The 64,030-nt window shown below is 53.9% G+C and overlaps 2 protein-coding genes across 28 annotated transcripts; both read left to right on the top strand.

Annotated features, from left to right (window-relative positions):
* The first annotated feature begins 3,933 nt into the window (after window positions 1-3,933).
* Osgin1 (oxidative stress induced growth inhibitor 1) lies at window positions 3,934-32,806 on the top strand. 21 transcript variants are annotated; one of them, NM_001433957.1, is given in 12 exon segments: window positions 4,018-4,137; window positions 5,329-5,458; window positions 6,846-6,949; window positions 13,269-13,409; window positions 16,918-16,987; window positions 20,869-20,971; window positions 24,516-24,614; window positions 28,216-28,320; window positions 29,169-29,305; window positions 29,670-29,861; window positions 29,963-30,054; window positions 31,493-32,806. In NM_001433957.1, coding segments are annotated over 5 exon segments (1,437 nt in total). In that variant the 5' UTR covers window positions 4,018-4,137; window positions 5,329-5,458; window positions 6,846-6,949; window positions 13,269-13,409; window positions 16,918-16,987; window positions 20,869-20,971; window positions 24,516-24,614; window positions 28,216-28,253; the 3' UTR covers window positions 32,442-32,806.
* A 430-nt stretch (window positions 32,807-33,236) lies between these two features.
* Window positions 33,237-60,045, top strand: Necab2 (N-terminal EF-hand calcium binding protein 2). 7 transcript variants are annotated; one of them, NM_133415.2, is given in 13 exon segments: window positions 33,638-33,798; window positions 36,533-36,557; window positions 38,565-38,673; window positions 40,680-40,705; window positions 40,836-40,933; window positions 50,645-50,781; window positions 53,236-53,354; window positions 53,483-53,562; window positions 55,804-55,857; window positions 56,316-56,428; window positions 58,253-58,330; window positions 59,111-59,202; window positions 59,560-60,042. In NM_133415.2, coding segments are annotated over 13 exon segments (1,059 nt in total). In that variant the 5' UTR covers window positions 33,638-33,699; the 3' UTR covers window positions 59,589-60,042.
* The last annotated feature ends 3,985 nt before the right edge of the window (window positions 60,046-64,030 follow it).

Consider the following 64,030-nt stretch of genomic DNA (forward strand, 5'->3'; position numbering starts at 1 on the left):
ACACGGGAGTCAATGGGTTGAGTCTTGATCTTCCTCGTGGAAGAACTAGTTATAGGTCGTAACGTTTACGTATCCAGGGAGAGAGCATACACAGGCTACTTAGTGCTGTGCTCCACGCCGGTCCTTAGATGCCAGGATTCAGATGAAGAGGAAAAAAGCCTGCCAGTTTTTCTAACCCACGGATAAGAAAATCAGTGTTTCCTGCAATTATAAAAACATGACAACTTTTTTTTAAAGATTTATTTATTTTATGTATGTGGGTACACCGTCGCTGTCTTCAGACACACTAGAAGAGGGCATCCGATCCCATTACAGATGGTTGTGAGCCACCGTGTGGTTGCTGGGATTTGAACTCATGACCTCTGGAAGAGCGGGCAGTGCTCTTAACCGCTGAGCCATCCCTCCAGCCCCTTTTAAGGTTTTAATGACAGTTTTAGTTACTGGGAGAGTGTGCGAGGCACAGATGTAGCAGTCAGAGGACTCCTTATGGCGTCAGTTCTCTGCTTCCACCATGAAGCTCACCAGGATTGCACTCAGGCCACAGGTGTGGAAGCGAGTGTCTTCACCGGCTGAGCCTTCCCATCAGCCTGCGCTCTATCTTCTCCCGGGACAGAGGACCACACAGAAGCCATCCGCAGCCAGCTCCACAAAGCGGTGAACTTAACCATCTCACTCTTGAGAGCACAGATGCAGGATTACAGGAGATGGGTGATTTTAGCATTTATGGCACCCGGAGGACCACCGTAGCCCGGCACCGCCTGGTCCCCATCCCTCTTCTTGGGCAGTGCTTGGTCCGGCGACTCTGCTTCTCTGAGTTCCGTCGGCTCTGGAGTGAGCTGAGTCCTCGCCTCTTTCACAGCTGCATCCCTGGAGAGCAGTTACACCTGTCCAGGCTGAAAAGATTGGGAGCCTAAACACCAGGGGTCAGCAGGCTTGGCATGTAGGTGCCGTGCTCCTACCTCCCACTGTGCTCCTCTTCCTAGCCAGCGAGGTCCTTTGCCCACTGCAAATCTGGTGTCCTTAGGGGAAGCCTCAGTGGCAGCACCTGGGAGACTCTCCTGCCATGCAGTAGGCCTGCCTGTGCCAGGTCAACCTAGAGGCAGTCACCACAGCAGCCTGGGGTCCCTGCCTGTGCCGCACTGTAGATAGTCATGGTGAGTCCCCCTCCCAAAGAAGATCCCATGAGTCCTGCAGGCCACAGGCTGTCCTTTGGCTCCAGTGCAACCCCCAGCCTGCCAGGGTGGGCGACTCTACAAATCCCCTTCCCTGGAGCCCTGTAGGTAGCTTGCAGGCTGTCACCACCTCTCCTCTCCCTGGCTCCTCCTCTCCCTGGCTCCTCCACCTGCTAGCTGGAGTCCAGGCACCTCAGAAAACACTGACAAATGGTCTTCCTCCCAAGCCACTGCTAGGCACAGCAGCTATACAGCAGCCTGTTCCCTGTGCTGCCTGGGGCACCCACAAGAACCTCTCAGTGACACCCAGGTGCTCAGCTGACACCTGTCCCCACCCCCCTCACCCTGAGACTTACCCAGAGCCTCAGCAGAGCAGGAAAGCAGAGCCTTGAGAGAGGCTCTCTCAGCCAAGGGGCAATAAGCTGCAAGCCCCAGCCTCTGAGAACACTTCCCAGCTGTTCCCCACTAACAGCCTCCTCAGAGCCCTCCCATGCCCCACTCTTCTCCCTCCACCTAGTCCTCCCTCCTCTCCCATCTGCTCCCACCCCACCCCACCCCCAGTCACTCTTTGGGCTCTTCCTCTTCCTCCTCCTCCTCCTCCTTCTCCTCCTCCTCCCACCTCCTCTCACTCGCCCTCCCTCCTCCCAGCTCCTCACACCCTCCCTCCTCCCAACTCCATACCCTCCCTCCTCCTTTCCTACCTTTTTCCTCTCCCACTTTCTATTCCACACTCTCCCTTTCCCTCTTCCTCTCCCAAATCTTCCCCTGCTACCTCTCCCTCATCCTCTCCCACAACCTACCCCCTCCTCTCTCACATACTGTTCCTCCCTCCTCCTCTGCCACACCCTCCCTCTTTCCCATACCCTCTCTCCTCCCTCCTCCACTCTCACAACCTCCCCCTTCCCTCCTCTACGACATCCTCTTCTCCCTCTTCCTCTTCCACACCCTCCTTCCTCCCCTCCCACACCCACCCTCATTTCTCCTCCTCTTCTCCCACCCCTTCCCTAATCCCTCCTCCTCTCCCACATCCTCCCTTTCCCTCCTCCCACAGCTTTCCTCCTCTTTCCTCCTCTCCCATCCCCTCCCTCCTCCTCCTTCCTCTTCTATCACTGCATCCCTCCTCCCTACCCTCCTCCCTCCTCCTCTCCCACCTCATCTTCCATACCCTCCTTCCTCTTCTACAACCCCTGTCTTCCACCTCCTCTGCCACACCCTCCCTCCTCCCTCACATCCTCTTCTCCCCCTCCCTATTCCCTCCTCCTCTCCCATACCCTGCCTTCTTCCTCTTCCTCCTCACACCCTCCCTCCTCCCTGCTCCTCTCCCACATCCTCCCTCCTCTCCTCTCCCACATCCTCCCTCCTCTCCTCTCCCACATCCTCCCTCCTCTCCCAGATCCTCTTCCACACCCTCCCCCCTCCCTCCTTTTCCCCATGCCCTCCCTCCTCTCTCCTCTCTCATGCCTCTATCCTGTCTCCTCCCTCTTCCCACCTCCCCTCCTTATTTCCCTTTCCTTTCCTCTCCCTTCTTCTCCTTCCCCATCTTCTCCCTCCTCCCCATCTCTGCTCCTCCCTTCTCTATCCCTTTCCAGTTTACCTCCCCCACCCTCCTGTCCCACCCCCCCACTCCTGTTCTCTCCACCCTCTCTCCCTTTTTCTTTCCCCTCCTTTTGGTTTAATTACCCCTTCCTCCTCTCCCTTCCTCCTCTCCCTTCCTCTTTCCTCCTTCCCTCTTCCCTCCTTCCACATCCCATCCTTCTCCACTCCCCAACTCCTTTTCCCTTTCCCACCTCCTCCTCTCCAGCCTTTTCTTCCTTTCTCCCCCACCCCTTCCTTCCACCCCCTCTCCCGTCTTCAGTCTCTGCCTCCTCTTCCTCCCGCCTCTTCCCATCATCCTTCCCTCACTCTTCCTCCCACTTCCCCAACTGTCCTCCTCTCATCTCCCCCTCCCTTTCTCCCTCCCTCCCCACCTTCACTCCTTGCTTCCCTCCCCTCCCTCTCCCCCTCCTTTTCCCTTCACTTACCCCACTCTTCCCTTCCCCCACCCCACCTCTATGTCTTCCTTTTCTATCCCCTCCTTCTTTCCCTGCCCCTAAACCTCCTTCCTTCCCTCCTCCTCTCTCCTTTCTCTTCTAGTACTTACCCTCCCTCCCCCACATTCCCTACTCATCCTCTTCTTCCTCCTTCCCTCCCCTTTTCCTCTTCCTCTCCCCTCCTTTCCCTCTCTTCCCCCTTGCCCCCTCCTCCTCTCCCATCTCTCTCTTTATCCCACTCCTACTCTCTCCTACCCATCTCTCCTCTCTTTCCCTTCCCACTTCTCCTCTCCCCACCCTTCCACTACCTTTTCTCTGCCCATTCTTCCTGTCCCTACCTCACGTCCTCTCCTCCCTCCTCCCCCTCCTCCTCCCAGCTCTTCCCTCCCAGCTCTTCTTTCTTGTCCTCCTTCCTGCCTCCCCACTTCTCCCCTTCTCCTCCTCCTTTTGCTCTTCTCCCCCACCCCCGCCCCCACCCCAGCTTCCCTCCCAGTCCCCCCTCTTGCTCTCACATCCTCTTCTGGTCCCCTCCCCACTTTTTCCCTGTCTCCCTCCAAACCTGCCTCTGTCCTATATGCTCCTGAACGTGCCTGTCACCTACAAGCCACTCAAGGAGGCCGGCAGGTCCTACATGGTGAGCTGGGGCCAGCAATGAGGGCTGGGGAACTGGGCTGATCACAGCCAAGCTCCCGCCAGCCTCAGCTCACCTAGCAGGATGCTTCCTTCTTAAGGTGCCCAGCTGATGGACCAGCTCACAGCATGCCTCCTGGCAGGACTTTGTGATGCAACAAACAAGTGCTTGGTCCTTGTCCTCCAGATCCCTGTTGCCTCATGGGGGGTGGGGTCCCCTGGGGGGATGGCCAGCTACATGGTGCCCTCTCCCCCCCACCCCCACCCCACCAGCAGTCCCTTCCACCAAAGCAATTCATCATCAGGTAAGCCGACCTGTGGCCAGAAGGGCCAGCACGGTCTACTTGGATTCTGGGGCAATAGAGCAGGAGGGTTCTGGGGAGGTGGTGGCCATGCCCCCCAGAGGATCCCAAAGCAGGGCTTCTTGGATAGTCCCAAGGAAGCACAGAGAGTGCCAAGCACCTGTCTCCTGGACTAGATGGGCATGCAGGGGGTCCTGCCTCAGGGGACTGCAGGTCAGAAGAATGAATGAACTTAAAACATGAGGTAAGGGCCTTGGCCCTGGAACTGACTCTCCCCATCCTCCTCAGGCCAGACTCTCCTCATGTCACAGGGCTTTATCTGCCACCCGCCCTCTTCTCTGGCTCTGTAGCTGTTTGCCCAGACCTCAGGGACAGCCCGGGCCCAAACAGTGCAGGAACTCAGCCTCAGGGTCTCTTGACTCAGCTAAGGCTGGCATTGTATGCCTTAGTGAGGCCCTCCTGCCCACCAGGATGAGCCATGGAGTCCGCCAGAGGCCTGCAGCCCTCACAGCCTCCCTGGCCCTGTCAGAGCAGAGCCCCCTCCCCCACCACACTGGGTAAGACCCAGTTCCTTCCTCCTTTCTCTGTGCAGAGACCCACAGGGTCCTGCTGACCCCACTCCCATCCACTGAACCCTGACAGTCCCTGGAAGTCAGCAGAGAGCTTCCACTGCAGGGCTGTCCCTGCTAGCCCGAGTCTTGGGAGGAGTCCTCCAGGCTTGTCCTCCCTCCTGGACTTACTTCCCAGCTGCAGCTGCAGCTGAGCTGGGCCTGCCCTTCCAGTGTGCAGTCCCCTCCATAAACACACACACACACACACACACACACACACACACACACACACACACACACACGTCCTCAGCCTCCTGCTTCCGAGCCTTTTCTGATCCTGCCTGTTGGTGGGCCCAGGGCGCCTTCAGCCCAGATCACAGCCCAGGCTTTCTGAATGGGACACAGTCACCCACTGTGCACATAGCTTGATAGGAGCTTAGAGCACAGAAGCCAGGCAGCCTGGGAGATAAAGGCCTTCAATGTCCAGGGTACCCAGGAGCTATCCAGCCAGACCTTTCCAGGCATCCTGCTACTTTCCGGCAGGGTGGCTTGTCTCAGTGCCTTTGAGCAGAGACCCCTGCCCCATGCACACACATCAGGAGCCAGGTTCTCACCACCACACAATCTCTCCCCCTTTTAAAAGACCTCCAGGGCAGACAGCACAACTCCCAAGCCTTCAAGCTGACAGCCACAGGCAAATGAAGACAGCTGGTTCTCACCTTCTATGCGGCCCTTGGTCCCCATTGCCCTGTGAGACTCTGCTTCTGACAAAGGTGCCACCAGGGATGGTCTCAGTGTGTGTGGGTGGATGGGGGGGGGTCCTAGGACCAGGGAGGACAGGTTGCTGTGCCCTCACCCTCCTCAGTCCTTCCTGCACTGTCCCTTTGTCTCCTGCCCTCTGCCTTCTCCCTATGCAAGTGTCCTGGGCTGCTATAGCCCATAGTCACAGACTGGGGCTTAGGACCACAGAGTAATCAGGTAGGGATGGCTAGAGCCATAAGCCTGCCCATCCAGGCCCAGGATTCCTCCCCCTTCTGTTGCTTGTTGCTATCTCCAGTACTTGTGGCTGCCTCAACCCTGGCCTCAGTCTCTGGGTCACATGACCCTTTCCCTGCTCTGTCCGATCTCCTGACCCCGTTTCTTATAGACATATATTGGGCATCAGGCTCAGAGCTAGTCAGCCCAGGTTGATCTCATCTCAAGGTCCTGGATACATCTGGAAGGACCCCTCTTTCCAGTCACACTCTCGGGTTCTCGGGGTTAGGATGTGACCATAGGACAGACACATCCTATGTGGCCAGCAACCAACACTTAGTGATACCCGCCCCCTCACCAGAGTCACCAGGTGGGACGGTGCCTAATGTGAGCGTGAGTCTGCTGTATGCCCTCCCATGAATGAGCAGTCTGGTCTAACACGGTGGACATGACCCCACACACACTCCCCTCCCCCTCGTGCTTTCCCCTCCCTTTCTCTTCCCCCTCATGCTTTTCCCTCCCCCCCCCCACCTCAGTCACATCTTTCCCCTTTAAAGTAACAGGGGAGAGACTGGATGCAAAGAGAATATTCTAGATAGCCACTTGGAGAGAAGTTGATCAGTTGGCGTATAGGCCTCGGGCCAGGCTGGCACCCCTAAGCCTTGCTTGCTCTCTCGGGTCCTCCTGTTTACCTGCACACCATCAAGCACTCCACCCCACCCCACCTCCCCACCCCCAGCTCCTAGGGCTTTCTGACCTTCCCCAGTCTGGTGCCCTGCGCCACCCAGAGGGGCTTGCACCTTTTCATCTCACCTGCCCCCAGAACCATGGGGTGGTATCCCTGTGAGCTCTGCACCCCTCAAAACTCACTGTATACCTGGCCAGCAACAGATCTCTGTCCTTCTAAGCCCACCCCCCTTGTGGCCCCCATGAAGACGCTTCCTCCCCAAATAACAATACCTGGCCTTTGCCCTAACTCCCCCAGCACCCAGGCAGGGTTGGAGGCTCTGTGTGCCCAGCATCCTTCAGCTCCCAGGAGCCTCGGTGCTGGCCAAAGCATCCTCTCTTCCACCATCTGACAGAGCCAAACGAGGGCTTTAGTACCCACCCTACTGGGCCCGTCAGGCCATCCAGAGCCCAACTTAATGCCCCGCCAGAGCTGGCCATCTGGTTTTGTTTCCCCAGGGTCAGAAAGATCCATCCCTGAGAGGAAAAGAAGGGAAGACACCCTACCCCACGCCCCTGGAACTCACACCCCAGTGTGGAGGATCACACGCAGACACACACAGGTACGTGTAAAGCACATGAAGAAATAGCAAGGGCTCTGTGAAAAAGAAAAAAAAAAAAAAACACGAATCCAGCCAGTGTGTGTGTAAACACGGGTGTAAGCAAGTGTGCATGGAAGCCAGGGGGAGACTTGGGTGTTTCCCTCTATTGCTCTCTGCATTTTCGACCAGGCCCCCGAGTGTGGAGTTTAAAGGCATTCACCACTCTGCTTGGCCTTTGCTACACCTGAAGCCCATAAAGGGTTGACCTGTCTCCGCCCACCAACAGTTGGATGACCAGCATGCCTGGCTTCTATGTACATTCAAATTCAGGTTCTCTGAATTGTCCAATAGTTAGTGGGTTTGCCCACTGAGCCACTTCCCCAGCCCCAGAAAGTAGACACAGGCTGCTCTGGTTTCCCTGTTTGAGTAGAAGCCTACAAACTGAGGAGCTGAGGAGAGTAGACTCTAAGAGCATGTCCCTATGTCCCCACTCACTCTAGGCCTAGGCGACTGCATCAAAGCCCTGAGGCAGGATTGTCAGGCATGGTAAGATTTGCTGTTGGCCAGGGTGAGCAGAGTCTGAGGAATCGGGGTGTATGGGTTGAGTCTTTGGAGTCTGAGTGTGCATGGAGTTGTTTGGGCCACTGAGCCAGGAGAAGCATTTGAGGAAGGAAACCCAGTGGAGCTGCTTTGGCTTGGAGGTGGCCCTGGCTTTCTTTCTCACCTCTGAGGCAATCTGAGCCCAGCAAGAGAGGGGAGTGCTGGGCCTCCTGGGGTTCATTTTGTGTTCCTAGTGGCTCTCCCTCTCCTCTGCCCATCACATTACCTACTCTGAGCACCAGCCACCACCAGCCAAAGGCAGCTCTGACAGTAGCCAGGGAATCAGCAAGGGAACACTGTGTCCCTGAGCTCCAGGGCCATGGTGCCCTCAGAGCCCAGCAAGCTCCGTCATCAGCAACCCACCCACCCTCGGCTCACTGCCGTCCACAGTAGGACACGGCCATCCTGCAGTACGGACATGGCAGGCCCAAGCCCGTGGGCCCAGACAGTGGACAACCAGCCCTAGATACCCAGCTCACCACAAAAGGTTCAGTTAGGACCCAGGAAGGCAAGGCCTCAGCCAGGAGTGCTTTCCAAAGCAGGGGTATGCAGGCAGGAGGGAAGGCATTGCACAGAAGACTGGGAACCCAGCCCAGTTGGTCTGGAACCCAACCTAGCTCTCTTCCCTGTGATAATAAAGGTGAGAATATGGCCGCTGACACCTTTGCCCCAGCTATGGTTCCCCGGCCTAGCCTCAGTCCAGTCCTCTCCTCAGCTGCTCCCTGGACACACAGACACTGAGGCTCAGAGGGGTTAAACTTCCAGGACAGACATGCCCAGGTCCCCACATGCTCATAGAACACTGTCTGTGGCCGCCATGGCCATGTATCCAGCCCACCCCAGGTGACTATGTGGCTACGCTGTGGTCCTCAGACTCACCCCTTCTAGCCCCAGGTCCTTTGCACACCCTGCTTTCCTTAGTGATCCACTTCCCTGAAGCTTCACTGTTCTTCAGGTCACAGGACAAACAGCCCTCCCACCCTCCCATCCTCCCCAGATCTAGAGCCAGTCTTGTTCTCTCTATTCCGAGGCCCATGTGAGGTGCTGCCCCTATGGACTGACCAAGGCACGGCAAGGAACAGTTCCGCAGGGCCAAGCCCAGCTAACCCATCCATCCCCACAGGGCAAGCCTCTAACCCTGCCTCTATTGCCCGCATCTACCCACATGACACCCCTTCTCACCTCGCAGCTTGTAAATATTCAGGAGTTCACTGAAGCCTGCCTTAAACTGGCAGTTCTCCCCATATAACCTTGGAGATGGTTCATTGCAGTTAAGTGAAGTAATGTTTGCCGTTCCCCCACCACACCCGCACCGCCCCATGAAACTTTAGCTCTTTGTATTCCTGGTCTGATATTCCACCCTCAGCAGGACGACAGGAACCCAGCTGGTTTCAAAGACAAGCCATGTGCAGGAGCTGAGGGCTGACAGGACAATGGTGAACCCAGTGCCGTCAGCAAAGTCTGCCGTCAGACACAAGAAATGGCACAGGGGCTGTCCAGCGGAGAAGCCACCAGGCCAGTCTGTTGCAGCAATCGAATGTTTATGTTTAAACTGGACGTCATTGTTTGGCTGGGTGATAAGTGAAAATAAAGTCAATCCCAGTATTTGAGGCAGGAAAACTTCCACAGGATCTAGGTTAGCTTAGGTTACATACATAGTGAGTGTTGGGCTAGCCTGGGACATGTGAAACAGACACGGAAAATGAAACTAGCCTTGGCCACACATCCCATCTGACCCCCATGCTGCAGCTGATGCCTTGGGATCCTCCCGCTACTCTCCCTCCCTCTCCCCTCCCCCCTCCTCTCCCCCCCCTCCCCCTCCCAGCCTAACCAAGCCTTTGCACAGTGGATATGCTCTACCCACCACTCTGCTCACAGGCAACCTTGGGCACCCTTCCCACCTGCCTTAGGGATTCTCCAGCAGAACGTGCCAGAACGTCTTTAATGAGTCTCCATGACTGACACTTGGCTTGGGGCCCACGTGGGGCCTCCACACCGTGCATAGCTTCTTACAACCGTCACCAAAAGTCTGTGTGTCAACTCCCTCACCATGAATGGTTGTCTCCGAGCTCCATGGCTAACAGGAGACCTCCTAGAGGGCCTCTGACTGTCACACCTACCAGCCATGCTAGGGGCTGATGTCACCTTGATCAGCAGTTTCCTGTCCTCAAATTCACCCTTCTTTGTGGTTTCCTGTTGTTTAGTCGCAGAGATATTTACTCTGAACTCTCACAGGGAAGGCTGAACTGTGGAGGAAGTGGCCACAGTTAGACAGGTCAGGTGGGCTGCCATCCGTCTACTCCCCACATGCTCCCTCAAAGGAGCCCAACAGGACAGAGTCACTGACAACCCAAAAGACAGCAGCCACAGGAAGCTGGAGCTGTCCTTGGGTTGAAGATCAAATGCCATGAGTCCAGGGACAGCCTGACAAGAGACAGAACCACAGGACTGAGCCTGGCTCCTCTGGGAGACTTGACAGGGACCCAAGTGAGGAAGTGCCACCCCATTCTGATGACACAGTGCCAGCTTCTTTGGGTCCAAAATCCAGGTCCTGTTGTTAAGTGTCTAGGAATCTTTCTAAGTCGGTTGTTAAGTATACCTGCAGTTAAAGGTTAAATGCACAAACCAGAAAGCAACAGTCAGTTCACTCATTTTGACCCTGCCTGAAGTCTCCTGGTCTCTCAGGGCTGTCTGTCTTTGAGTGCATGAAATCTCTGTTCCACTGTGCCCTTCAGAAGCCCCAAGAGCTACTCTGGTCATGTAGACTCTGCAATGGAGTGGCTGTTACCCAACAGGAAGCATTATACACTCCAGCTGTCTTCAACATTCTTGCTTTTCTAATCTTCTCATTGATTTTTACTCATTATTGTGGAATGGCCCGTGTGTGTAAGTCAGAGGACAACTTGCAGGAGTCCATTCTCTCCTTCCACCACTGGCTCCCAGGGATCGAACTCAGGCCCTCAGGTTTGGCCACAGGCACCTTTGTCACCTGAGCCACCTTGCTGGCCCCGAAAGCTGATTCTTCAGACTTTGCTAGCACCTGCCCTGGCCACTCTCGTCTTGTCCTTCAACCTCTGGCTGTGATTGCCTTAATCAAATGCAATCAGAAAGCAAGTTCGTGCAGTGCTTGGGCATGGGGTTCCCCAGGGTTCAGCCTCTCAGGGCTCAGGGAGAGCCACGGAGGAGGAAGTGTGTCAGAGAAGCTGGTAGAATGTGACTGGCAAGCGTCCTCCATCCTTGGGAGAGAAGATGCCATGCCTCAGGTGGCACCTCTTAGCCAGTCAGCAGCACATGAGTGCTGACCCGAAGACCAGAGTGGGCCTTCGTGGGCCTTCATGGAGGCTGTAGGGCTCTGCTTACACAACAGACACTATCAACCCATGTGCTGCCTGTCTTTAAAAATCACACGGCTGAGTAGGATGGCGGTGGCTCACGCCTTTGATCCCAGTGCTCAAGAGACAGAGGCAAGTGGATCTCTGAGTTCGAGACCAGCCTGGTCTTCAGAGTGAGAAATGAGGGCTGCACAGAGAAACCCAGTCTTGAAAAAATACCACCACAAACAGTAAAAACAAAAAAACAAAAACAAAAAAACAAAAAAAAAAAGAAAAGAAAAGAAAAAAAAGAAAAGAAAAGAAAAAAATTCAAGGTGACGTTCTTCTACTTGAAGAAAGGGACCATCCATTTTGGATTCTTCATCCCTTCCTGAACGGACGTTGGGTGACCTGGGACTGTGGGAAGCGTAAGCATCAGGACCCGGGAGGTATGGGAAGCCATGCGGCCTCCAGGTTAGGGCTCTGGGTTCAGGGAGTTTGAGGCTGGTTTGATCTCCCCTGTGCTGCTGTCGTTGAAGGGAACCCATGGCCAGGAGTGACCGACCTGCTCCAGCCCACTCTTGTGACAGACAAAAGCACTGCCCCATTGTACCACCCAGCACGGAGTGGTACAGGGTGTTCCCCCTGTGGAATGTGGTGATCCTGTAGACCACAGAGGGTAAGGACTGTGAAGCAAAGTGAGACAGTGCCTGGCCACAGGGTGATCTAATGTGAGCGGCCCTGACCAAGACCATGGCTCTGACTCAGTCAGTATCTCAAGGATGTTCTGAGGCCAGGAATGTCAAGGGCGCCTTGCTGAGAACAGGAAGCTGGAGCCTTGGGGCCTGTCTGCAGAAACCAGGAACTCACAGGCAAAGCCACGGAGAGGAAGGAAAACAAGTCAGAAATCAGGACCAAACAGCCAGGCCTGGGCTAAGAAAGAGTCCAGATGTCAGGCAGTGCTGGCAGGACCCAAAGGATCTGCTGCTCCAAGCAGGGTGTGAGCTGAGAAAAGAGCCATATACAAAGGGAATGTTCTGGTCCCTGTCACCCCATTTATGCCAGCACTGAAAAGAGGCATTGCTTAACAGGCGACAAACAGCAAGAAGAGGTTAAAAACAAAGTGAGGTCTGACTGAGGTCCTCTAGGGGGCAGTAATTCACTCCCTGAGTGCAGATGTACATACTTCGCCCCACCTTCTTGGGTCCCCTCTTCCCACAATGTCCCAGAAGAGGCAAGCTCTCCAGAGTGGGCCAAAGGACACACAATGCCAGCTGAGCCTTGGTCTGCAGCTGCCTGCAGAAATGGGCAGGAAGTGCAGCCCATCTCTCCCCAGCTGGTGCCACACTTATCCACCCTAGAAGAAAGAGGAGCTGGGGCATGCAGGCTGGGAGGAGAAGAGGGTCTCCATGACATTAGTCCCCACTGCCCATCCTGCTGCCAGAGTTGAGACACCACTGCTGACTCACACACCCTCTGCATACACATCCACATGCATGCACCGTGCACCCATGCATTGGCAAACATGCACACAAGCATATGCCCATGTGTCAGCATACGCACATGGAACTCTCTGGAAGCCAGCCCTCCTGAGGACAGCTCCTTCCACTTCCTCCTGGGGACAGGAAGTAGCTGTGACTTTGAAGCTCTCATGGGATGATTGCCAAAGCTCATGACCCACGCCTCCTCCTCTCCACTCTTCAAAATGCACATTAGCCATGTGTTGCCTCCCTGTTGCCCTTGGAAGAAACCGCAAGCTGCTCTAGTGGCTACTGGGTCCCTTGTCATCACAACAACCCCCAAACCTCCCTCCCTCTGGCCTTACCCTATCAGTCTCTCAAACTGCCAGCCACAGGGCCTTTGTACCTGCATGCTGTCCTCTTGTCAGGCTTCCCTCTCCTCCACTCATCTTTCTGGTCTTAGCCCAATTGCTCTCTCCTCTGGGACAGCTCAGAAAGTCTGTTCCCAACATGGCCAGCCTGGGTATCTTCCTGTGCTTACTTGGGCAGTCGCCTTGCTAGGAATAAGGCTTGAGTTCCTCAGGGTCCCAGCACAGCACAAGTGTTGAACTCTTTTGTCTGTATTAGTAAGGCGAGAGCTTTAGACCCTTATGTACAGCGTGTGGCTGTCAGGAAACACACAGGGCTGAAATATGATCCCTGCTTAGACCTCAGCTTCTCTTCCCAGGAAGTGGAGGACTCTAGACTCCCCATGAGTCTATGCCCAGGACTGTGTACCCTGACACTGGCAAGCAAAGTGTGGGTCCCAAGTTCAGAATCCCCAAGGTGAAGAGAGCACAGGGTGGGGGATCCAGTCCTGACCTTAGCTAGGGAGATGGGGACTGCCCTCTCGACACAGAGGCTGGAGGATGGCCCTATGCACAGGAAGCAGTTCAGGGAGGCATGGAGTTGACCCAGAGTCCTTGACAGCAGCAAGCAGGCCTGTCCTGGAGCACACACTGGTGGGAGCAGAGCCAGGCAGCAAGTGGTGTCTGACCAGCGTCAACTCCCCGAGCTGGAAATGGACTGCCCAAGAGGATGGCTGGATCACAGTTCTCTCCAGCCCCAAGGGTGAGGCTGCCCCCACCCTCCGCCCATTCGCCAACCCCTCACATCCTCCAAGCTTGTCCGGGCCCGACTGGGCTGCTGGCATGCATTTGTAGAAAGGCAAAGTAGCCAAGGCTGTGGGACAGAGCAGGCTTGCCAGCTCTGGGGTGAGAAAAAACAGGCCAAGAGCCTGGGCCTGCCTGATCCTGCCCAGTGGGGCCATGTTAGTAGGGCAGGAGGTTCCACTACTCATCCAAGCGCCTCATGTCCCTACAGTCTCTACCTCACACTCCTCACAGTGTCCCTGCATAAAGAGGGGTGTGCCCTTGATCCCCAAGGGAACCTAGCAAAGACAGTTCAGACCGGTCCCCAGATTCCCAGCTGTGCACTGACAGTGACCCCAACAGTGGACAAGGGTGGGGGCCATGACAGTAGGGGTGGCAATGACGCTGAAGATGACAGCTACCTTAGAAAGCTCTGTGGTCTTGTGGCTTCTGCTCAAGATAGTATGAAAGGAGACATGGCTGGTCTCATTTCCTCCCGGACCAGAAACACCCTCAGAGAGACTGTGCTTTGAATGTGGAGAAGAAGCTGAGGAACCTGGGTGGGGGGTGGGCACCCATTCCCCAACCAGGCAAATCCACCCATCTCAGGTTTCATCCCACTTGGCAACCACAGCTTTGGTGGTAATTCTGTAATCCAGTCCAGTTTAGCCTGCATCATCCCTGTGCTTCCTAAACCGTGGGCTATGAGTCACCCTGGTCTGAGCCAGCCGGATACTTCCAGGCCTCTTAAGAGACCTCACCACTGTGGTGACCAGGACGGACAATGTCAGGATCACAGCCAGAGGAAGTCCTAAGCCCTGAGAAGCACACCGAGGTTCCAGCCAGCAGGGACTTTCCCCCAGGGTGGCAGGGGTACCCCATCTCTCGGCTTCACCCAGCTCCCTTCACTCTGGCAGAGGTCTTTGTGAGCACTGAACCCCATCTCTTTACCAGTGATACCAGTACTCACAAGAGACAAGCCCCGTGCTCCCCAGGCCCTGGACTCACAAGAGACAAGCCTTTGTGTTGTTGTAAAAATATAAAAATAAAATGGTATAGATGTCTTTTACCGGCTTGGTTCGCACCTCGGTGCCCCAAGATATCTGCTAGATATCTTGGCGGAAACACAGCCCAGCTGCACACTTTCCTACACTCAAACCCTCACATAAAAGAACACACAACACAATAATCTTAGATCCAATTGGTAAGATATAATTGCCCACTTAAACATACAAAGCCTGGTACTATCCATCCCTTGAGAACATTAATAACAACCTGTAAATACACAGCGCAGAATCTTAACATCACCTGCCATCTTGTCCTGCCACAGCTTCTCAGCCCCTCTCTCCCTCTCCTCTCTCCTCCTCTCTTCTCTTCCTTCAAACTTCTCTCCCGCCCATCCTTCCTTCTCCTCCAATGACAGGCCTCCTTCTATCCTGTACCAGCCCCTCTCCTGTACTTTACAAATTCAATGGGGAAAAGGTTCTTATCAAGTCACCTGATTCCTGAGTATTTGACTAGGCCGCTGTCCTAAGGGCAGTGGAATTAGCATCAAAATACAGATAACTTCAGGGCAAACCACAACACCTTTGTGCTCCTTGTACCCTGAATACCCACAGTTGGACTGGTAGAGAAGTCAAAGTCCTCACGAACATAATCCAATTTCAGCTTTCTCTTCAGGCCTCTCTTCCTCTGCCCCAAGGGTACCGTCCTGCTCACAGCACCCCATGAGGTCATACCTGTCCCACAGATCTCTCCACTCATCCACAGCTTAAGGTCAGCCACAGCTAGTGGACTCTATGCCTCAAGAGTCCATGGTGGCCACTAACCTGTGCTTTTCTTTGGGGACATTAGCGTTCAACATGTTGGAGGACACTACTGTTGCTTGGGCTTGACTTTGTACTCCATCCGTGCAACCCTTTCACTTTCTTACTGGCCAGTGGGAATCCACTCCTACTCCATGGTGCTGTCCTTACCTCCCAAGTCTACCCCCAAAACCCAGGCAGCTCAGATATTTCAAGGTTGTCTTCCAACCTGGGAATCCCTGCCAGCCCCAGCTGGGGCTTGTCATAGAGAACCTGCCCTGCCCCTCACCCCCACACTCTCTGCTTAGTCCTACACCCCACTTCCTGCCCACTACAGAACCTTCCCCAGGGCTTCCCACTGCCCCACTGCACTACCTCTTAACTCTCTCCAGAGCTCCCTTTCGTTTTCATTACCCTGGCACACAAAATTAAGCAAGACACACTTGTTGGTTTGTGTGGTTACCATTGACAAACAGGAGCCTGCTGGGCCAACAGCGAAGTGCAGGTAGATGACTTGGCATGAGCCCAGGGCACGGACGGGCGGCTGGGAAATGCCACACCTGGAGCCGACCCTTCTCATCCTAACAGGCAAAGCAGAAATGAGCCCAGAGAAGTGTGCCCAGGCAGTGTGTGTGAGGCAGGGCCTCGGAGGGCAGGAGAATCCCAACAGAGTGGGAGAGAGCCTTTGGTGGGGCTGGGCCTCTAGGTCATATCCTGCAGACCATTAGGTACTACTGAACTGGAGGTAGTCCAAAACAGCAGGGATGCTGGGGGTCCGCAGGGTCACGTGGGGAAGGTTTGTGTGTGTGTGTGTGTGTGTGTGTGTGTGTGTGTGTGTGTGTGTGTGTGTATGCATGCTTGCTTGTTTTGTTTTGAGACAGGGTTTCTCTGTGTGGCTCTAGTTGTCCTGGAACTCACGCTATAGACCAGGCTAATTTCAAACTCAGAGATCCATGTGCCTTTGCCTACCAAGTGCTGGCATTAAAGGTGTGCGCCATCACTGCCTGGCTGGGATAAGCCTCTCTGGCTTCCCTCATCCTTCCACTGGAGCCTGAAGCCATCCCAGTGCTTGGCATGGAAGCTCTTCTGCAGAGAGATGGGAAAGGCCCTAGAGCTAGTTCCAACCACCTGTGACCTCCAGCAGGTCACTGGCCTTACCTGTCCTAGTAGGAAGGTCTGTCAAGTTTACAGAGGCTGATCAAGGCAACAAACAACAGCCTGTATTTAAACCACCACACATAAGACCAAAACAAAAAGGGAACCAATGAGCAGCAGTTGTGTGGGCCAGAGAGCAAACAGCTCGATGGCCCAGCTTCTTGGAACTCTCCGGGCAATGAACTCTTAACAGGTCACAGCTTGTTAGATGGCAATGGAAGTAGGAATGAGATTCTGGCCAGACAGACAGCCGCCTGAGGTCTACAGACCCCCTCACTTGCAAAGCGGCCACCAGCATACAGGGTACCTGGGTCCTCAACCCCTCCCCCCCACACACACACACAGACCTACAGCCACTGTCCCCACTGATGAGACACACACAGTAAGACCCTCAAGGATGGGCAAGTGAGGTCGGAGGTCTGTAAAAACTCCAGGCCTGGAGGCAAAATTCCAACAGAATTCCTTCCCCTGGCCAGGACCAGGAGTCATCATCCCAGTCAGCTGTCACAATTTTGCATTCTGTCACAGACCGAGGCCTGCCCATCCCGTATAGCTGTGGCCCTGAAGCCCGTGGAGCATCGGAACCACCTGAGACAGTGTGAGTGTCTGAGCTTCCTTAGAGCTTCTAGCCTGCTGGGAGAAGGCAGGCCTGGGGACCTGGGGCCTGCCAGGGTCTAGGCTAGGTGTTGGGAATGGCTGGCTGTTCAGTGAGTCAGAGGAGGCTCTGGGTGGAATCCTGTGCTAAGGGCCTACAGTGTGCCAGCCCCCAGACCACCACAGTGGGGAGCAGGGATGGCCACCCCTGCCCTGTGGATGAGGGTATGAAGGCTCAGAGAGCGGGCTGTCCAAGTGCACACAGCTAACAAGACCAGAGCCAAGATGTACCCAGAGGCTCTGACCTCACCGACAGCTCCTGTGGCTTGAACCACTGTCTCTTCCTGGAAGAAGGGTCTCATGGTGCTCCTGCCACAGGGCTGTCCTCACCTTTGGCCAGTTCAAAACTGTTGCCAAAGATTTAATCGCAGAAGACATGTCCATCGGGTGCATGTGATACGACACCAACAGGGTCATCCATATTCAGGAATGTTCCAGCAGTCAACCAGAAAAGGCCAAAGGCACAAGGCTTCTAGGGTTCAGTTGGTAGCGTGCTTGTCTAGCATGCCTGCACCCCAGGGTTTCCTCCCCAGCACTGTATAAATGGGCATGCTGATACAACAAGCCTGTGATTCCAATACACAGGAGGTAGAGACAGGAGGGTCACAAGTTCAAAGTTCTCCTCTGCTCCCCCAAGAGTCAGTACCAGCCTGGGGCTACATGAAACCGTTAAGAAAGGAGTGAGGGCCAGAGGAGCAAGGTTCATTTATCCAATGGCTGTTTGATTGAATATTTGAGGAGGCACTACTGCGTTTCAGGCCCTGGACGGGCAGGTAAGACACACTGCATGAATGATAACTGAAGGGCGGGAAACGCTCGTCCGGCCAAATCACTCTTGCCTTTTGTTTTAAAAATCTATTTGGTCCTGGTGGCACAGGCCTGTGATCTCAGCCACTAGAGAGGCTGAGGCAGGAGGATTCTAAGTTCAAGGCTAGCCTGGGCAATTTAGGAAAAACCTATCTCAAGATAAAAAGTTTGAAAAGAGGGCTGGGGATGTGACTCAGTGGTAGAGCCCTGTCCAGCATGGTGGGTCCCTGGCTCCCACCCTCATGCTGAAAACAAAACAAGCCAGAGCCTTGTCTGACTCCTGGGAGCTGTTTCATGATCTGTTCCTCTAGTTCCTAGTGTTCCTGCTGCCCCTGCCTCTGGGCTTACATTTTTAATGGTTGCAAAATACCAGCATCCAGGTATAGCCAGCAGTGACTGGCCTGTTCCCAGTAGAAACCTGGGAAGTGGCATACCGTGTTTGCTCTGGGTGTCACCACAGCTCCCGTGGATCACCACCCTTTCTGATTAGGACTGCCCAGAACGGTGAGACAGATACCCTCATGGAAATAATCTCTCCACTGAGGTCCCAGTTCATTGTCAGGAGAGCTAAGCAGTTCTTGGGACTTCCCCCTGAGGTCCCTGAGTGACCTATGACCCTGCTGCCCAGCTCCCAGAACATGCTTTTCTTCTGGACCCTATGCCTTCCTGTAATCAGTATATGCGGTTGACAGGAGGTGGACTGCAGGAGGATTGCTAAACTGTTTAGTCATTCCCCGAAGAAGCCCAAGCCTGAGGCAGGAGGACCCTGGAGCTCCTGAGTCTGCTAGCACTGCGCCAGGGAGTCCCAGCATTCCTCCAAATCTCTCCTCTGGACTGCAGGGAGCAGCAGGAAGCAGCATGATTAGGTGTTTTTCCATCTCACAGGTAGAATAGCCAGAGAGGTTAACCCTCTTGCCTGAGGTCACACAGCTTCAATGAATGAAACCAGAATACTGAGGCCACAATGGAAGGCGTTTGCACACCAGGGCTGGACCCTTGTATACCTACAGCCTTCCAGACCCTAGAGCAAATGTCCTCACTTTCCTGCAGTCTGTTCACTGCTGTTTAAAAGAAAGAGGAAGGAACCAAGCAAGTGGAGGAGGCTGCCGCAAGGGTCTGGAGCCTCCCAGCTTCTTCCTCCCTGAGTGGTTAGTCCCCCCCCGCCCCCCCCCCCCCGGGTTCGGCCTCTCTCCTCCTCCTCCTGTGGGAGCCCTGGGTCCCTATCTTTGGCAATCTCCCTAGAGCTCACAGTACTAATCCCTAAGTAATTCCTAGGGCCAGGCAGGCACTGGCTACCCACGCTGGATCCCAGGTATCAAGCAGAGTTCTGTCAGCAGGACAGGCTACAAGCCCCTCAGTCCACTTCTGGCCCTGGGAAATCCCTGTCTTTATCTGTAAACTAGTCATTGCTAAAATATCTGGCCACCTCTGGGCAGATGAAGAGAATGAAGAATTTGAGGGTCAAGGCCAGTGGCCTTGTGAGCCTGAACAAATATTGATTGTGTGTCATGTGCCGGAAGGCCTAGGCTCTCTGTGCCAGGGCCCCAGCCTAGGTGGAGTTGCAGACCCAGAGCCCCAGCCTAGGTGGAGTTGCAGACCCAGAGCCCCAGCCTAGGTGGAGTTGCAGACCCAGAGCCCCAGCCTAGGTGAGGTTGCAGACACAGCTCTTTCCCAGCCTCCCATCGCTCAGTCTCTTCACTGGGGATTCAGAAAAACAATGCCCCTGCTCCCATTTCTGAGCTGCTGGGTGGACAGAACCGCCCTGAATCTGCCTGGAATGGGGGTGAGCACAGCCCTGCTCATCCACTGAGGGGCTGGGCACTCAGGACCCTCTGTGTTTACCTTAGCTTCTTATTCTCTTCCTGTAGTCCAGGGATGCTCAGCCTGTGGTGACCTCCAGTCACAAAATTATTTATGTCACTGTCACTGCAATTGCAACTTTGTTACCGCTCTGACTCCCAGTGTAAATATTGGATATATGGGGTCGTGACCCACAGGTTGAGAACCCATGCTTCAGTCACTAGCCTGCTGGTTCTGGGAGATGCCCAGTTCTGCCACTGTGTGACTTTGGGTTTGAGCTGAACTTCTCTGAGTAGCAGCCTTATATAAGAACTATCTGTTCACAGTGCCTGGTGCCTGAGAACATGAAGAGAAGTAGCTGGATGGAGAGAGGGTCTGCTGGGTGGTTCTGGGATTGGCCGGGGAGAGAGAAGTGGTAGTATTTCACAGGAGCAGTGAGAGCAGGCCCCATCCCCACACCCACAGCCAAGGCCCTTCCTTCAGCTCACACTCATCGCCCTTTGGGACCTGGGAAGCTCTGCGCTGGCTGCAATAGTGCTCAAGTAAGGAAACTGAGTCTCAGGTTACTCTGCCCAGCCCCTTGTCCTGGATAATGGACCCTGGAACCGGCTGGGTGTCAGGCTCCCATCAGCCTAGGTCTGACACCTGAGGCCAAGATGCGTGGGATCATACAGCAGGATCTCAGGACAGAGGGACAGAGGGACAGAGGGACAGAGGGAGAGATGCTAGCTGAGGGAAAGGACGGGTGGAGCCTATTCTCCTTAAACACTTCCCTATGTGCCAGTGTTTCCCTTATTTTATGTGAGAGCTTTTTTCCTTTGGCTCTGGGGGGGCAGAAGCCAAGCGCCCAGCAGGCTGGGCAAGCCCTGCAGCACTGAACTACATGGAGCCCAGCATTCCATGTTTTCACTGACTGAGATGTGTATGCCCAGCATCTACAGAGCATGGACTTGAAGAAAAACCCCCACGAAGTCTATATACATTCTACTAACAAGATAATCTATCTTACTGGTGGGTGAAGTGTGTGTGTGTGTGTGTGTGTGTGTGTGTGTGTGTATGTGTGTGTGTGTGTGTGTGTGTGTGTGTATGTGTGTGTCACATGTGACAGGTCCAGAGGCCAGAAGTCAACATCAAATGTCTCCATCACTCTCCACCTTGATGACTTTAATTTTTGTTTACGTTTGTTTGTTTGTTTGTTTGTTTGTTTGTTTGAGACAGAATCTCTCACTGAGCCTGGAGTGCATGTTCCACCAAACCTGGCTGACCAGCAAGTTCCCCTCAGGATCTCCCTGTCTCTGCTGCCACAGTGCTGGGATTTCAGGTGCGTGTTGCCCAGTAGAGTTTTTGTGTGGACGCCGTGGAACTGAACTTGGGCTCGCATGCGTGCCCTGTGAGCCATCTCCCCCAGCCTTTGCCACCCAGTGCTCCGCCTTTGGTCTGATGCTGGCCTCCTGCACATTTTATAGCCAGAATTACAGAACGGAAAACAAGTTCTCTGTGCAAGCTTGAGCCTTTAGTGTGAGGGGGGCCTCCCAGATGCACCTGTCCTAAAGACTCACCTCTGATGCAGTTCCCAGGAGCCTGTGTGTATTTGCTGGCAAGCCGGCTTGCCTACCAGAGCAGAGAAGACAGTTAGGGATCCAGAACATCCACCCCCAGCCCCTGTCAGCACTGGCTATGTGGGACCCCCTCCACACCCCCCGACAGTGCCCTTTGGCCTATTTTCTGCGGCATCTGTATCTCTCTCCATCTTGATGGTTTTGCTGCTGATAACCGCTGGACAAGCAAACAAGGAAGCAGGAGAAAGTCCACAAATGCCTCCTCTCAGCCAACTTCACATACAGGGCCTCAGCTCTGGTCAGGGCCAGCCTGGAGAAGGGACAGTCTCTCCTTCCTGCCTTTCCAGGCCCTGGTCCCTCGCCTCCTCCAGTTTCCCCCTGGACAGTTGAGGCTCCAAAGTGAAAGCCTCTGACCTTGGGTTCATGCTCTCTGCCTCAGTTTACATATCCAAAAGCATGGGCAGGTTGCCGCCAAGCACTGTGGGATGTGAAAGAAGAGATGGACAACAGGGAGGGGGTGCAGGCAGACCCACCTGCAGCCTGAAACCGTGCTCCAGCCCTCAGGATCCCCACCGAGTTCAGAGCCCCACTCCAGACCCTAGCGTGTGGGAAGAACACTTTAAGACTGTAGATGTCTACAGAGGGAGTTTGCTCAGCCCAGGTCACAAAACACACTTGCAGTGAGCTGAGGCCTGCAGTGGGGTCTCTGAAGCTTCTGTTACCGAGCCCTGACTTAAACTAAGCCTCAACACTAAAGGGAGTATCTCAGCAGAAGAGCTAAACCCAGGCAGCTCCCACGCTGGCTGGGGAAAGTTGCCCAGCCTAGTGCAAACAGACAATGCAGAAAGCGAGGTCAGGTCCTCGTTTAAACAATGACCAAGAATTCTAAGGAAGACACCAGAGCATTAAACCAAGGTTCTGACCACAAAGCCCTAAGCAAAAATCGAAGCCCAGGATCCCCCAAGGGGAGGAGGCCAGGAAGGGAGAGGAAGCACTAGCTTCCAAACCCTGACACCTAAGCTGTGTGGGCTGCGGCTGCAGGTACCTGGCCTTTCCCCTAAACCCAGGTCAGCAGCCAGCCTTGCCCACCCTGCCTCCTACCTACTTCCCTTTTCACCCACTCCTGCGAGGGGTGCCCCTCTGTCAGGTTATGGTTTGGCACCAAGGTCTCCCTGGGGGAGCAGGCTCTCCCATTGAGTCTACTGGTGCAGACTGGGACTCTCGGGTTCTGTGTGTGTTTGGCAGCCCTGGGGTTTGAAGCCAGGGCTCTAAGCATGCCAGGCAAGTGTTCTGCCCTGAGCCCAGGGTTTGAACATAGGAGTGCAGGGAGGGCCTTTTTTTTTTTTTTTTAATGGCACTGGGGCCTCATGCAATGCTAGGCACAGGTTCTACTGAACTATTCCCCAAAACCTATATATGCGGTATTTTGAATAATATTTTTTATTATTATTTATTATATATAAGTACACTGTAGCTGTCTTCAGACGCACCAGAAGAGGGCATCGGATCTCTTTACAGATGGTTGTGAGCCACCATGTGGTTGCTGGGAATTGAACTCATGACCTCTGGAAGAGCAGTCGGGTGCTCTTAACCACTGAGCCATCTCTCCAGCCCGAATAATATTTTTTTAATCCAGGAAAAACAAAATATCAGGTGTTTTTTTTTTTTTAATCGAAATGCTATGCTAGCAGCCAAGACTCTTGCAGCTGGAGGATGTTCCTCAAGGTGGGCCCCAAGGACCCTGTCTTTCGTTACAACTCGGAAGGTTTCTTTTTCTGGAATTTGTATTCATCTGTATTTTGGAAAAAAAAAAAAGGATCTTTTTTAGAAAATTGCACAAAATGTCACTTTCTTGACTGAGTCCCTCTTTTTTTATTTTTTAGAATTATTTATCGTGTGTGTGTGTGTGTGTGTGTGTGTGTGTGTGTGTGTGTGTGTTGTTCTGTCTTCATGCACACCAGAAGAGGGAATCAAATTCCATTACAGATGGTTGTGAGCCACCATGTGGTTGCCAGGAATTAAACTCAGGATGTCTAGAAGTCAGGACGTCAGTGCTTTTAACCACCACTCTTTTTTTTTTTTTTTCTCAATCTTTATTAACTTGGGTATTTCTTATTTACATTTCAATTGTTATTCCCTTTCCCGGTTTCCGGGCCAACATCCCCCTAGCCCCTCCCCCTCCCCTTCTTTATGGGTGTTCCCCTTCCCATCCTCCCCCCCATAACCGCCCTCCCCCCAACAATCACATTCACTGGGGATTCAATCTTGGCAGGACCAAGGGCTTCCCCTTCCACTGGTGCTCTTACTAGGCTATTCATTGCTACCTATGCAGTTGGAGCCCAGGGTCAGTCCATGTATAGTCGTTGAGTAGTGGCTTAGTCCCTGGAAGCTCTTTAACCACCACTCTTAAGCCATCTCTCCAGCACCAAATTATCGAGTCCTTCTTAAAGTTGCTACTTAGCATAAGAGCCCGGCACTCACACCCAGCTCTGGTCCTGGTGGCAGAGAGAAAGTGAGAAGGATAGCTGAGAAGGACCAGGAGCAATGGCTACCAAGATCTGTGCAGTGACCTAAACCACTGCCCAACTTCCTTCTATTGAGTTAACGCAGAGCAGCCATAAGGACCCAGTGAGCAGCAAGCAACACCTCCCTAGGACCCAGCTTCCGCTCAGGGAGCACAAGAACTGGCCAGCAGAGGGGCGTGACCCCCTACAGGAAGAGAAGTCTATAAGGGACTAGGGAGAACACACACACACACACACACACACACACACACACACACACACACTCAACCCTACTTTTCAGATGGGGAAACTGAGGTTTGTTCAGAGCCTCCAACCAGGAAGTTGCTGAGTCGGGGGTTGTTAGGGTCAGGCTGGTGACTAGGGGTTTTTTCTGCCCCGCCTCCCACCCCTCGCCCCCCGCCCCCCCTCCCGTGTCCCCTCACCCCACAGCTGGGGTGAGAACTGTATGTAGTTCAGAGGCCAGCTGGCTAGTTATTTCTCAGAAGTGGTAAAGTTGTCCCCAAAGGTAAGGAAGAGACCCGGTGGTCTCTCAAGAATCACTAGTTCCTCCTTCAGACTGAACCCAGGAAGAGGGGACTGGCCAGCCGGGGCCCTTTAAGATTGGCCAGGGGCAAGTTCATTCACCCAGGGGCCCCTGCTGACTCACGCTTATGAAAGTGATTTTCCTGGCCCCGCCTCTGCCTCCGCCTCCTCCCTGCCCTGCTGTGAAATACCCCTGCTAGCCTTGGGCCTCGCACAGCTTCTGGGATCCCCAGGGCTAATGGGCATCCTGTTCTTGCAGCAGGGCACTGTGAGAAAGTCTCTCACCGTGACCAAGTTTCTCTGAGTGTCCAGCCAACCCAGGCTCACCAGCTCCCTCCAGCTACCGCCCGTCCATCAGGTGAGCAGTGTGGGCAAAGTTGTTGGTAGGAAACAACCACGAGGCAGGGGTAGCCAAACCGGGGTTGGGGAGGGGGCGGACCTGGGCTGCTTGTAGTCTGATCCTGAGTAGGATTCTGGGAGTCCTCCCTCCTCCTCCTACCTTGTCCAAGTTCTGGTGTCTGGGCCCCCTCTCCCCAACATCCTCCCCTCGCCCAGCAGCTTCGTCCTAATCCACGAAATAGCTGTTCGGCAGGAAGGAGTGTGGATTAGCCTTTCTCCTTCGAGGCAGCAATGGCCACTGTGTCTACAGCCTGGTGAGGTGCTTTCCTGGGTCCTGTGTATCCGGCACAGACCGGCCAGCCAAGGATCCCTGGGCACCTGGTTTATGGAAGGTACTGTGGAGAGAGTAGTGGGCCACGGAGGTTGGGGCATCAGGCATCCTTGGGCCCAGGCGGAGCAAGCACTTGGAATGAGGGTTCACTGTGACTAAGGCCAGGTAACACTTGGCTGACTGCACACTCCCTCATGCCCAGGGCTTTGTGTCCCTACCAGCTGTCACCGCTACCTGTTGCTTTTTATTTGGGAATGAAGGGGAAGGGGGTCCAACTAGCTGTCTGGGACCTAGACAAGATGCTTACCAACCCCTACCTCAGTTTCTTTCTCCATGCAGTGGGGATAAGAAACTCCCAGCTCTTGGCAGTGGGGGTGGGAGTGTCTTAGAGGCAAACGGTATATGGCTCCCAGCCCTCCCCAGTGTGAAGATTTCATAACCCTAGACATTATCTGCAGTGTTACACCAGGACTGCTTTTGCCACTTCTGAGAAACTTCTTTTTATGTGCTCATACCTGTGGGGTCAGAGGTCGACGTCTAGCGCCTTCCTCAGTCACTGTCCACACCTTATTTTTATTCCATTATTACTATTGTTGTGATTGCTAAAGAGAGAACACAAGAGCAGGTATAGAAATCAGACAACCACCCGCCCTCAGGGGTCAGGAGTCAGTTTTCTCCTTCCACCTTTGTGTGGGTTCTGGGGATCAAATCAAGTCACTGCCCTTGTATACCAAGTGACCTGCTGGGCCACTTCACTCCAGGTTTCCCTCCTCCTGGACCGAACCTGGAGCCTGTCATTTGGCTCTTTGGCGGGTGATCTCCAGGGGCCCTCCTGTGTCCGTCTCTCCAGACCTAGGATTGCAGACATCTGCTTTTTACAGAAGAGTGGAGAATCCGAACTCAGTTCCTCACGGTTAAGCAAGCACTTTACCCACTGAGCCATCTCCCTGGCCCTTCAAACTAACAACTTGAGAACATTAATTTTTTTTTTCTGTCAGCATTGCCCAATCAGAGAGACTCAGAAATATGCCAGTACTTTAAAAACTGGTTATTCTACACTGGGGGTGGTGGCTCTCTCCTGTAATCTGAGCAATTGGGAGATGCAGGCAGGATGGTCAAGAGTTCAAGGCCAGCCAAGGCTTATTCTAGTTTCAAGCTTGCCTGGACTACATGAGACCCTGTCTGGAACAAACCAAGCAGTTTGTTCCCACTTTACAAACTGTGGCCTGTGGGTGGGACTAAGAGTTGGAAGGAGCCGATTTGCCTTATAAATTGGTAGCAGGTGCTTGTGGGAGGTTGCGAGGGTGAACAGCATGGAGACATGTGACCTCTGGGGGGGTAGGGGGCCGGGCTTGGTGGTGACCTCATGTATATGGCATCCAGCAGCTCTAGGTGAAGCTTCTGCCAGCTGGGAGAGGGACCTGGTCTTAGAGTGCAAAGTCCTCCCCGTGTATTAGCTCATCCTACTTCCTGTGAAGCAACTTAGGCTTCCCCTTGGATCTGGCCTGTGGGAACAGGGCCTCCTGCTGGCACCGTGTGGGGCTGTATGCTCTGAAACTTAGCAGGCTTTAGTCACACAAAAGCATACACCAGCCTCAGTCTCCTCATCTGAGATGTGGGTTGTCGTGAGGATTAAAAGAGGCACAGGAAAGCACTCTGCCCCAGATGTTAGCCTCCCGTGTTGCTGCTGTTGCTGGGTAATGCAGAATGGAGGGAGAGAGCCCAGGCCTTTGCTGTGCCCTGGGTGTAAAGGGACCGCCATCCTGCAGGAACTGGAGCCTGAGTCGCCAAGGCTCTGAGTACAGCTGCACCCTCTAGTTAGTGAGAAACTGACAGGACATCAGAATCTGCTGCAGGGCCAAAGGGGACAACTGCACACTGCAGAGGCTTCCAATCCCCTACACCTGCAGAGGCCCAGGGAAGCCTCTGGAGCAGGGTGACCCAGCTCAAGTCCATCCAGGTGACTGGCGGTGGAACAGGCATCCAGCAGACTTTAAAAGTCTGTGCAAAGCTCTCCAGCCTCAGTTTCTCTAGTTGTAACAGAGGAGTGATCCAAAGAGTACTTTTAACCACCCAGGTAAAAATGAAAACCCCCAAGCTTCCCTAAATACATAGAGGGTTTGGAACTTGCAGGGCACCAGCCGGACAGAAAAGCCTGACATAGGCTCTATAATCACTGCCACCAGTGTGTCCCCAGTATCCTCTTAGGCTTTGTATGGGAATGCCACGTGGTCTCCAATAACAGCAGGCAGCCACCTGCACTCTCCCAGGGAGGAGGAGGAGGAAGAAGAGGAGGAGGACCCAGCGGGTGCTGGGGACGTGGGAGCCATCTTGACAAGTCCACAAAGCTGTCCTAATGCCCAAACAAAGCTGAGGTTAGAAAGATGGTTCTTGGCCAGCCCAGCTGTGAGCCCACAATGACGTGCAGGGGCACATTCCACTGGCACACTGTTCCGCCCCTTTCGAGGCTCGCCCCTCACAGTCTCCAGCAGAGGAGCACCAGCCCCAGGTGCAAGCTGCTAGGTCAGTTGTCCGGTCTGACTGGTTGGACTTGCCTGGTGGGAGATGCCAGTTTTTATGTCCCTGTGCGCAAGTCACATACAGCCTCAGCTGTGTTTTGTTGGCCTGTGAGGTATTTGCATAAAGGTTCGTCACTGGCTACCCACTTTTCCAAACTAGAGAGTTCACATACAACCCCCAGAATTCTGCCTCCTCCGTAAGAGTTCTGCAGATGTGACCTCAGACCAGTGTGCTGTACCACTAGGTGAGCCTGAGAACGCAGCTCCGGTGCTTAGAGCAATTAGGCATTGTGGCCATTAGGGGGCGCAGGAACTCCAAAACCCAGGTTTGCTGGCATTTTTCCCAAATCCAGCTGTCAGAGTCTCCCCAAGTCCAAGGTCCAGCCCTGCCCTGAGCCGGAGGTCAGGCAGGGCCATCCTGGCAGTAAATCCACCCTAGCAGGTGTTCCAGAACCTTCTCCTACTTGTATGGCTTACTGAGGCTCGGGTCTGGGAACCAGCCAGTGTCACCAGTGAGGAAGTGGGGAAGTGGCCCTGCAGCTACCAAAGAAGTCTTGCCTTGCCCATCCCTCCTGTACCAGGCAGGGAGTCCTCTCCTAAGATGAAGAGGGGGTGTTGGGGGGATTGGGGGGATGGCATGAGGCTCAGTAGAGTCGGTGGCTCCTGGTTCGCAGACAGCTGGAGCTCCACCGAGTAGCTGAGCTGAGAATCTGTGTGAGTGACATCACCCAGCCTGACTAAAGGGGCTTCCTCTTTGCTCTGTTCTCCAGGTCAGCTGCCAACCCCAGGCTGAACACCAACCCCAGCTATGAGCTCCTGGAGGCATGACTCCCTCAGGGCCAGCAGCTCCGATCCCCTCCCAGTAGTTATCATTGGTAAGTGTCTCCCCCAACCCCCGGCAAGGGTGGGGGATACACTGGTGCTCTGGGGACCCCTGGGTCTGAGGCTAGCGAGGTCAAGGCTGGCCTCTAGACGGTTGCCATAGTGCTGTGGGCCCAGCACTATGCACATAAGGTTTGCACCATTACCCAGTGTCCACCCGTGCCAGGTGCCCATTCAGGGAACACAAAGTTAGGGCCCGTGGTTCCTGTCATCAGCCCTGCCAAATTGAAGAAGAGGGTGCAAGCATCAGGTAGACCCACACGAGCGGGCATTTTAAAAGTGAAAGCTGGGGAGAGCTGGACAGACGGGCACAGAACGCTCCAATCCTGGCTAGGAGGAGCTTTGGTCAACTCAGACACCCAGGACTTGAAGCAGTCCATCCTGCTGATGGACTCTCACCTCCAAGTCCTTGTCACAGCCCTCCTGGCTTAGGCAAGCACTCTGCCCCTGAGCTACACACCCACCCACCTTTTGCTTTTCCTCTTGGGCTCACTATGCTGTACAAGTTGGCCTTGAGCTTCAGCTCCTCCTGCCTCAGCCTCCCAAGTTTCAGGCTTGCATGGCTACAGGCCCTGTCTCCCTGAGTGTGACAGCCAAGTAGACATGGGACACCTGCTTATCCTCTCCGGCCCATTCCCCTAAGCACAAAGAGAAAATGCCAGTACCCGTTCCTTGACTGATGTCACTGAGGTGGTTATACTTAGAAACCCTTCACGCAGGAAACCTTTGACCATTGTTCATTTGTCTGCTTCTTGGTCGTTACTACACATGGCCTCTGTCACAGAGTCAGGGCTTGGTGAATGTTTCATGCTGAGTAGACCTGACCTTCCTGTCTCTGCAGGCAATGGTCCCTCGGGTATCTGTCTATCCTACCTGCTCTCTGGCTACATCCCCTATGTGAAACCAGGAGCTGTCCACCCGCACCCCCTGCTGCAGAGGAAGCTGACCGAGGCTCCAGGGGTCTCCATCTTGGATCAGGTGGGTCTGACACTTGAGTCTAGGAGGGCCATTCTCCTAGCAGAAAGCCAGGGGTCCCTGGAAGACCACCCTTAAAACAGAGGAGTCCACAAAACAAACTGTAAAACAGGGAAAGAACAACTGGGATTGTCTTCCAAGACCCGCCAATGCCATGTCAGCTGTCTGACCACACATTAGACCCATGGTTCTCAATGACTGACTTCCTCCAAGAACATTCACTGGGGCCCTTGGGCTCCCAGAAGAACCATAGTGACAGTCCCCAAAACTACTCAGCATAGAGATCTCTGTGTGACCAGTTTCCCTCAGACTCAAGGTGGGACTATGCTATCCCCTGGGGATCCCACTGACCTGTGCCCTTCTTCAGGACCTAGAATACCTTTCCGAAGGCCTCGAAGGCCGAAGCCAGAGTCCTGTGGCCCTGCTCTTTGATGCCCTCCTACGTCCTGACACAGACTTTGGAGGCAGCCTAGACTCTGTGCTCTCCTGGAAGCGGCAGAAGGACCGTGCCATTCCCCACCTTGTCCTGGGACGGAACCTCCCCGGGGGTGCCTGGCATGTGAGTGTCGGCTTGGAGTAGCCTTGTTCTCCCTCCCTCACACTTGGGGAGGGGCGGGGTGCTGCTGTCCTGGCCGGGCCTGACAACAACTTTCTCTGCAGTCCATTGAAGGCTCCATGGTGACTTTGAGCCAAGGCCAGTGGATGAGTCTCCCAGACCTGCAGGTCAAGGACTGGATGCGGAAGAAATGCAGGTAAGGGGACCCTGGGAGGCTGGACGGGCAGAGGAGAATCCCCTATAAACAGGCAGATAAAACTGGCCTCTCTGGGTTCTGGCTCTGATGGACTCTGTCCCTGCAGATGAGGAGGGGGTTTCAGGATTGTGTCGTGACAGGAAAATGCACTTCCCTCATAGCACTTTTGAGAAGTGTTTTCTGGTGAAATCACGTAATCTGCCCTTTACAGGGCTTCGTAATATTCCTAAAGGGGCCGTGTCCCTGGCTCAGCAAATACCCCACCCCAGTGATCCACTGCCAGCCACTTGCCCCACCCCCCAAGTGTGACATTATATTAAATGTAGCTTCTGAAGACAGGTTTCTGTTACAGCTTTTATAAAAGGTTAAAAAAACAAAAACAAAAACAAACAAACAAACAAAAAACCCAGGAGCATGGAAGACAGACAGAAATAAAGTCTATAGCTCCTGGGTGGGCTCCCTACATCTTGGCCTTTGAGTCATCCTTAGCCATATGTCCCTGTACAGGGTAACTGCAGCCATGAGGGGTCATACAATAACGTACAGGAAGCCTGGGGTTATGAGAAGCCAACCCCCTGCAGCCAGGGTTCCTAGAAAGAGAGGAGAAACAATAAAAAACCTGCAGTGAAAATGACTCACCCCACCCCCACCCCTATACCTTTCCTGCGTGGCCCAGGACCTGCTAAGGGCTTCAGTTCACACTTCAATCAGAATGTGATTCACGGGATTGGGGATTTACCCCAGTAGTAGAGCGCTTGCCAAGCAAGAGCAAGGCCCTGGGTTCAGGAAAGGCAAGGGAGTTGTGGGGTGGGGGATGTGACCCTCATAGAAAAGGGTAGGGGAGCCTTGAGTGCCTCTGAGGAGCACCCTGCTGTGGCTGATTCTGAGGCTGCTATCCAGCCAGCACCCACTGCCCTCTGCTCACCCTCTATCTCTCTCCTCCAGTACAGCACTGCTCTTAGCTCTGTCTATACAGATCTTATCATCAGCCTCACAAATGTGAGGTATTACTGCATTTACTTAGACCCTTTGAGTTCCTCTTGTTTTGATTGTTTTTAGTTTTTGATGCAGGATCTTGCCATACAAGGCTGGCCTTAAACTGGTGATCCTCCTGCCTCAGTCTCCTCAGTGCTGGTAGTGACTGGTTGGCCAGCCCAGACATGTCACTCCAGGCTCAAGTTCTAGTCTAGGCCCCTGACTTGTGTCCAACCTTGTGTGATCTCCAGGACCCTCATGGGATGTTCCTGACACACAACCCTGCCTCACAAGTGGGGAAACTGAGGCACAGGGAGTTTCAGGGTTTGAGAGGTACCCTTGTCAGCTCTGCTTTACACAGGAGACACTAAAGCCTTGTCTCAGCAGGGCATGCCGTCACTGGCCATTGCCTCCCTCCACGCCTGTCTCTGACACCCAGCCCCAACATCTGCTTCCCTTTCAGAGGCCTCCGTAACAGCAGAGCCACAGCCGGTGACATCGCCCACTACTACAGGGACTATGTGATCAAGAAGGGTCTCAGTCACAACTTTGTGTCTGGTGCCGTGGTCACTGCCGTGGAATGGGCTAAGTCTGAGCACTGCAGCCCTGAGGCCCAGGCACCCAGCCCCCTCTTCCAAGTGATAGGCTACCTGACTGCCAAGGACCACAGCCGCCAGCCCTTCTCACTGTGGGCCCATAACGTGGTCCTGGCCACGGGCACCTTTGACAGCCCAGCCATGCTAGGCATCCCGGGAGAGACCCTGCCTTTTGTCCACCACGAGCTGTCAGCCCTGGAGGCGGCCCTCCGGGCAGGCACCGTGAACCCAACCTCAGACCCAGTGCTGATTGTGGGAGCTGGGCTATCTGCGGCCGACGCTGTCCTCTTTGCCCGTCACTACAACATCCAGGTGATCCATGCCTTTCGCCGGTCTGTGCACGACCCTGGCCTGGTGTTCAACCAGCTGCCCAAGATGCTGTACCCCGAGTACCACAAAGTGCAGCAGATGATGCGTGACCAGTCCATCTTGTCCCCCAGCCCCTACGAGGGCTACCGCAGCCTCCCAGAGCACCAGCCACTGCTCTTCAAGGAAGACCGTCAGGCAGTGTTCCAGGACCCACAGGGGGGCCAGCAGCTCTTTGGAGTCTCCATGGTGCTCGTCCTCATCGGCTCCCACCCCGACCTCTCCTACCTCCCTAGGGCAGGGGCTGACCTGGCCATAGACCCCAGTCAGCCACTGAGCCCCAAGAGGAACCCCATCGATGTGGACCCGTTCACCCATGAGAGCACTCAACAGGAGGGCCTGTATGCCCTAGGGCCCCTGGCTGGGGACAACTTTGTGAGGTTCGTCCAGGGTGGAGCCCTGGCTGCTGCCAGCTCCCTGCTGAAGAAGGAGACCAGGAAGCCACCTTAACACTAGCCTGATGCTCTGACACCCAATCCCTGAGGAGGAAGAGGGCTCACCATAGCCCAGTGGCACATGAGCCCGCCTAAAGATTTTCCATGCGGGGACCAGTCTCCCCTGCAGGAGGGGAAGACTTGAGCCCCGTGGATGGGGGACTATCTGCCCCAGAGGTATGGGGAACACAGGCCGCCCTATCCTCAGGCGAGTCAAGGCCCAAGGTGGGAGCAGTAGCCATAGACCAGAGGGGCCTGGGACCCCTGAAGCTGTCGGTGTGTGCTGGAGTCACAGGGCCAGCTGAGTGTCCAACTAGGAAGACCTCAGACCTAACCTTTCACCATCAGATCTGCAATAAAACCAGCTGTGCCTCCACTGCATCTGAAGAGTCTGTGCTTGGGGAGTGGCTAGGCAAATAGACCCTGCACTGGGCCCCTGGGTAAGGCCCACAGCTCCAGAAGAACAAGCAATGGGGCCCCAGGGTGGAGCAGCCATAGGCACTGTGCTAGACTCCAGGGAGTCTGGGAATGAGGCTCCCAGAAGCCTGCTCCGTAGTCCCCTGGTCTATCCATCAGTCTCCCGGTCTCACCTCCCTGCTGCCTGCCTCAGGGCCTTTTCGCAGGCTGCTGTCCAGCTCCAGGCCTGTCATTCAGGTGTCGAGTCAGAGTCACTTGCACAAGTCTGCATCTTGCTCTGCCTTCAAGGCTACTAACGCCCGCGGGTGGAGGAGGGGAGGAAGGGACTGGGGAGGATCGCCCAGCAGAGGGCGCTCGGGGCTCGCCGGACACCAGTACCACAGGGGGAGGGGACCGGGGGTCAGCGAGACCCTGGCAGGGACAGAGGCACAATCCCGGGGGCCGCCACCCTCCTCCACACCCGCCCTCAGCCCCGAAACGAAGCTATTCCCCTCTGCGACCGTGCCTGGGTCCGGTCGCCGGGCCCCGCGCCCCCGCGGGCAGTCCCCTGCCTCCGCTCTTGGCCGGCAGGGTGGGGGTGGCGGGCGCGGAGCACGTGGCTCGGGGTCCGGGGAGCCCCCCCACCCCCCGGCACTGGCGGTCCCCGCGGTGTCCGGGCCGCGGGGCCGGCGGCGGGAGTGGCGCGCGCGGGCGGGCGCGGGCAGGGGGCGCGCGGGGGCGCGGCCGGGCGGGGGTCGGCGGGCGAGATGTGTGAGCGGGCGGCGCGCCTGTGCAGGGCCGGCGCGCACAGGCTGCTCCGGGAGCCGCCGCCGCAGGGCCGCGCGCTGGGCGGGCTGCTGCGCTGGGTGGGCGCCAGGATGGGGGAACCCCGCGCACCGCTCGTCCCCGACATCCCCGCCGCGGACCCCGACCCCGGGCCCGCCGCACCGCGAGGGGGCACAGCCGTCATCCTGGACGTGAGTACGCGCGGGACCCTCCGCCGAGCACGGCTGGGTGCCTGTCCGCACCCGGGACCCAAGGACCCTCTCCACTATCCGCTCTCTGCCCGTTCCCACATCCCTGCATCCTATCTATGGCTGAGACCCTCCTTGGCGAGGGCACCCCCCCAGCAAATCCCCAACTCTCATTGCCGCTGAGGCTCCTGTCCCCCAGCCCAGACCGTACGGTCCTCTCCATCCCTGCCTCCACTTTATGTCATCTCCACATCCCATAGCTGGGACCCCTTCTTCCTGCCGGGACATCCCCTCCGAGCCCCCAACTCCGCCGGGACCGTATGACCCTCACCTCCGTTCTCTTCCTCCGCTTTCTTGCATCCCCATGTCCCATAGCCTGAGACCCTCCTCCGCGTGGGGACCTCGAGCGCGAGCCCTCCCACCCCCCAGGCCCCCATCGCGGCTGAGGCTTGGGTCCGCACCCGGACGGAGGACCCTCTCCTCAGTCGCCTCTCTCCACGTTCCCGCTTCCACTAATTCCATAGCACGGGCCCACCTTACTCCCCTCGCATGGCGGCTGGGTCGTAGGTCCTCCTGGAACCCGCACGACCCTCTAGATCTCCCTTCACATTCCCGCACCCCTGTATCCAATAGCCTAGTCCCCCAGAGCTGTCGTAAGTCTGGCCACGATACCCCTCTTCGGGTCCTAACCAAACCCTCCCTTGAGTCTCTGCGATTGGGACAAGAGCGCGGCACCGCCAGCCCCCTCCTCTCGATCCCGGATTCTTCCCTGATCTGATACTTCTGAGACCAGCGCCACACACAGCCCTGAACCACTGCTGCTCTCTTCTCCGCGGAGGAAGTTGAGCTTCCTGCTGTGCCACTTTGAGAGCGAAGCCCCTTCCCCACCTCCTCTCTTTCCATAGAATCAAAATCATTGCCTGGACCTAGGGGTCCTCACCCCCAGCTCCACCTTGAGCAGCGCCCTTCACTCTCTTCTGTTCTTTCCTCCTGACTCTTGGACCCCAGACTCACTCCTCACCCGACCTAGTTCCTCATGCACCCCCACCCCCACACCCCCCACACCCCACACCACCGCTCTCCCACCCCCACCCCCGCAGAGTGGAGTGACATACAGGCAGGAGAAGGTTGGTGGTTCGTGGAGGGGCTTCTGGGGGATGGGACTGGTCCCAGGGAGTGCCTGCATATGTTATGGGGTTCTGAGAGGATTTGGGGGTAGTTTTGGGTGTGTGCGTGAGTTCACGTGTGTGTGCCACACACCCCTACAAGTGTCATGGAACTAGAAATCCTATCCCCACTTTACTTCCCTTGCTAGATCTCAGAACCTGTGGGTGTGTCTGGGCAGGAGGGCTTTGGAAATGGGTGTTTTAGTGCTGCCTTGGGAACTCACAAGCAAGAGATGCATGTCGCACACACACACACACACACACACACACACAGAGAGAGAGAGAGAGAGAGAGAGAGAGAGAGAGAGAGAGAGAGAGAGAGAGAGGTGCACACACACACAGCAGGATCCAGGCAGAGTCCAGAGTAGAGGTGGCAGCTTGCCCTCTTCCAGAAAAGCCTTGTTCAGCCCCTCCCTCTGCACTTGCTCCTGTGCTGACCGAGCCTCTTTCTGTCCCTGTGAGGTGGGATATGGAGTAGAGAGAAAGTGTCACTCAATTTACCTGGTGTCATTTGGGGCCACATCAACCGAGTCGGTTTCGACAGCCAGGCCTCTTGAGGTCAAGGGGTACCCAGAGAGCACACAGTAGTTCCCTTATCCAGTTGCTTGTGGGCTGCAGGTGAGCAGAGCCATCTGTTTTTTGTCTGACTTAGCAGGTCCCTGACAGAGCTCCCAGACAGAGTCTGGGAAAACCTGTGGAGCTGGAGGACCGGGACATGCCCAGGGACCATCTCAGACCTTACAGTGCTGGGACACCAGCCCCTAGGGTATTAAAAGGCAATTCTGATTCAGTGGCCCAGGGTTGGACATCAAATCTTTTTTTATGAGTTGGGAGGTCTAGCAGACCCCTTGGTCTACCTGCCTGGGTTATGGTCTGGGCTGAGCAGCTTTTGGAATTGCCTTGCAATTATTAGAACAGCCTAATGGCCCTGGGCACCCAGCACCCGCCATGAACTGACTTTAAGGGATTCAAATGTCAGCAAAGCAGCAGGTCCCAGGTTAGGAGTGTTTCCCCGTCCCATCTCTGCTAGTTGCAACCAGAACATCCCTGCCTGCCTCTCCCCCATCCCATAATGACGCCATGCTTCTCGTGGGCTGATCTTGTCACCAGGTTTCAAGATCACCTCCTTCAGAAGGAACCCAGGCAAGCCAGAGCAAGGGGAGGTGGGTCCTGAAAATGGTGGGAAGGCTTGGAGCTCCCGTGGCCTTCCGAGCACGGCTGGGTGCAGCTGTGCGCTCAGCATTGGAGGAGTCTAGGGGGATGAGTGTGCGTACACCTGCAGAGATGCATGTGGGGGTGTGTGAGTGTGTAGCACGAGTGTGTGTGTCTGTCAGCAGCCGTGGGCAGGCTGGCGGCGCGGTGGGAAGAGGGATTGATAGCTTATGGAGGATGGGGAGGGCCTCTGCCTGCTGCAGTCTCTCCAACCTGGGTCCCAGCCTGGAGGTCTCCTGGGGAAGTTTGGGCTTCACCCAAGCTGTTCCTGGGAGAGGGATCTCAAGCTGGGTTACGAGGCTGCTCAGGGCACCTGCCCAGACTCATCTCAGGACTGACTCCAGCCCTCCTCTCTCCAGATTTTCCGCCGTGCGGATAAAAACGGTGAGTTTCCTTCTAGGTGCTTCGTTGCCCGCACTCTCCCTGTCCTGGTGCTTCATGGGAAACAGCTAGGGGTGGGAACATGGACGACTATGGACCTGAGGGTGAAGAGTGCAAGAAATCCAGAGGCTAAGTGCTGTCACTGCTCTGTGCCTCGGTTTCCCCTTCTGTAAGCTGACGTGGTAACAGCTGTCCTGTGTTGCCCTGAGCTTTGGGGTGAGGTAAAGAGATGTACGTGGGTGACCTACAACACTGCAGAAGAGAACCCTTGCCTGTCACCTGCCCTGAGGCCCTTCCCAAGTGGGTTTTAATTCAAGGTGGCTCCGGCCTTGTCCACCTCCTCTGCCCTTCCTAGGAGCTGTTGTTAACTGTCCCACGTGGTTGTGGGTTGGGATGGAGCTCTTTGGGATCTGGAAGGACAGGGGGACAGGCTTGGGCTAGGATCATTATAGAGGAGTGTTGCCCTCTTGGGCCTGTCCCAGGGATGGTATGCATCTTCCCAGGCCTTGGGGACCACCTGCAGATTCCACACACAACACAGGGATGTAGGGTACCAAAGGTGTGGTAGCACTGTGCAGAGCCTATACTACCCAGGGAAAGAGGCCTGGCCCCTGCCCCCCACACAGGTCACAGGAGTGTCAGCTTGGAGCCTTAGACTGCACCCTCCTGACCCCCACCACTCCCACAGGTTGGGTGATTGAACTTGTCTTCTCCGTGAGGCCATTGTGCCCAAAGCACAGGAGGGCCTCTGTGCCAATGCATACATCTGCCAATGTATGCAAGATGCCTTCCATTATGAGAACAAGGCTGAGTGTCTCTGGGAGGCTCTCATGATTGACTAGCTTGGATGTGGTAGACACGGGGTAGCTAATCCCCAAGGGAAGGCTAGTGTGAGAGGCCTGGGTATCACCCTCAAAGACTGGCATTGTTGTTCAGCAGAGGGTGAGGACCAGCCAGCCCTTCCATCCAAGGATGTGAGGCTCACAGGTTCCTGCTATTTGAAAGGTCATTGCTGCAGGCTGGGCTCCTGCTCATTAGTAGCACCACCTGCAAACAGCCCCACTTGGGTCATTGGCAGAGGTGATGAAACTGCAGGACAACTTGTCTTCTCTAATTGGACCAGAGGCCAAGTGGAGGATATTTTCCTCTTAATAGCTCATCTGTGCTCATTAGGCCTGTGACTAGCACCCAAGGTAAATGTCAGAGGATCTGCAGGCCCTGTCTTCCAGCTTCCTGTTCTCTCTGGGTACAGAGGACACTGAGGTACCATCCATGATAAGCAGGTGGAAACAGTCAAGAGGGAAGCCTGGCCTGGTGTTAGCACACCCCATGCTGTGCCCGGGACAGACATGACTAATCAATTACAGCACACATTCATTGAATCTAGCATTGGCTTCAGCTTTTCCATGCAGCCCAGCTACGCCATGAAATATGGAGCCACTGACTACCCCTCACCCAAAAGGTGGGGGACTGTGCTGTTACCTACCATGTGGCACAAAGTCCTGCTCTAGGGTAGGTTGAAGGTCTGAGCTCAGCCTGCTGTTGCCTTGAGGAAGGACGGAATAGAAGGACTATCTTCAGACTGCTTCAGAGCTGGGACCTGGGGCTTGGATTGAGCATGATCCCTGATAGGCTAGTGGTATCAGGTTAAGCATGTTGCTTAAATAATGTCTATGTAAGGGGGCTGGGGATTTAGCTCAGTGGTAGAGCGCTTACCTAGGAAGCGCAAGGCCCTGGGTTCGGTCCCCAGCTCCGAAAAAAAGAACCAAAAAAAAAAAAAAATAATGTCTATGTCAGATGACTGAGGGGAGAGCAGAAGGGGTGATTGCCTGATAGAGCATGAAGGTATCTGCTCCCCAGAAACCAGTTGTCTCCGATGGTTTGGGATTACCTGTCAGTAGGCCTCAGGCTGACAACAGGGAGTTTGTCAGCTGAGGACAGGCTGTAGGCTACCATGCGCTCTCTTCTCTGAGACAAGCAGTCACTTGTTTCCTTGCCTGTCCATTGCAGACGACGGGAAACTGTCCCTTGAGGAATTTCAACTGTTCTTCGCGGATGGCGTCCTCAATGAGAAGGAGCTGGAGGGCCTCTTCCACACCATTGATTCAGACAACACCAAGTGAGCCTGGGCTACTGTGGGGCACCCTGGGATGTGTGGGCTCCTCCCTTCTTCACAGTGCCAAGGTCCTGTTTAAGGGCAAGAGGCCTAGAACTCCCCTGACTCAATAATTCAAAAGTCAGACTTACTTGATCCTCGCTGCCAAGCTGCCTGAGCCCCGTGTGTGTGTATGTGTGTGTGTGTCCCACAAAGTTTGTCTTTTCTGAGCCACCTTGGCCAAACGGGGAGAGACCCTGGGCCTGCTGCAGTATACGCAGGACTGATGGGAAGTTGGCTGTGGCCCTGCCTGCTATCTCTCCATTCAGTTCTAATCCCAGCGTGACCTCAGACACCGCTTTCCCTGTGAACCACCATCCCAAACCACCCTACAGTGTCTATGAATCCCAACTCTAGCCTGAACTCCACTTCTGTCTTTTTTTTTTTTTTTTTTTTTTCTGGAGCTGGGGACTGAACCCAGGGCCTTGAGCTTGCTAGACAAGCGCTCTGCCACTGAGCTAAATCCCCAACCCCTGTGAATTCCACTTCTGACCTTGGAACAAAATGAACTTGTTTCTGTAACCCACTAAGAACTTGGACCTGTGACTCAGCCTCCCAGGACACCTGGCGTCCAGAGCCAGCATAAGTGTGCAGTGTCCTTCACTCATCTTTGTCTGATGCCCCTGAATTCTGCCTGGGTGGGCAACAGCCACCTGGTCACCTTCCTCTGCCCCACTGAGGTGCTGAGGACTAAAGTTTCTAGGGGCGCTAGGGCAGGTGGGATCACTTGGGGGGCCCAGAGCCTAGCGGTGATGTAGGTACATGGTTACTACCGGGCCACTTTGCAGTTTGCTTGTAAAGTGGTAGCCAGGAACTGAGGCTGGAGACCTGACAGGGTGTAATTTTCTGAGGATGTCTTTTGGTTCTCATAGTAGAGCAGGGCTCTCTGTGTCCAGGCCATCTGAGGTCTTAGCTTCTCTGCAGCCTCTTGGGCACACATTCTTGGGATGCAGAGGCAAGCGGACCTCTGAGTTCAAGGCCAGCCTGAGTGAGTTCCAGGACAGCCAGGGCTACACAGAGAAACCCTGTCTCAAAAAACAAACAAACAAACAAACAAACAAACAAAAAGATCCAAAGAGGTTGCCCTGAAGGATGGGGTGGGGTTGGGGGATCTATCCCTATAGGGAAGGTCACAATTCTGAAGACATTCTGGATTCTTGACTCCAGTATTCCCTGAAGTAGACATAAGAAGCAACATTTCCGGTTGTCTGAGGCACTCCAAGGCAGTCGCCGGCCTTGGAATCTACAGACAACCTTTTCTCAGATGGGCATGGCATCTACCAAAAGCAGTCCTGAGCCAGGGTAGAGGCTAGGCCCAGAGAGGAGGCATCAGACCCCACACAGACCCTGCTGGTCCCTCTGCTGCAGCTTCTGGTGCTGATGCCTTCACGCACCTCCCCAGATCTGAGCAAGGACCAGCTCCTTCCCTGCTTTAGTCTAACAAGTGAAGTTCAGGGCTAGAATAGAGGCTGACCCAGAGCCCCAAGAGTCCTAGGAGGGGCAGTAGTATTGTTTTGACAACTTTTGATAGTCACAGCCCACCCTGCAGCCCTTTCCCGTCTCCCAGGCTCAGCCCTTGACTAGTCCCAGCTACTCAAGATACGGCCCACAGGCTCTGAGAGAAACCTTGTGCCTTCAGGTATGGTGGCATAGGTCTGTGGCCACAACACTCAAGATGCTGAGGCAGGGGGATCATGAGAGTTCCAGGTCAGCCTGGATTGCAGAATATAACCTTGTCTCCAAATGAGGAAAGAAAACAGAACGTGCTGGGCAGGACAGGTGGCTTGCCCCCTCCTCTACCTTCCTCTTCTACCTTCCAGGAAGTGGGCTCGCATCAGTGCTTAAGATGTGGGAGGGGGGAGCAATTGTTTTAAGGACTGCATAGAGGGTCAGAAGCAGGCCTGCTGACTCCCTCTCTCTCTTTCTCTGTCTCTCTCCTTTATTCCCTCCCTCCCTCACTCCCTCCAAAGCCATGTGGACACAAAGGAATTGTGTGGTAGGTACCTGGAACAACAGTAGCCAGAGGAGGGCAGAGCAGTTTGGGCCTAGGTGGGGCTGGTGGGAGGGCCCCAGGGAGAGGGATGGAATCCTCTGTGACCCCTGACCTTTGCAACCTCCTTCCTCAGATTACTTTGTGGAACACATGGGAGACTATGAAGATGTCCTGGCCTCCCTCGAGACTTTGAACCACTCAGTCCTGAAGGCTATGGGCTACACCAAGAAGGTCAGTGGGTGTGGGTAGTGCCTTCGGGAAGCTAAGACCTGAGCGCCTGTGTATTCTAGATTTTTCTGGTCATTGGTGTTCAAGGGTGTCTGGATGTGTGGGGACAAATGTTGACCTAGGGCTCGCTGAGGAGTGGAGATAAGCCACGTTCTGAAAGGAGCACCTTGGTGGATAGCCCTGTCTGTAGGCTGTGCATCAGAGTGTGAGGGCCTTTCCCAGGGTCAAGGCTGGTCCTGGAGTGGAAACCTTGTGAAGCAGGAGTCCCCGAGTGATTGGTTCCTTGAGGCACAGAACAGACCTAAGGACCCGGAATCAGAGATTGAAGGTTTATGTATCTGAACTTGACCCAGGAGTGTGATATTGTCTCCTAAGTGGCTGACCCATGTGCAGTAGAACACTTAGCTGGTCTGGCCAGTGACCAGGTTGAAGGATTATAGTGTCACTTTCTTCGCCTGTGAAGCAGGAGCATCCTTATTCTCGGCCTTGAAGGAACTGAAGGAAGAGGGTCCTCTAAGCTGCTGAGAGCAGTACTGTGTGTAGGTCAATCACAGCTCCCTCAGCTTCTCACACAGCCTGTGCCATACCCTGTCCACAGCGGGCTGGAGGGCTCCTTCTTGATGTGCACCCAAATGTTGCTGAGTTTCAACCCCCCTACACACACACACACACACACACACACACACACAAACGCAGAGACACACACACAAACACAAAGACAGATAGACAGATAGACACACCCACACAGACACACAGACACACAGAGACAGACACATACACACAGACATACACACACAGATCCACACTACAGACAGACACACAGACAGACACACACGTAGAGACACAGAGATAGACACATACACACAGACAGACACACATAGACACACACTACAGACACACACAGACACACACAGATCCACACTACAGACAGACACACACACACAGATCCACACTACAGACACAGACAGACACACAGATCCACACTACAGACACAGACAGACACACAGATCCACACTACAGACAGACAGACACACACTCACGCATACAGAAACACAAAGACACACAAAGACAGATAGACACACACATACAGACACACAGACACACACAGAGACAGACAGACACATACACACAGACACACACACTACAGACACACATTACAGACACACAGACACACACAGACTGCCACTGTGGCATTGGGCTTTCTGTTTGTGAGTATTTAAGACACTGTAAGAGCGCCTCAGGAAGGCTGTTCATTGTGACAGTTTTACTGACAGCCCCAGTGTCCCTGGTGGCTGGAGCATTAGTGGGGTGTTCCAGGCAGGGGTATCGGCCTGCTCTGCTGCTGCTGGCTGTGAGAGGAGGGGAAGATGGGTTGCGCAGCAAGCCCCTCCTCGACCTCTTCCTCCCATGGAGCAGAGCTGTGAGGCAGTAATGAGGCCTTGGGCCCTCCTTACAGTGGTCTGCCTGCTCTTTGATCATGGCTCACAGGAAGAAGAGGGGCTGAACTCCTCCCAGGAGGCTCAGCACAGCCTTAGCTGTGGGCACACGTGGCCTCAGGTGGTCATGGCGGTCCTGATGATGCAGGAGCCGAGTATTTCTTTTTTTGTTCGGTATCTCCTCGATGGCTTGTTCGTAGAAAGGCAGCTCGCTGGTGATCTTTAATGCTTCCTTTGTGTGCTGGCTGTTTTTTATGTCAATTTGACATAAGCGAGAGTCCTCCCAGTTGGTCCCAGTTGAGAAGATTCCCCCCCACAGATTGGCCTGTGGTGTTTTCTTGATTGATAGTTGATATGAGAAAGCCAGGCTCACGTTGGGGGGTGCGATCCCTGGGCTGGTGGCCTTAGATGCTTGCTTAGAAAGCCGGCTTGGGGTGCTAGCCAGTGAGCGGCACTCCTCCATGGCCTGGCCGCAGCATTAGCTCTTGGGTGTCTGCCCTGACTTCTGTCAGTGGACAGTAATGTGGAAGTGAAAGCTGAAAGAAACCCTTTCTTCTCCAAGTTGCTTTTGGTCACAGGGTTTCTGCACAGCAAGAGACACCCTAACTAAGGCATCTTTCGGTCCCTGAGTGGTAGCTGAGTGTCTCGATTTCCATTGCAGAGGTCCCGTCCCCGTTAGCTGGGTTAGTCTCCTTCATGCTGGCTAGCTTCAGCTCCTCTGGTGCCCGTGGTTCACGTGACATATTCTCCAGAAACTAACGCATCACAATGACGCTAGACCCCAGCTTTTCAAGTACATCTCTCCAGCATCTCTATGCTAATTGCAATATTAATGCCAGCTCTTATTTTAGAAGCCTCCTCAGTTCAGCCTATGCCAAAAAAAAAAAAAAATGTTTTTGCCTTCCCCCTTTGTTCTGTCTTGTCTTGGGCGATGGTGAGGAATATGTTCAAATGCCTGTGGGTTTTTTTTTTGTTTTGTTTTGTTTTGTTTTGTTTTGTTTTGTTTTGGTTGTTGTTGTTGGTTTGTTTGGTTTTTTTTTTTTTTTTTTTTTTTTTTTTTGTGATCTGATGACTTCGCCTCAGCCATCGATGGGTGGATTCTATTTTTAGATTCCCTTGTATTGAATAGTCCACGCTCCGCGATGCACTCTCATCAGAGCGTCATCCTTTATCAATCCCTCACTCGGCTCCATCACCCACGGAGGGCCTTCTCTTTGCATTGGAGCTGAGATGGGATAATGGCCCGGGTAGCTGACCGTACAGCTGGACATCTTCTGTATGAGTCACCTTCCCTGACACATGTGGAAGTGGGTTTTTGTCTTCTACTAAAACACAAAAACGTATCCGGAACTCCTGGGTCAAGGGACTGACTGAAAGGGTAGGGACTCTTACTTTATTGTGTGCCTGGAGTCTACAGGACCTTGAATCCCCTGGAATGGAGTCCCAGATGGTTGTGAGCCACCATTGGGTGCCGGGAATTAAACCCTAGGTCTTTTGTTGAAGCTCTTAAGCAATGAGCCATTTCTGCAGCCCTGGTCACAGGTCACACCCTGGTCACAGCCAACCCTAAGTTAACCATTTCCTTTTCGGTGTGTTCCCCTTTCTCTTTAACAAGCCTGGACACATTGTTTGCTTTCGTGATCAGTTATACACGGCGTGTTCTTATGATTCTTTTCAAAAGTCTAAACTGTTGTTTGACGGACAGACACTTTCTGTAGAGAAAAACAACAAAGTCCTTAGGCATTTGCGAGGTCGGGGCTGTCACAGTTTGAGAGCACTTTAGGAATGGCCCATTTCTAAATTTCTCTAAGATTTGAACCCTCCCTCCTCCTCCTCTCCCTTCCTCTGGCCCTTCATCCTTCCTTCCCTTCTTCCTCTTTCTTTCTTTCTCTTTTCCTTCCTTCCTTTTCTTTTCCTTTTTCTTATTCAAGACAGGGTTTCTTTGTGTAGCCCTGGCTGTCCCAGAACTCTCCTTGTAGACCAGGCTAGCCTCAAATTCAGAGATCCACCTGCCTCTGCTTCTGCCTTCCAAGTGCTGAGATGGAAGGCATGCGTGGGCCGCCATGCCTACCTCTTCCTTTTCTTTCATGTCGTTTGTTGACCCGGGATCTTATTGTGTAGACCAGGCTGACCTCTAACTTACCATCCCTCTGCCTCAGCTTCTTCAGTCCTGGGAGTATAAGTGTGTGCCACTTCCAGTGCTTCTGAGGGTGCTGACTGTTTTAATAAGCCGTTTCTCATAGCCAGCCCCACACACTTATTTAATATGCGTGTTATGTTTTCTTTTTTTTTTTTTTTTTGGAGCTGGGGACCGAACCCAGGGCCTTGCGCTTCCTAGGTAAGCGCTCTACCACTGAGCTAAATCCCCAGCCCCGCGTGTTATGTTTTCTAATTTCTTTGTGCTTCTTCTTCTAATTCCTGCCTTCTGTTGGCTTGGGTTCATGGTCATGACCGGTCTTTTTTTTCCCTCGTGAGAATGAAATGCTTTGGTTAGAATAGGAAATTTTGAAATATAAACCATTGACCTTTGGTTCCCGGCCACCACAGATGGTCTTTGTCCCCAGCATTTTCTGAACCATCTCTCGAATTCACTGGACCATGATAAAGGCAGGTGACCAGCAGGCTTCCTCCCCCATCGTGTCTTGTGTGGACCCGTCTTTTGGCCGCCTGACACTGTCACAGGACCTTGAGAGGGACATTTGGAGACTATGGGACATCAGACCTGAAAATAGATGTTGTGTCTTTGTTGGGAAATGCATGCAGCTGAAACGTACTCTTTAAGAGGACAAAGCTGGTCTCCCCTGCACGGTAGAGTGACGCCTCCGAGATGTCACTGCCGGCTTTGGAACTGTGTGCCTGTGTGTATCTGGGAGCCCTGCACCAGTACGTGCGCCTGCGTGTGTGTGTGTGTGTGTGTGTGTGTGTGTGTGTGTGTGTGTCTGCTTCTCTTTCCACAACCGTGGGTCCTGGGGATTGAACTCAGGTTGTCAGAATTGGCTGCAAGTGCCTTTGCCCACTGAGCCAGCTCGCGGCCCCTTTCCCCTGTTTATGGTTTTTCTAGTGCATCTTTCTTGTTGAACAGCAGAGAGCTGACTTTTCACACTAAATAGTATCTTATCACTTAATTATTGGTTTTCTCTGTATACTTTCATCTATTTTGTTTGATGCATTTAGACTTTTATCGTATTTTTTTTAATTATACCGAATCTTAGGTGTTCAGTAAAGCAGAGTTCAGAATACAAACTGTGAAGTGTCAGGTTCAGGCCACTGTTCACGCAGAACCTTGAACATGGAGAAGGTTCTGGTGGATGATATTGGCAACTTTTTAACGTGCGATTCTTTAATTTCTTTAAATGTTTTACTATAAGTGCTGTCAGAGGCCAGAAGAGGGTGTCAGGTCCCTTGGAACCAGAACTACAGAGGGATGTGAAGCACCGTGTAGGTGCTAGAAATCACGCCTGTGTTGTCTGAAGAGCAGCGATCTTAACCACTGAGCCGTCTCTCCAGATGCAATATTTTTAATATGCGGTCAGAAAATCTTTATTTGCTGCCTTTTACCGAATATTTTAACACTGTCCCTGCAATTTTTAAGAGTGTCCATTTATTTATATTTATTTTTAAAGATTTATTTATTTAAACTATATGAGTACACTGTAGCTGTCCTCAGACACACCCGAAGAGGGCATCAGATCTCATTACAGATGGTTGTGAGCCACCATGTGGGTGCTGGGAATTGAACTCAGGACCTCAGGAAGAGCAGTCAGTGCTCTTAACCACTGAGCCCTCTCTCCAGCCCTATTTATTTTATTTTCTGGCAGGGTCTCACCTCAAACCCCTACACAGCCTTGAACTCACAGAGATCCTCCTGCCTCTGCTCCCAGGTACTGGGATTATAGGTGTGTCTTAGTTAGGGTTTCTATTGCTATGATGAAACACCATGGCCAAAAGCAAGCTGGGGAGAAAAGGGTTCATTCATCTTACATTTCCACATCAATGGAGGAAGTCAGGACAGGAACTCAAGCAGGGCAGGAACCTGGAGGCAGGAGCTGATGTAGGGGCCATGGAGGGCTGCCACTCACTGGCTTGCTCCTTGTGCCTTCCTCAGCCTGCTTGCTTAAGGAACCCAGGACCAGCAGCCCAGGGGTGACAATGCCCACGCTGGGCTGGGCCCTCCCCCGTCAAATAAGAAAATGCCCTACAGTCTTGTCTGCAGCCTGATATCTTATGGAGGCTGAGGTCACCTCCTCTCAGATGGCTGTAGCCTGTGTCAAGTTGAGGTAGACGTATGGAGTACACAGCGTGTGCTACCATGCCTGACTGAGAATGTCTCCTTAAAAACTGCTACTTGGATTTACTAATTTTTCATTTATGACTGGGCACATTAGTTGCTTTTTATAAATATGGGGGTTGGGGATTTAGCTCAGTGGTAGAGCGCTTGCCTAGCAAGCACAAGGCCCTGGGTTCAGTCCCCAGCTCCGAAAAGAAAAGAAAAAAAAATATGGCCATATATATGTATATGTATATATATATCATAAAATACATATCATACCATGGCTGTCACAGATCTGCCCACTCCTTCCCATAGCCTTCAGGGGCAGCGATCAGGCATGGAGGGTCACTGAACTAAAGAATATGAACAGAAGGCAGGAGAGATGGCTCAGTGGTTACAGATGCTGGCTGCTCGGTCCAGAGGACCTGAGTTCAGTTCCCTGCTCACACCCCCTTCTAACTCCCGCCTTCTCTTCTGGCCTCCACAGCCACCTGCAGACACATAAAAATAAAAAAAGTCTTAAGAAGAATGCCCACAGGTCAGATGTAGTGATGCACACCTGCCATTTTAGCTACTCCCCAGGCTGAGGCAGGAGGATTGTTAGGAGTTCCAAGACAGCCAGAGACCCTGACTCAAAGAAAGAATATGAGGAGTTGGAACCTCTTGATACCCAGCCTGCCTGCTTTATGACAGCTGGGTCCCTGTCCCCAAGGTTAGCAAGGCTCACAGCAGCCTCCCCTTCAGCCCTAAAGGATGTAACAACAGCCTGGCCACACTGCGCCCTTGGTCTCCTTATCTCTCCTCGCGTTTTCTCATTTAAGCTCGAGCGTCCTGGCGGTATTGCAGCTGGCCCTGTCTGCCTGATTGAGTGAGATTGCAGAACCTTCTGCTCCGGCTTCTCTCTGCACAGCCTTTGCCGCTCTGATGGGGAGCGCCCCGGCTGCCGCTTGTTTAATCAGCTCCGGAACGGTGCCTGCACCCAGGGGACTGTAGATGCCTTTCTTCATAACGAATGCTCCGGCTCGGCTGACGGGTCTTGTTCTTCCTCGGCTCCAGGCTTTCTTTACCTCTTTCACACTCTTCTTTCTTGACGGTCGGCTCTACTTCATTGATTACAGCTTAGAGGATAAAAAAAAAAAAAAAAAAAAAAAAAAAAAAAAAAAAAAAAGAACTTCATTTTTATCTTATCCAGTGGCTTCTGAAGCCAGGTGTGGTGACTTACACATTTACTCCCAGCATTTGGGCAGCGGAGGCAAGTGGACCTTTGAGTTCATGGCCAGCCTGGTTTGCATAGTAAGTGCAGGCTAGCCTGGGCTACACAGTGAGAACCTGTCTCAAAACACAGACACACACACACACACACACACACACACACACACACACACACACACACACACACACACACACACACGTGCGCGACATGGATCAGCAGTTAAGAGTGCTTGCTACTTTCCAGATCACTGGGACTCCTAGCAGCTGTGTTAGGCTGCTCTGGATTACCTATAACACCAACTTCAATATATCTGGTCTCTGCAGACACCCTCATACACAAGAACACACACACACACATGCACACACGCAAGCACGCATGTACCCATGCACATACACACATGCATGCACACATGCACACACACACACACACACGCATGCACCCACACGCACACACACGCATGCATGCACACACACACGCACACACACGCATGCATGCACACATGCACACATACAAGAAACGTCTCTGGAAACATGTTCCGTCCTATTCCTAGGCCATTAAAAACATTTCCTGTTCACTTTGGGAATTCTGAGATGGGAAAGATAGAATCTCAGTAGTTTATTGGCTTAATCTGGTCATCGAGATGGCTCAGCTGGTCAGGAAACTTACTGCCAAACCTAAGGACCTGAGTTCAATCCCCAGGACCCACATGGTAAAGGGAGAGAACAGATTTCCACAGACTGTCCTCTGACCGCCACACATGCATCATGGCACATGCACTCACATACACGCACACATGTAAAGAAATAAACAAGGGAACTGTTAATGGCTAACAGGTTTCCTTCTTTACCTCTGAAGCCACTGCTCACCTACAGCTCCTCTCTTAGGGGATATTTCCCTGTGGCTCAAGCATGGATGTTAGGGCAGATTCTCAATGGCTGCCTGTAGAGCCATCTGGAAAATCTGAGTGTTCCACAGGGCTCTGGGTGCCTTCTGCAAGTGGCTTTGTCCCAAGGCATGTGGACAGCCTTCCTGACCTTTCTACTGTGGAGCTGCTCTCTTGGCTCTTGGTGGAGGAGAAAAGGGTGATGTCTCTGTCAGTTCCCCCGGAAGGTGGCCTTGCTTTGGAATTCACAGTTAGTGCAGTTAGTGACTGCCTTGTCAGGCACTGGTCTGGTTGTCGTGAACATACTTCCCACTCCTGTTCTGTCCAGAGCCCGCCTTTCTCCTGTGGGTTTAGGGGTTGTTGATGGTGGTGGTGGTTTTTACTGTCTTCTGTCACCATGCTCATCTGGAGGAATTCAGTTGTCAGAGTCCATTGCTCTCTAGGCCATGGGTGGCCAGTTTGTTAGAAAGACAGCTAGAAGATGCTTATATCTCGGGCTAAGATGTCTTCTCCGCCTGGGTGTGCCCACAGTGGCCCGGAGCCAGGCCTCGGGACAGAATGTCCGCCTTCGTGTACCCTTTGCTGTGCCGCCCCCCACGCCTCATTCCTCGGGCCCTCTGTCTCCCTTCATGTTTCCCAATGTGTAATTATTGCTAATTAATTCCCAGTCAGAGTGATGGATAGTTTAATTTGCTTTCCTTGAGAGCCTTGCTTTTCCCTGCTTTGCCAGGGACTGGGCATTGGTCCAGTGTGCAGAGGGAGGGGCGGCTCCAGAGGGGGACGTCTCAGCGGTTGAGATCCAGCACCTCTCCCCAGTGCTGATTACCTCTGCACCCCATTGATGATAAGAAGTCAAGCTTCTCCCACCTTCTCTGCAACCTTCTGCAGAGGCAGGAATCGCAACAAGGGACGTCGGTTCCGGTCTTGTCAGGAGAGGCTCTACTATGCCCCAAATGCCAGAGCGTGCAGGAAAACCCCTCACCCTCCTCTCTCCAGAGCTTGCTCTTCACCGTGTGCACCTGCCCGCCTCTCCGCTCTGTCCCCTACTCCTGAGCACATGCTTTGGGGATTTCCTGGGGAGCCATTTAGCCCTCTTGCCTATATAATTCTCCTCAGTGAGTTGTCTGAATAGCAGCATGGAGACTCAGGGGCACAAAGACTTTTTTCTTGTAGAAGAAGGAAGGGAGCAGAGGTCATCTCTCCTGGTGCTTTCTGCTTACTGCGGCAACTAAAACACCACCATCTGTGATTGATGGCGTCATTACCATCTCCCTAACCATCATCACCACTACCATCATCATCATCACCACCACCACCACCATCATCACCAGCATCACCACCATCATCACCAGCATCACCACCATCATCACCACCACTATCATCATCATCATCACCACCACCACCATCATCACCAGCATCACCATCATCATCACCAGCATCACCACCACCACCATCATCACCAGCATCACCATCATCATCACCATCATCACTAACACCACCATCATCACCAGCATCACCAACACCACCATCATCACCAGCATCACCATCCCCAGCATCTCCCTTGCTATTTTCGCCATCATCAGTCCACTAACACCTCTGTCACCATAACTATCCCTGTCACACTGCTACCACTTTTATCCCTGCAGCTACAGCTTACTGTCTGCCCTCTGGTCACCAGGGGGTAAGATGTAAGATAGTACCCACAGCTCTCTAGACTTGCAGAGGTGATCCAAATGAAACAGTTAGGTCCACCTTTGGCCTCTGGAGGTGGGGACCTTGCTTGGTGTACCCTGCAGCTTCCGGGATGCAGGAGAAAGTACAGGGTCCCACTGTGCCACTTGAGAGACATCGGCCCCAAGGCGTGCCCAGCCGCTGAGCTAACTCACACCCAGGTTCTCTCCCGATGCCCCAGGTGTATGAAGGTGGGAACAACGTGGACCAGTTTGTGACCCGCTTCCTTCTGAAGGAGACGGCCAATCAGATCCAGTCGCTGCTCAGCTCTGTGGAAAGCGCCGTGGAAGCCATCGAAGAACAGACCAGCCAGATCCGGTGTGTGCGTGGGACCTGTTGGGGTACTCACAGCAGCCTGACTTGTTGTACCCCCTCAGATCTGGGTGCACAAGTTGCTGCACCTCTCCATGTGTTTCCCCAATTTCTCTGACTGCAATCTGAGGACAAACTTAGGACCTAGCACCTGAGTCACGAGGCTTACGTGGGACAGGATGTGCTTAGGAGAACGTCCGGTATGGGATGTGAACTCCTGAGAGCTGCAGATCTTACCACAGTTCTTGTTCACGTAACAATGTCCTTCTGAACGCTGGGAACCAGTTTGGGGAGTGGGATCCGGCTGCAGGTTGGAAACACAAATGCCACCTTTCTGAGGGAAGCGTCTTCTTGTCAGGAACCCTGTGAGTCTCCAAGGGCTCCCTTGCTACCTGGAGAGACTGAGGGAGCTATTGAAGGCAGGGCAAACATACTGAAGGAGACTCTGGAGAGGTTTGGAGTGCACGGTGTTGCTCTTTTGGTCTCCAGGTATGCTGGCAAGCACCCAGAGGTTTCTCATGGCCACCGTGGGTGCAGTGTGCCCAGGCTGGGTCACTTCAGTCTTTCTAGCTGAGAGGGGTCTGCTCAGCTTTGAGCCCTCCCAACCCTCACTCCATGCTGCCTATAGCTAACTGAGCACACTCCTGCTCGGAGCAGTCAAGGAGAAACGGGACCCACACACAGCTGGGCAGTTGTCAGGAAGCCCAAAGTCATGGCCTTGGCTTTCTCTGGGTACAACCTCAGTGTACCTGGCAGAGTCGCAGTGCCACCAGGATGTTCTTTTTGCTGTGGGGTAGGGTTTGAACGAGTGAAGTTTGGTCAGTGAGGCCCTCCATCAGGCAGGATTGTGAGGGGCCTCTTTTTTTTTTTTTAAAGATTTATTCATTTATTATATATAAGCACACTGTAGCTGTCTTCAGACACACCAGAAGAGGGCGTTAGATCCCATTACAGATGGTTGTGAGCCACCATGTGGTTGCTGGGATTTGAACTCAGGGCCTCTGGAAGAGCAGTCGGGTGCTCTTAACCGCTGAGCCGTCTCTCCAGCCCGTGAGGGGCCTCTTAATGATGCCGTTGCCAAATGTTTGCCCTCAGCACCTGGAAAAAATGGTTCACGATTCTGCCTATGTGAGCAGCCTTACGATCCTGAGCCCCCAGTGTCACCAGCCACCGTCCGAGGAACAGATGACTTCCCCTTTATTGACTTGTTATTATCATCTTAATCAAGCTCACCCCTTTTCTCCTGCTGCGGATAGATAGCAGCCTTGGGCAATTTTCCTGGCTGCCTTCCTACGCTGCATGGCTACATCCGTGGTTCTACTCGCCTGTCCCCACTGGGAGGGGATAACCCTGGGGTGTCAGTGGAAGGAGTGGGTGGTGTGTCTTGATGGGAAATCTGTTCCACGCCCACAGACACCTCATGCTGGCCCACATATCAACACTTTTGGCTTCAGGCCCTGAGTTCCCCAGGGGAGGCTACCGTGTGTCCCCACCCCAGAGCAACTCCCAAGGGTGCTGCGTTCCAGGAAAAGCTTTTATGCAGACTCTGCTGCCTGAGCGGCCTCCCACTCGACCTTTCATGGTCCGAGGGACACTGCATTTGTTGCTGGTTTGTACAGATTTGGTGATTCACAGCTCAAAGCCTCCACTCGCCTTGTCTCGCTGAGGGAGCTGAGCCTGCTTCCTCGGCATGGGAGAAAGACTTGTTAAGCTTTCAGGGGTCAACAGGAGACAGATTTCAAAATGTGCTAAAGGGTTCAGAGGCGGAGTGTGGGGGTGTCACCCACACACCCTGTTGATTGGTAAGTCTTAGTTGGTTTTGCAAGGCTCCCTTTGTGCATAAGGAACTGGCTGTTCACCCTGCAGTTTTGGAGACCCTGCTGGGTGGCAGTCACCGTGCTAGGGGCACAGCATGCCTGTTGAGTCTTGTGCATGGATGTGTGGGTAAGAAAGATGAAGCTCAAGCCAGGCTCCGTTTTGTCTTGCTACCTTGTTTGGGGGTGGGGGTCTTACCGACACAAAACTAGGTCTTCCATCCATAGCACAGTGGCCTCTACTGAGATAGGAAGGGGGGAAGATACACGGTGTCTCCTCAGCCTGGGCTCAGCCTGTGGCTGGAAGCTATGAACTGTGAGGTCTGCCAGATAGATGCTCAGCTTTACCTCAGCTATGGAAATGAGCCTGAGGGGCACAGGGGCCTGGCCTCTAGAGTCTGGCACCGAGCTATGCCGCAGCTGACCATATGGCCTTGGTCAAGTCATCTGCCTCGTGGATGGTTTTTCCTCCTCTGAGAAAATGAAGGCCCCTCTGCCCATCCCGCCAACGTGGGGTTATAGGGTAGGTCCGGGCACATTTCAGGATACAGTCAATGCTTTGTAAGTGCCCAGTGAAGGCAGTAGAGGTGGCCTTGGTCACACGGGTGCCCTCATCAACATTCTGTTTCTCCTTCATGCACTGCAGACAGGACTACTGCAAACCTAGTCATGGCGTCAACGAGAGCCGCTACGGAGGACCCACTCCTCCCTACATCCCCAACCACAAGCTTGTGGTCCCGGAACCAGTGAAGAGCCTGCCTGTGGGTAAGAGAGCATGGGTGGGCACTGCCCTCCAAAGGGATCCAAGTAATCTGCACCGGGGTCTAGTCTAGGGGCTGGGGCTCCGCCCCCTCAGGATGGCCCCGCCCACCTCCAGGGTCTCTCTTTCTCAGCCATAGGGGAGCCAAAGGAGGAGGGGCTGGAGGTCCAGATAAGCCGGTTGGCAGAGCTGATTGGGAGACTGGAGAGCAAGGTAGGCCTGCCCCACCCCGGTCTCACCTTTCTCCCAGCCCTATCCACTTTAGAGTTTGCTGGGAAGCTTAGACGCCCTGGTGGGTTGCTGGTTGTAAGGATCAGACTGGGATCATGGTCCTGGCGGTGGGAGGGCAGGCCGCAGAGAGTAACCCAGGCACAGATAACCGCGGGGGGCCTGTGCTACGGATGTTTCCAAGAACGCTGGCTCCAAGACCAGAGGTGAAAAGCAGGTGCCAGTGGGAGCCCAGGGACGGTGGTCCAGGGCAGATTCCAAACAGGAAACTGCTGACGACTTAATACAGCATGGGAGTGTGGAGCAGACCAGCATTTACAGAGACGTTTCTACTACGGACAGTGTGTGACCCACAATGCTCTCAAAGGGGCTTGTAGATAAGTAGGCTCAGAGGTTCCTCTGTTGGAGCTGGGTTTCTGCTGTTTGGCTTTGAGTTCGTAGCTTGCCCTCTCTGAACCTGAAAGTTCTGCTTTGGTGACTGGGGAGACAGATCAGTGTCCCTCGCCAAAGGCACTGGCAGCTCAAGTTAGAGCCTGCTGTCGCAGTTAGCGTCTAACATTAGCCCCGTTAGCACTGATAGTCACCCTTTATCAAATTCCCCACACATGTGCGCGCAGGACTCCCACGCACCTGCCTACGCCGAGCGACAGGTGTGTCAGAGCCCTGAGATTGAGGTAACATGTCTTGTCTTTTCTGTATTTCTTTGGCAATGAGCTCGGGTACTTAGCGGGGCTCGGGTGTTCATTCTGAGCAACTCATGGGCGGGGCTTCTCACTGGAAGGCCGTCTGATGGGAGGAGAGGCGATATTGCCAGCTGCAGGGCTGTGGCTGAAGCGAGGGTCACCCCTCCCACGCCTCTTTTAAGGCTGCTGCCCCGGGTGAGAGCGGCGCGCGGTGGGGACCTTGTGCCCGGTTGTCATAACAACTCAGTGGGGGCCCCAGGAGGGAGGTGCTTTGAAGCTTATTTTTAGTACCCCGGTCGCCCTAACAACGAGGCTTGCTGGTAACCAGGAGCACCTAGGCGTCCTGGAGATGGGGAGGGGTCCTGCGAGGTCTCTGGTTGACCTAAGAACAAGCACTGGCCAATTCCAGCCAGCTTCAGGCTCTGCCCCCACGTGGCCAAGCACCGCCTCCAACTGTGCCTGCCAGGCAGTGGGTGGATCTGGGTACTGCTGGGTTCTCCATCTGATTGTGGAGAGGCCAAAGGGTTCCTGATAGGGCCCCAGCCTTCCAGGAGCCGCCCGTGTGTGCCTATTAAGTGACAGAAACAAACCTAAACCCGCAATCACATCTTGTCCACTGGGCACGATCTTGAGATGTGTGGACATCAGTCAAGGCTGCGGATGTGACTCAGGGGCAGGCCCTTGTTCAAACGTTTGAGAACCACCAGCCCACCTGCCGCTTTTTAAACAATGGATGAGCCTCTCGCATGCACCATGCCGGTTGGCAGAGTAGACAGGCATGGGGGCTGTGGTTGTTGGGTACCCACATTGAAGGAAGAAGAATGGATCTCTCCAGGTGGGGAAAAGATATGGTTTAAACCCAGACCCTAATGCTTAGCCCACTTGGGGAACTTTGCGGCCCTGGGTTCTGTGCTATGACATGATGATGATTGTATATCAAGCGTGTGCTCGGGCGCCAGGTACTGGTGACCCGCAGAGCTGCAGTGGTTTCTGTGTTCAGCAGAATCAGGCAGCAGCTGGCTCCGGGAAGCTGAGAAATAGATGTGGAAAGATTTTGGTTCAGGGCTTTGGGGAGGCGGCGTGCGGGCCACTCTGGGTAGACCATGGGTTTATGGGGAACCTGAAGTCACTGCTAGGGGTGATGTATGTGAGTTAGGGGATCTTAGGGCTCTTATGAAATCATGGTAAAAACAATGTCCTGATTTGGGGGCCCCCCGGGGCCCGTTACTAAGATTTCCCTGCCCCAGCTACATACCCCAAGTTTACTGGGGCCCATCTTTTGTCTCTGAATCTCCCAGTGCTTCAGAGGCCTGGACCATAAGGGCCTCTCTGCCAATTCCCTGAGTCTGGGGTCTCCTCTGAGGCTTCTCTATGCATGGGAGCTAAGTAGCCTGCCCACTAGGACTGGCCCAGGGAACCCCTGGCACACTTGGGCAGGGGCTGTAACTCTCGGGGTGCATGGTACCCCATATCCAGAGTGCAGTCTTGGGAGCCTTCCTGGAGGCAGCCTGAGTCCCAGGCATGAATCGCTGTTTTGTTCCAGACCCTCTCGTTTGACCTGCAGCAGCGCCTCTCGGATGAAGAAGGCACCAACATGGTGAGCCCCTCTCCACCCTTCTCCTCTGACCTGTTCCTTCAGCTCTCTGAGGAGTGTGGGTAGCTCCATGTCTCTGGTCACCCTCTCTGCTCACCCTTCCCCAAGGGGCATGGTGACAGAAGGTAGAGGACTCTGATTGAAAAAACATTTGGCCTGGCTCAGAACAAGGATCTGGCCTGTTCAGTCATCATGCTGCATTTGTCAGAAAGGCAGCCTACTGGCCTTGGGCTGTGCCTCTTGCTGGGGCTCCCTGCAGTCTTCTTACTGCCCTGTTGGTGGGGGCCCCACAGGGACTTTACCCATTGGGACCTGTCTCCTTTAGCTGATTTTCACATGTAAGAATAAAAAGTGTAGTGGGTTTATTTTGACCTCTCCGAAGCAAGGTCCGGGATTGGGATGATGCCCTTGTGGCTGGGGAAGGGCGTGGCACACGTGTTCACGGCCACTCTGGCTTACAGTACCTGCAGCTGGTCCGGCAGGAGATGGCCGTGTGCCCTGAGCAGCTGGGCGAGTTCTTGGATTCCCTGAGACAGTACCTTCGGAGCACTGCTGAAGAAAGGAACTGCTTCCAGTAAGTAAAGAGCTTCCTGCCGGGGCTTGGTGGGGAGAGGGAGACGCCATAGCCCCCAGGAGAGGTGTCTTCTAGACTGCAGGTCACCTGCCTTAAGGCAGAGCAGGGGACTGTGGTCACCAGTGAGGGGTCTGCACATTGCCAATATCAAGAAAGGGTGACGATGGTTTGACTGGACAGAGGAATGGGTAGATGGCCTAAGGAAGGTGCCAGAGGCTGTGTGTTGGAATGGCGTCATCGGGAGCCAGGTCGGTCCTGTCTCCTGTGTAAAGATAGACCGATAAGTAGCAGGGCCACAGGGAGAAGCCACACATGCGAGGAGGAGAGCCCTGGTTTGACTGAGGATGAGGGTTCTTTAAGGAAGAGAGAGAAGGGGACTCCACCCTGTACTCCCTGCACTCCTTGTTCCTTACCTGGGCCCTCTGGGTTCTGTTGCCCCTCCCCCCCAGTCCTTCTTGAAGGATGGGATCCTGGGATACATCAGTGTGCAAGATTTCCTCCTATTGTGTCTCCATACCCAAGCCTGCCCTGCTGTGTCTTCCCTTCATGAGAAGCCATCACCAGCCAGGCAAAGGTAGTCACCTGGCTGGCAGTCATCATTCTGTGGGGCCATACTTAAGGACCCAGTTGTTGATGGGAACCTTTGCTGTGCCTAGAGAGAGACCAGAGCAGGCACCCCCATCCACTCAAGAACCCCGGGCTCTACACGTGATTCTAGGCCAGTGCATAACGAGCCAACAATGGGGCAACAGTCAAGTTCCCTCACAGTCTTCACCCTAAAAAGAGTCCCAGCTTGAGGGGCTCAGGTGCACTTCTGCCACATGTGGGAAAGAGGCATCCAGGTGCCAGGAGGAGCTGGTGGGGACAGGGACTCTACCAGAGGCCACATGGTCACACCACTGCCGCAGACCCCTCTGAGATAGTGACATCCCTGGGATGCAGGTCATTCAGTCTGGGACAATACCTCCCGGAGCTGCAGGTTCCTCTTCTCAACCCAGGTATTTTGTGTGTAAACATCCCTCTGTGTAGATATGCATGTGTGTGTGTGTGTAGGTCAGAGGTCAGTTGGGGAGTTGTTCCTGAGATAAGTGAGTACCCAGCTTGTGTGTGTGTGTATGTATGTGTACATTATGTACCAGGGGTTGGGATGGGATGTTTGTGAGGTCTCAGGATGCTGTTGTGATGGAATCCCATAACTAAAAGCAACTTGGGAAGGAAAGGGTTTATTTCAGTTGCACTTCAGATCGCTATTCATCAGGAAAGGGAGTGGAGCAGGAACACAGAGGCGGGAGCTGCTGCGGAGGCCATGGAGGGATGCTGCTTACTGGCTTGTTCCCCCATGGCTTGCTCAGCCTGCTTTCTTATAGAACCCAGGACCACCAGGCTAGGGATGACTCCACCCTTAGTGGGCTGGGCTCTCCCTCCTTTCAGATGACTCTAGCTTATGTCACACTGCAAGGTCAGAGGACACGTCCAGGAGTTGGTTCTGTCCTCGGCTGTGTAGGTCTGGGAATCAAACTCAGGCCATCGGACTGTTTCAGTCTCCTTCACCTGCTGAGCCATCTTCCTGCCCTCAACACCATTTTCTCCAGGTTGAACTTGGGTCTCAGTCATGTGCCGACTGAACCATCAAACAAACGCATCTAAAAACCCTGCTCTCCTTGTGGACCGTGGTGCTGCTCCTGGAGACCTGGAGTCACAGTGGTCTCTGATGTCTCCGGCTCCCATTGCCCTGTAGAGGACCAGCGGGAAGAGAGGGTAAGGGCTGTGGTGTGCGATGGGTCGTCACTGCCAGCCACACATGTGCTTGTCACTTCCCTGCAGTGTGGCCGCGGTGAGGATGGCAGATGGGCTAACCTTCGTCATCTACGAGTTCTGGGAGACAGAGGAGGAGTGGAAGAGGTTGGTGCAGCCCTGTTCCTACCCCATGCCAGGGGGTGGAGCTGTGGTAAGGTGGGGCTGACTGTCTCTAGGCTCCTGTTTCTTGACACTGAGGACAGTGAAGAGCCCCAGCTTCCGTTTGCAGAGGCTTCCAGGCAAGCATCCTTTCCTGGCCAGCTTTTGTCTTTCACCCAGAGTCGGTCTGGTTCTAAGACCCTGACCCTTCATAGGAGCTGTACATGTAAATCTCTGCTCTGAGGACTGATTCAGTTTCCCTGCCTACGTCATCAGGTGCTGGGTCCTGGAGCCTTGCTGCCAGTAAAGCTGCTGGGTGTCATGGGGCTAGCCTAGCCACAGGGCTATGGCGCTGGTTTAGAGCACCCCAGCCCAGGCACCTCGCTGATCTCCTCAGACGGAGCCACAGTACTGCAGAAGTTTCTAGTTTCCCGTGTACAGCCCTAACATACAACAAGGGCAGAGGGGGTCACTTCTGTCCCTGTTCTTCCCTGCAGTGAATATTCGGGGCCGTAAGACTACGGAACTGGGTACTTTTGGGGAGGAGTGAACACAGAGGGCTGGCTCTCAGACACAACGGCTGTCCCCTGCTGCAGCTAACGGGAAAGGTCAGGGCTACAGGTCTAATCCTGTTCCCATGGACAGGCTAGCGGCTTCCTGGATGGATGGTCACAGCCTCTCTCCCAGTGCAGGACTAGACCTGGGCCCACACCTAAAGCACGCTCCCCTCATCCCTACCTCCAAGAGCCCTCCCTCCCCGGACTAATCTGTGCTCCTGACTTGCAGGCACCTGCAGAGCCCTGTGTGCAAGGCCTTCCGACATGTCAAGGTTGACACACTGAGCCAGCCTGAGGCACTCTCCCAGATCTCCGTGCCAGGTAGAGGACGAGGGACAGAACGCATGGGGGTGGGGTGCCCCACATCTTCAACACCAGTCTCAGAGAAGGGCTTCCCAGGCCTACAGGGACTGCTTGCTTGCCGCTATCAGGAATCCTGGTCCAGATGCCGGCTCTCTGACCCAAAGCTTGGTGTGTGTAGACAGGGATACCAGTGGGTACCCATGGGAGCTCACCCGAGAAGCTCACTGCAGACCTCCCTCTAGGGCCCGAGTGAGCAGCCTCGGGTCACAAAAGCCTGGTCTGGAGTACTCCCCACAGCCATTCCAGCCTCCAGGGAAGTGGCCCTGACCCCCATAAGCCCAACCACTGACCACCATTTCTCTCCCCTGCTTACAGCTGCCTGGTGCACCTCCGGCCGAGACTGACCCCTCCCAGTTAAGAAGTCCTACTGCTAGTCCCATGACCCTTCTTGTAAAGGCCAATACCCTTTTCTAGATACTTTGGTAAACAGCTGTCTTTTCAATATACGTATATATCAAAGGACTTGTATTTCCCCTGCTGTGGCACAGAGGAAGCCCATCCCCTGGCGTCCCCACACCTGACTCCACCTGGCAGACTACTCTTGCAACGATCCTGGCACGCTAGTAGGGGTGGCTTCCCCACCCCAGCCAGCTTCTGGCATCCCTGATTCTTAATAGCTGAGGCCCAGCAGGGCCCACCTCAGGTGGACAGGCCTGCTCCTCTACATCTGTCCTCTTTGATGGCCCTCTACCTAGTAGGAGCTATGACCCTGTAGTACCCAATCTAGGCTTGGGTAGAGCCCAGGTCCCCAGCACCACACTAGGCCCACAGCCACCAAATAAAGTCTGGTTAGGAACAGTGTGTGCCATGTCTCTGTCCCTTTCCCAGCTGAAGGCAGCTGGAGGCGGGTAGCTGGGAATGCCACTGTGGGCAACACAGAGCCAAGGTGGTTCCTGGCTCTCCCTTAGCCTCAGCTGTGCTTTGGGATAGGTATCCGGACAAGTGACTTTGGTGGACCCTGGGCTACCTCAACTGTAGCAGCCACAGGAAGGGTGCTGTGGCCCTGGTTGGGTCATTCACAGGTTGGCAGCACAGGGCATTAACAGAAGGAGGGTTCTCCACAGATGGGCCCTCAGCCTAAACTGAAGCATGGCTACCACAGTAGGACTTAGAACTGGCCTCCTCCCAGGAGCCCGGGTCAGAGGCCACCACCCACCTCGCTTACCTGTCTGTCAGGGACTCTCCAAAAGTTCCTGTGCTTATGGTGCCGTTTGGCAGGTCAGGGCTGGACAGTCCACTCTGCTTCCTCTCCTGCTCAGCAGGAAAGACTGTCACAGAAGCCTTGGCCATTAAGGAGAGCAGCAGATCTCCTTCTGGTTAGGAGAGAATTGGGGGGAAGAGAAGGGCACTGCCTCTGCTGGGGAGTGGCAGGACTGCTACTATGCCTTTCACCCCTACCAACGTCTACCACCCATAAAACCCTCTATCCTCCCACTGCATACCTGGAGCTTGTGTCCCCTGCTCGCTCAAAGGTTCCACCCAGTCAGCTGCCAGCCACTCAAACCACTCCAACACACCCACCCCTAGGGAGAGTACAGCAGACTCAGATCCCAGCTTCTGGCTCTAACTGGAGTATCCCACACCAGCCTTGAAGAATCAGAGGCTTCCTGCAGAAAGTGGGTCGCAAAGCCACCCTGTGATGGTTGGGAATTACCTAGCTCAGCCCAGGGAAGGTCCCTGCTGGCACCTCAGCCCGGGTAAATGTCGTCCTACCAGCCCATGGCTGCCCCATTCCCATACAGTACGACAGTTTGTGAGGAGGCTGCTGTGTTGGGGGTATCACTGAGGGGTTCCCACTTAACAGAACACCGCACACCTCTTCCTCTCACCACACTTTGCCCAAGTTCTTTACAGTACAGTAGAACTAAGTGCAAAGCTTCAAGATCCTCGCTATTGGGAGGTGTGGGGACAGACTGAGGAATGTCCCCTGCCAGGTTCTCCACCTTCTCTTACATTTACACTAGTCAGGAACCAGCACCCAGGAGACGATATACAGACACAGAGAGGGCAAGCTACTCACCAAGGTCACACAGCATGGTAGTACCTCGAGAAGAGCCAAGGACAGAACACATTACCCACAATCCTGTGCCTCACACCACACCACGCAGCAGTAGCGTCTTGGCAGAACAACTCCAATCCTGTTAATATCTGTGCCTGCTTCCTCAAACTGTTCATGATGGTAACCATGTGACCCGGTGGTTCTACTCCTGGATATACACAGAAGATGCTGACATGGGTGGGGGAGGATGCTCAGTGGGTAGAACATTGGCTATGCAAGCATGAAGACACAAGTTTAAGTCCTCGGCACCATGTAAGAAGTGTGGCTGTGAATGCCTGTAACCCCAGCATTGCGGAGGGAAGGTGGGTGGTACTGAGACTGCAGAAGTCAGCCAAGCCAGCCTAGCTAAGACTGCAAGCTTCTGGCTCAGTGGGAGAGCCTGTCTCAGGTAGTAAAGGTAAACAGCAAAAGAGGAAGACACTGGAAGCCTGCCCTCCGTGTGTGCACTCCCTGCCCCCATCCTCCCCACGCAAACACACAGAGGGGGAGGCTATTGAGACAAGTGCCTGATAGCATTCGTGGGGAGAATTCTACAGTCTGTGAAGAAATAAAACCCTATGCAGCAATCCTATAGGAAAACGAGTGCAGCAGCCCTGGCCCCCGTGCCTGTGGTGTTCTAGTACTCTTTCCATTACTGTGGAGACAAAACACTTTGACCAAAAGCAAGTTGGAAAGGAAAGGTTTTTGGATTTTTTTTCTTACATTTCCAGGTCGCAGTCTATCCTGGAGAGAAATCAAGGCAGGAACTTGAGGCAGAAAGCACAGGGGACGTTTGCTTACTGTCTTGCTCCTCTGGCTTTTTTATAAAGCCTAAGACCTACTGCCTAGGGAATGGTACCGCCCACAGTCAGCTGGACCCACCTCTGTCCATTAGCAATCAGGACAATTACTCAGAGTCCACTCTTATCTAACCAATCCCTCCAATGAAGGTTCTTCTTCCCAATGACTCTAGCTTATATCAAGTTAAGAAAACTAAGCAGCACACACTGCCCCCATCAGGGACAGCCCTGTATCTGCAGTTTCACATTCAGGATTCAGCTAACCATGGGCCAAATAGAAACTCCTCACTGCTACCGACATGCTCTATGTATGCAGGCTACGTTGTTTGCCAAGTGTTTACAGGACATACTTCCTAAACCTTGTGACCATTTAGGTGGTTCTCTGCAGGCAATAATCTAAAGAGGCCTTAAGTAACTGGTAGACGTCCATGGTTGCAGGATATTTGGTCACATTGTGATCCCAGAGATTGTGAACTGGAAAAACCTGTTTCTCTTTGCGGTGTGGCTCATACCTTTAACCCAAGAGCTTTGTGTAAAGAGGATTAAATGAAGTCAACCACAGGTCGAAAGGCGGAGCAAGCAACCAGCTGGCAGGGAGAGAACATAAGAAAAGCCAGGAGAGAAAAAAGAGGGTCTGTGAGTTGAAGGGTATTTAAGACAGCATGCGGATGATGAAAGTGAAGAAGGACGGAGGAGAGGAGGGAGAAAAAGAGGATGAGAAGGGAGAGGAGGGAGAGGAAGAGGGAGAGGAAGTAGACCACCTTTTTCCTTCTGGAACATCAGTGGAGTAGAAAGGTCAGCTGGGTGCTTTCTCTGCCTCTCTAGGCCAGCAGGCTTTTACCCCACCATCTGTCTCCTGAGTCTTCATGGGTAAAATGAAAAATGTTTGGGATTTTGTTTTAAAATAACAGCATACGGGGCTGCAGAGATGGCTTAGTGATTACGAGCACTGATTGCTCTTCCAGAGGTCCTGAGTTCAAATTCCAGCAACCACGTGGTGGCTCACAACCATCTGTAATGAGTTCTGAGCACAGCTACAGTGTACTTATATATAATAAATGAATGAATGAATCTTTTAAAACAATAACAGCACACAGATTATATTCTACACAGTACCTTTTCCATGAGAGACTCCTGGTTTACAGACAGATCTGTGGACCCCTATGGATACAAAGGGACGGCTGCACTCAGTCACAGTGAAGGGTGCTGACACCTGCCATAGCACAGATGAACCTAGAAAACACTGCAATAGTGACAGACGCCACACACGTGCCCATAGATTGAACAACCCACAGGCAGGTTGTGGCTTGGTTGGTGAAGGGAATGCTCACAGGGTGGAGGGAGCCCCAGGGGGAGAGGATGCTCCAGAGGGAGGGAGGCCTTGGAGCGATGGCTGTGTCACTCATGGTTTCTCATGGCTTTCAGCTCCTGAGTCTCCTGCCAGCTGCCTCCCTGCTAGGCTGACGCACACCAAGGCCCTCTGCAGGAGATGCCCAAGGCAATCCTGGCTGGACCCTGTGAGCCTGTGTCTTGGCTACTCCCAAGGTTGCAGGCAGCAGCCAAGACTGCCTTGGCCTTCCAAGAGGTTCCCCTGGCACACAGTGCCCCCAGAGCTTGTGATTCTCAGGCAGGAACATCCTCTACAGTGTCAGCGGTGACATGGGAGAGGGCGCTGTCACCTTCGATGGGGAGCTAGTGACACCGAGCTAGTGACTTCTGCTCGGTGCTGAAGACACAGAGTGTGTCCCTCAGGGGGATTTGAGCTTTGTCTCACTGGAGGACAACAGGGAGAACGGGGCATGACTAGTTATATGGGAGGACAGGGAGCTGGGAATGCCATTCCGGAGCTTTGCTGGGCTTGTGACCTAAGGGTGAGCAAGGCTTAGAAAGGACGCCCACTTCATGAAGGCCACATAGTCTACAAGCCAAGCAGCACGCTCACAGGCCA

The sequence above is a fragment of the Rattus norvegicus genome, chromosome 19, assembly GCF_021556685.1.
Source record: "Rattus norvegicus strain SHRSP/BbbUtx chromosome 19, alternate assembly SHRSP_T2T, whole genome shotgun sequence".
In the NCBI taxonomy this organism is placed as follows: Eukaryota; Metazoa; Chordata; class Mammalia; order Rodentia; family Muridae; genus Rattus; species Rattus norvegicus.

Bases quoted from the DNA above. Each gene is read 5' to 3' on its own strand.
- Osgin1 (XM_087593824.1), top strand. From the start codon at position 28,254: ATGAGCTCCTGGAGGCATGACTCCCTCAGGGCCAGCAGCTCCGATCCC. The intron at 29,306-29,669 runs GTGGGTCTGACA...GCCCTTCTTCAG, and splicing joins GGGTCTCCATCTTGGATCAG to GACCTAGAATACCTTTCCGA. The intron at 30,055-31,492 runs GTAAGGGGACCC...CTTCCCTTTCAG, and splicing joins TGGATGCGGAAGAAATGCAG to AGGCCTCCGTAACAGCAGAG.
- Necab2 (XM_087593788.1), top strand. From the start codon at position 33,589: ATGTGTGAGCGGGCGGCGCGCCTGTGCAGGGCCGGCGCGCACAGGCTG. The intron at 33,803-38,564 runs GTACGCGCGGGA...TGTCCATTGCAG, and splicing joins AGCCGTCATCCTGGACGTGA to ACGACGGGAAACTGTCCCTT. The intron at 59,203-59,559 runs GTAGAGGACGAG...CCCTGCTTACAG, and splicing joins CTCCCAGATCTCCGTGCCAG to CTGCCTGGTGCACCTCCGGC.